The 72,089-nt window shown below is 42.7% G+C and overlaps 1 protein-coding gene across 1 annotated transcript; it reads left to right on the top strand.

Annotated features, from left to right (window-relative positions):
• The first annotated feature begins 22,046 nt into the window (after nt 1–22,046).
• Nucleotides 22,047–36,955, top strand: LOC137383660 (mesothelin-like protein). The gene is made up of 11 exons (XM_068056816.1): nt 22,047–22,082; nt 23,094–23,208; nt 23,799–23,830; nt 24,227–24,296; nt 26,101–26,282; nt 26,874–27,020; nt 31,857–31,990; nt 32,271–32,404; nt 32,618–32,712; nt 34,699–34,885; nt 35,676–36,955. Exons 2-11 carry the CDS (start codon nt 23,142–23,144, stop codon nt 35,762–35,764), a joined length of 1,137 nt encoding a protein of 378 aa, XP_067912917.1. The 5' UTR covers nt 22,047–22,082; nt 23,094–23,141; the 3' UTR covers nt 35,765–36,955.
• Nucleotides 36,956–72,089: the final 35,134 nt, after the last annotated feature.

Here is a 72,089-nt window from a genome sequence, read left to right as displayed (position 1 = left end):
GATGTAGCATTAGAAAGGAGAAGCAAGGTGCCCAAAGGATTAGTAGGGACAGCTAGCACTAGAATATGAAACAGTAAGGGGACCCCCCGGCCTGCCACCAGGAGGCCGCCTCCAGTTACCTGCCAGGTTCTAGGCTCAGCGGCGGACCTGGCTGCTGACGGGAATATCCTGGCGCCATCATTTCTCCCCCAGTTGGTGTAATAATGGGCGTAACTGGCTACATATATCTGCCAGGTGGGTAGCCTCTGCTGTGCGCACCTCATTTCCAGCCAAGATCGCTCGGAGGCGGGAACACGTCACGTAACCGACCTGACGTGCTTTTTTCCAATTTTGCTCCTGATCCTGCCGCACAGGACAGGGAAAATTCAGCCCAGAGTTACTGTAGGATGATGATTGAACAATTGGGAGGATAATTCCATGTTCTGCAGAACGTCATAGTGATAAAATAAATTTCAAATACACTTTTGGAATGGGTATATAATTGGCGAATAATTTTCATCCCAGGTAATTACATTTTAGTAAGAAAAATAAGGAGGTCACATATTACTTGGTAAATGGTGGTATTGGAGAAAAGGGTTCTGGAAGTACAAATACACAAAGTGATGAAGCAGGTTAATAAGGTCAAAGAAGCGCAAACCAAGCACTAAGGTTTATTTCTAGAAGGATAGGCTTGAAAAGTAGGGAAGTTGTACTAAAATTGTATTGAAGCTTGGTTAGACCAGACTTGGAGTACTGTGTACAGTTCTGGTTGCCTTATTATAATAAGGCAATAGAGGTATGGTAGAGGGTACAAAAAAGATTTACAAGGATGATACCAGAACTGTGAGGTTATACCTATCAGGAAAGGATTGACAGGCTGGGTTTCTTTTCTCTTGAAAACAGAAAGCTGAAGGGTGACCTAATGGAGGTCTTTAAAATTTTGTAAGGGTTTTGATAGAGTAGGCATAAAGAGAGTATTTCCATTTGTGGGGAAGAGCAAAACTAGAGGTCATCAAAATAAAATAGTCATCAAGAATCCAATTGGAGAATTTTGAAGAAGCATCTTTATACATAGAGTGGTGAGAATGTAGAACTCACTATCACACCGAGTAATAAGGTGAATAGCTTAGATGTATTTATTGAGAAGCTGTATAAGCATAGTGGGGAGAAAGGAATAGGAGGTTATTCTGAAAGAGTTAGATGAGGATGGCTGAGCGGAGGTTTGAGTGGAGCATAAGTGCCAGCATGGACCAGTTGGGCCAAATGGCCTGTTTCTGTGCTGTATATTCTACATACTTCTATGTAAAAGTATTATACTTTAAGCTCTTGCAGTCACTCAGTAGCTGCAGAGATTCGCTGACCTTATGATCAAGGACTGGTTCTAGGCCAGCTCACTTTTCTGTTTCTCTCATTGCATGAAATCCCTCCAAATTCCCCACCATAAATGATCTCTCCATTTTCAGGTACAGTGTTTATATGATAAAAGCAAAATACTGCAGATGCTGGAAATCTGAAATAAAACCAAAAAGTGCTGGAAATACTCAGCAGGTCTGGCAGCAACTGTGGAGAGAGAAGCAAAGTTAACGTTTCAGGTCAGTGACCTTCCATCAGAACTGGCAAAGGTTAGAAATGTAATAGGTTTTAAGCAAATAAAGTGGGGGTGGGGCAAAAGAGAACAAATGGGAAGGTGTTGCTAGGACAGAGGGTCACAGAGAATAACTGACAAGGGCGTCGTGAGACAAAGACAAAGACAAAGAGTAGGTTAATGGTGTGGTGAAATACAAAGCGTTAGTGCGGAGAGGGTGTTAAATGACAGAATAATAAAAGCCCTAGCCAAAACGATCACTCAACCTGTGTTTGGTCTCCCCAGTGTAGAGGAAACCACATTGTGAGCAGCTAATACTGTATACTAAATTGAAAGAAGTGCAAGTAAATCGCTGCTTCAGCTGAAAGGAGTATTTGGGGCCTTGGATAATGAGGAGAGAGGAGGCAAAAGGGCAGGTATTACACCTCCTGTGATTGCATGGGAAGGTGCCCTGGGAAGGGGACGAGGTGTCAGGGGTAATGGAGGAGTGGACCAGGGTATCGCGGAGGGAACGATCCCTTCGGAATGCTAACAGGGGAGGGGAGGTGAAGATGTGTTTGGTAGTGTCACCACGCTGGATGTGGCGGAAATGCGGAGGATGATCCTTTGGATGTGGAGGCTGGTGGGGTGGAAAGTGAGGACAAGGGGAACCCTGTCACAGTTCTGGGAGGGAAGGGAAGGGGTGAGAGCAGCGATGTGGGAAATGGGCCAGACACGGTTGAGGGCCCTGTCAACCACAGTGGGAGGAAATCCTCCGTTGAGGAAAAATGAAGACATATCAGAAGTGCTGTCGTGGAAGGTTGCATCATCATAGCAGATGCGTCGGAGACGGAGAAACTGGGAGAATGGAATGGAATCCTTACAGGAGGCAGGGTGTGAAGAAGTGTAGTCGAGGTAGCTGTGGGAGTTGGTGGGCTTATAATGAATAATATTATAGTAGACAGCCTATCCCCAGAGATGGAGATAGAGAAGTCGAGGAAGGGAAGGGAAGTATCGGAGATGGACCATGTAAAGGTAAGAGAAGGGTAGAAATTGGAAGCAAAGTTGACAGTGTTTATATGCATACATTGAATATAAATATCCATGAGAATATGCAGAAATGGGATTGAGTGGCAGAGTGAATTAGATACTGGCTCTTCATGTCTGAGGCCTAAAATGAAACTTTGAGCAATTACAGCCCAAGTTCCTATGTTCATCAGCACACAGCATGAAGCTAAATTACCATAAACAAGATTAACTCTTTTTTTAAAGAGTGTTTTCTCATTTATTTTGAAACTACAATACATTGAGACAGAATACTAAAATAGTCCAATGTCCAAGATTCATGTGCGAGAGCAAAAGGGCCAAATGACCATGTTATAATGGATCTTACCCTTATCATTCACAATGACTGTGAGGGGTGTGTGGTGGTGGTGTGGGGAGGATGTTTTGGGTTTAATGGCCCAATGGTCAGTTTGCCAGAATGAGCATTATTGCATTAATTCTGACTCTCAGTGTGGAGTTTCAACATTAATATCACAACACAATAATCCCCAAGTGTGGGATTTTGAGCATTAATGTCCCAACACATTTCAGGAGAAGGTTCTTTCCCAAAGCATAGTATGAATGTAGAATAGGCTACCACAAGGAGTATTTGAGGCAAATATCATAGATACATTTAAAGGGAAGCTGGATAATCACATGGGAGAGAATGTAGTAGTAGCATGCTGATAGGATGAGATGAAGAAGGGTGGGAGGAGGCTTTTGTAGATAAATGCTGGCATAGACCAGTTGGTCTGAATGGATTGTTTCTGTGTTGTAGTCTCGATGTAATGGAAGCAAGATCATTCACTTGAGTAACTGCAGTGACTGTTTTCAGAAGTGTAGAAAGATACCGATTCAACATAGAACATAGAACTGGTGCATGTTAGTTACCCTCGAGACTAATGAAAACAGTAATTATCAAAGGGAGTGACGACAGAGAATAGAATGTGTAAAATGTTTGCATCTCTCAAATTGAAGTTATTAGACCTGTTATGTTCTGGATGCTAAATATACCAAATAGCCTTAGAGCATGAATCATCCCTCTAGATGTCAATTTGGGCATCACTGGTATGTCTGAGTTCTCTAGAGTGTAGATTACGTTAGTAAAGACGTAGGAGCCACACCTGGATTTTAGTATAAAGAGAAGCTGAAAGAGGGTAGCTACAGTTATAAGTTTGCAGTGTCCTGTTCACTGTTTCACTACACAGTGCTCAGCTAGTTGCCACAATACAGGAGGTAAGTTTTCAACGTTTGATTTACTTTCTATCTCTTTAAGATTAATCATTTTATATTAAAATGTTAAATGCAGAATTTACTTTGGGAAAAGTGTTGAGATTAATAGGACAATTTTCATATCACGTTGATGCCAGATGCACAGTATTGTTTCACTTTCAGGCTGGTTTTGATATGACTTGTGGAGCCAAACTTTGAAACTTTTCAGGTAGTTCATCTGCACCTCAGTGTGGCACAAATCTCCACCTTGTCTGACTGTATAATGGAGCAATGGGCAGTTAATCTCCACTTGTCTGCTTGCACTTTAGTATTCATAGCAAACGGATGCTTGCGATATAACTGCACAATGACTCTTTATGGTTTTTTTATATACTGGGTAAAATATGTAAATATGTTTAGTATAACTTGTGGAAAATATAATTTTTGTTAATTTTTGCAGTGAGGCTTGAACTGTTTAGGTCAGGGCTGCAATAGTCTGTACACATATCACAGGTCTAGTGTTGATGTGCATGAAAGGGTGTAAATTTTTGATTTTACAGCCTGGACATTAAGCATCTCAGCTGCACTGGGTCGACGATGCTCACTGTGTTAAGCTAGAAAGACATAAATCTCCCCCGTAAAGGTTTAGTGAGGCTCCAGGGGTTTAATCCACCTTTTACTGTGAAGAGTTTAATTGAAAAGTTTATTTTAAGAACAACTGCTCTTAGGTATTGACTGCTCCTCTGTGCTTTTCCAGTAGTTTTGTTTTTATCTCAGATTTGCAGGGGTTTTTTTTCTCAAGTTGAACTGTCAACTGTCTTGAATCCCTCCAAATGAAAGGCCACCTGAAATAATTGGTTCAGTCCACACCAAATTAACCTGACCTAGTGAGTGTTAAAACCTCTGGGGAGGGGGAAGAAGGGGCGGGGCAATAGGTCACATTATGATTGTCAGCTTAGAAGTGAATCTTTGTGTAAGAAAGTTATTCCATAAAGGAAGCTGGAAATTCCAGCTCAGAAATGAGAGACTGGACCAACAAAGCTGGAGGTGTGTGAGAGCTCAGGATTGACAGCACTTTTTCTCAGCACAGTCACAAGAAGAGGAAACAGAAACAGAAAATGCTGCAAACACTCAGCTGGGGTTCACCAGCTTCTCAGTAATGTTTTCTTGGTCTGTGAAAGCCAGGGACATTGTATTTCACTTGTCTCCACGACAATCATGACCCTTGTGTCCTTTTTACAGGAAAGTCTAAGTTCTTTCTGGTTTGGAAAGTGTCACATTTGACCAACAATGATGAAGAACACAGTGTTGCCCAATTGCACCTTTTCAATAAAGCTCTTGACAGTCATCGTCATTGGTAGGTCAAACCTCTTAGTTGCTGTTATTCAACTCCAGAAACAATCTGTAGCCTAATGCAGGTTACAACTGTGAAAAGTCAGAGAAACTGCACTTGTAAGACAGGTTTCCCTGAGCAGAGGTCTTTCTGCAGCTGCCTACAGGCCAAATATACAACTGGCAAACAGGCCAACAGCCCTGTTAAAAACCTGGTAGAAAAGGGTCTTCTCAGCAGCTGGGCTCAATGATTCCCGGCAGTTTTTATATTTGGTTTTCAGATGGCTGAGCAAATGTTGCGCTTCAAACTCAGTACCACTAGCACAAATAAAATCATCGAAATTCAAAACTATCATCAGAGCAATTTGATTTGTGGAATTCAATACCTCCAAGATCTTGAATATATTGAACAGTCCAAGACCTTGTGTCTGTTACTAAAAATATCAGCTGAAATTTGGCAGGAAGAATGTACTATATATATAAAGTATCCCTCCCAATTTCTTGCACTTGAGATTGCTGAAGCATTTATGTGGCTTTGATTTGGCTTTGTATTGGCTTCAAGTGATTCACTGAGTATTGCAACAGCACAGCCCGGTGTAATACCAGGTATTTATGTTGCTAAATAACTCTCTTTAGTGGAGAATGGTCCAGACAGGGACCTTCTCCATCACTGGTGATGCTCAATGTTCAAGTGCCAATGTTTGGGTTAGAGGATCTGAATCAGCACCTTTTCCTCATCAGTCAATTGTTACAATCTCGTAAAGTGTCTCACCTCATGGCAAAATTCTACAATAGCCTTTATAACTGTGATTTATCAACTTATGAGCTGTTAGACACATGCTTATGTACCAAAATATGAAGCATGTATGTTTTTATCAACAAATGATTTGTCGGACTTACCTTTAACAGACCATTCTGATATTTTCTTTTAGGTTCCTTTCTGACCATTTTGAATGCTCAGTCGGTAAGAGATATTTGACATCCTCCCTTGCATGTCCATTATTGTAAATGTAATTCAGTGTTAAGTTAGAAAGTTCACAGCAATCTCCAAATTCAGTCTGACTAAACTTATAGTACAATAATTAATGGGAAATTTGATAAGTGCAGCCCAGGGAAGTGAGAGGACATGATAAATTGATCTCAGTGTTCTGGTACATGAATGGCGAAACAGTGTTTATAAAAACAGCAGAAACCATAAAATAATATCAGTGACATTTCATGTCACATGTTCACTGGCTTTGTGTAACTTGGTCGATAAGCAGTTATGATGAGCTATATCTATATTTAGTTAATTATTTGTTTAAACTGTATGACATAAATAAATATAAGAGTTAGTATGTTATCTTCCACTCTACAGGCTCTTGATGAGAAAAAGGCACAAAACCTCAGCCAGATGTTGTTTAAAAGAAGAGTAAGACGCGCCACTGGTAAGTAATGAGCGATGAAGCAAAGGATTTATTCATCTAGACCTCTATCTCTGTTACACTGTCCGACTCTGCCCCACCTCAGCTTATCTGCTGCTGAAACCCTCATCTATGCCTTTGTTACCTCTTGACTTGACTATTCCAATGCACTCCAGGCCAGACTCCCATCTTCCACCCTTCATAAACTTATGCTCATTCAAAACTCTGCTGCTTATATCTCAAATTACACCACCTCCCATTCACCCATCAGCCCTGTGCTCGCTGACCTACGTTGGCTCCAGGTTGAGCCATACCTTTATTTCAAAGTACTCATCCTTGTCTTCCAATCTCTCCATGGCATCCCCCTTCCTATCTCTGTAGTCTTCTCTATTGCTGCAACCTTCAGAGATATCTGCACTCCCCCAATTCTGGCACCTTGCACATACCAATTTTAATCCCTCTACCACTGGCGGCCATGCCTTCAGCTGCTGGGGTCTTAAACACTGGAATTCCCCCCCTAAACCTCTCTGTCTCCTTCTACCTTTCTTTCCTTCTTTAAGGCGCACTTTAGTTCCTATCTCTTTAACAAAGCTTTTGGTCATCTGCCCTAATATCAGCTTATGTTGCTCAGTATCTAATTTTGTTTGATAAAGCTCCAGTGAAGTGCCTTGGGATGTAAAACACTATACAAATGCAAGTTGCTGTTGTTGTGGAGCAGACAGGATGTCCAAGTGAAGGTCCTCTAACTAAATGAATATCATGACCATTTTGTGAGCTGTTCATGAGACATTAACTCTTAGGCTACAGTTTTTGTGTCTCTCCAAGTTGAAGCGCTGAATAAGAGCTAGGCGGCTCAACAAATCAGGCGGTGTTACACTCTGCCGAGGGACTATGGCCCATTGCCAATGTTATCAAAACAGCCTTCATCCCACCTCCCCATGTTGATTAAGATGTCTTCATGAAAAACGTGTCACTTGTTTTCCTCAGGGAGCACAGAAAAGTTAGAAGAGTTGTGTAGTCTTTGAAGGTAGAATAGTTCCAATGGAGTGAAACAATCCCATTGTGTCTATATTTTGTGGTATTCAATATCAATTAAAAAAAACAGAATTATATGATGCAGATAAATTTGGTTCTTTTTTGAGGTTTGTTGAATACCATTCGTACCCATTCTTCCTGTATTCAATCTTGCATTGGATTATCCAATGTATTCCCTGTAAATCATTTAAATCAATAAAATCTTCCTGATTATCATTTCCATTGATTTCTACTGAATTTATAGCAAGAGAACCAGAGAACCCCATGGAAATTCCAGGTGAATGTCCCTATATCATGATTTAGTTTGTGAGATATTTCTATAGCACTGAACATTTAGATTTCTTTCCTCTAGGTGCCTTAAGAAAGGTTCATTTTCCCTTTTCTTCAGTCACTGCTAGTAAGTGAATGCTGATGTAATGAGTTAGAAATAACTAAGGTCTATATTTAAAGATGCATTCTCATTAATATGCCAATTACAGAATAATGATGTCTGTTTGAATGGCGGAGCAGGCTTGACTGGCTGAATGGCCTACTCCTGCTCTATTATTCTATGATTCAATGGACTCTGGATGGGGTGAGCATGATGAAAGGAATGGCCTTTTCTCACACTGGATTCTCCTCTGTCCTTGTGTTCTGGAAGCACAGACCAACAGGTTCCATATATTCCATATAAAAATAACCCAGGATCAGAGTGTCTTCAAAGTTCAGATGTGCTTTGTATGTTACATTGATTTCCTTCTACCTTCTTTGGAAAATTAGCATCTGCACGATTTTCACACAACTAACATGTTTTGTGTTCACAGATTGTACTTTGGGCTTCATAACAGGAGAAATTATCAGCAATTTATTGCTGCTTGCAAATTATCCTGCTGCACAGTTAGATGCTTGTTTGAACAATAGTGTGCTGGTGGCGAACCTCACTGAACTGGGACAAATAGCCTTTAGCAGAGATCAGCTTCTTATTCTAAAAAGGAAACTGGGAGAGGTAAGGCTGCATGATTTGAAAATAAGCTTTTCTTCTGAATACTTCCAGTACCTGAAGCAATCCACCACCAGCAGCCATCCATGTATTACTGGCAGCTCATTTCATAAAGCCTAATGATCAGTGGATTCCAAATAAAAACTGTCTTTAAAAGTCTGGTGCATCATAAATAATGTTAGATTGCAGCTGCACTAATTGTTCCATTCAGTTACACAACAAAGATGCTTCTTTTCCCTCTTGGTGGTGAAGGGAATGGTTGGGTTTTGAGTGATTTTAACTTGTCAGGTTCCTTACTTTAGGTACTGCAGAAAGAATAAATAAGAAGCAATGAAGGGTTTGGATTCAATGAATGGCGAAGACAAGGGCTTGCCAATATAAAATTGTCACTAAGAGAACGACCCACCATCTGGAAGACCCCACTTGCTGGTGTGCAGACCTGGAAAATTGCTCCATTAGGTTCTCTTGTAGATGTGACAAAAGAAAGAGAAATCTCATTACACAGCCATATAAAAGAACCAAAAATGTGCTGGGAAATGTTGAAAATGTATTTATCAGAATTTGTGAACTTTACTCTGATTGAATATACATTTTTGATATTTTGGACAGATTTACACAAATGGACTTCCAGAAGAACGGATTAAACAGTTGGGATTCATTATTACTGTGTACGGCCCAGAGGAGCTCAGCACATGGAACATAACAAATGCGGATACCCTTGCACTTGTTCTACAGAATAGTCCAAATATTGAAACGGTATGGATTGGCAGCAAGCATGTGTTTATACCCAGTCATTAAATGTTATTTGTACTGTGATGGGTGATGGTAAGAGATAGGAACAGATGGAACTCCTTTGCTTCCAAAGTTTGTTCCCCAAAATATCATCCTCAGGGCTATAACTGAATGCAAGTTGCGATGAGGGGAAATTTTTACTTGAGTCAAATTAATCAAAAACTTGATTCTAACAAAATTTGTTTTCAAGGTGGTAACAACAGAGAGGTCAATTAATATCTGAAGAAACTTGCATTCATTTATGGCCCTTTATTACTTTCTGTTTCGATTCCAGATTTCCAGGAAGCCCACCTTATCATGTTGTAATTTCGCCTATTTCAATAATTAGATCTTCATATATTTTATAAAGCAGTTAAAAACTGTGAATAGAGTGAATAACTAATTAGAAAACATTCTGAGTTTATTCTGTGTATGGGGCAAAAGTTAATAAACTGACCTTTCGCTGTTATTTTATTTCAGACCAATGCAATTGTGGTGAATTATGTGAACAGATCTGAGCCACTAAATGCCGTTGCATTGGATGCGATTGGTGGTCCAATATTGTGTAGTCTGAGTGAAGAGAACCTTAGAACCATACTTCCCAGTGAACTAAAGTGAGTGTCAAATTCTCTGAAGCTACTCTGCCAATCTATTCTTTCAATTGAATGTATTACGTTCCAGCTGCCTCAGCAATGACCCAACAAATGTCTAAGTGTCCAAGGACCAGTTTGTGAACAGGGATTTTCTGTCTAAATGAGGCAAAGTAAAATGATGACCGTGAAATAAACACAGACCTCCAAAATCCTAAAATGGTTGATGTTAACTAAATGTAACGTCACAATCATTCTGTTGCAGGAAAGCCAAGCCACTTGATATTTCCACATGTTCTCAGGCAAAGAAAGACATCATTTTTGGGATCGCTAAAGTTGCATTCCAGGATCAAGCTGGTGATCTCAAAAACTATTTTAATCTCCTCAAACCGTATATTAGTAAGTAATATTGTGATCTGGTTTGATGATTATTCGAAAAATTATTCAAAGAAACACTTAATTTTCAGACCGTAGCAATCTCCACCTTTGGAAGCTTACCATGAAAATTAAATCTTCATTTTAACTCTATATTTATATGGGGTTTTATATATATATATATATATATATATCAATAATAAGTTGACAGTTCTTTCTATTCTCCTAAAGGTGGTGCACAAGCACCTGATCTACAGAGTTTAGCTGCTGGCAACATCAACATGGACTTCCAGACATTCAGTGGACTCAATCCAGTGGAAGTAGAGGTAGGTATCAATGGAAGATTGCAGCACCATTCAGTGTTTCATCATATTATGCATGAACCAATCTTTAGATACAGCGCCTGACAACAGCAATAAATTCAGTCCATGCCACAGATTAATTACCACAGACCACATCATTGCTGCATAACTGCAATATTTCTGGCATCTTCCCGACACTAGAAACTGCAAGGGGGACATGATTTTCTCAGCGTGGAGAGAAGAGAATAACAAGGAGTTTATCGTACTTACAGCAGGTTTAAAGTCGGCCTATATGAACTTAGACTGCTTGCTTGTTATTAAGCGAAGGATGACATCATAGATATTAATTTCCAAGTCCATCTTGGAAGTGAAATGGTGCAGGGTTGTCAACAGACAGCCGATTCGCTATTGCCTAATTGTGTTACCGCTCAGGACCAATTTCACCCCCCGATATCTCTATTTAAACAGACAATTTATAGAACCACTCAGTTAATGCTTCACAGTTCTGGTAGATTGGAGGGAGTCACACCAGGAATGGAGTTAAATCAATCTGAGTAACTTTATTAGGAGACATAAGAAACTGAAAATGGGGAGGCAGAGACTATGTTAACGCTCAAGATCAGATAGGAATGGTAGATGAAGGAGATGGGTTTGAAGGGATCTGGGAACAGGGTGGGTAACTGTGATTTCGACTATTTACTTGCTTGGATTGTAAATGCCAACAGGTTGGGTTGAAAGGCCTGTTTCCATGTTGTATAGGTACATATTTCTAAGTATATTACTGGTTCACTTGTGCCTTTCTCTTCCTGACATATGATTAAGAAGAACAACATGGAACCAAGAATGAGCATAATGTTGTTGTTACATTATGACTATTTTCTTTTAGAAACTCACTGCTCAGAACATACGTGATCTACTTGGAATAAACCTTAATTCCCTTAAAGAAAATGAAAATCATGAATTAGTGCAGCATTGGATTAACTCACACACAGAATCTGAGGTTAGGAGTCTGGGAATTGGACTTCAAGGAGGAATATCACCAGCTGGACTCGGGAACGTTTTCTTTAAGGAATGTAAGTGGCATTTTGCATCAGTTGTTCTGCACACTTACAGGGCATTGGGTAGTATCTGGATTGGTTGATACCACCACGGGAGCATTTCAAAACAGAGGCATGCTTGAACTTTATAATGTCTGTGAACATACAGACTCAAAACTAACAAAGAGGTTAATCTACACAGATTCACAATCACTTCTATTCATACATAATCACATATAATGGTGTACAGAACCAGCTTAAACATATGTTGTTGTGCACAACTGAAAGGATTTAACAAAATAAACTGTAAAAGAAAGTTACAATTTGAAAAGTGAATATTCTGCTCTTCTGCGTGGTGATTTTGTGAAAGAAACTATTTTACACTAAGATGAATCTGGCTTGACAAAGTTTAAAGGATGCTGTAGCGGACAATTATTTACAATGTGTTTATTTCATTTTATTTTCCAGTGCCTGGGTCTGCTTCAGTCAACAGCTACAGTTTCCTGCTTTCTATCTGCATCACTGTGATGGGCGTCACATTGCAAAACCTCTTATAAACTGGGATTCAGCCAGTTTGTGCTTTCAACTGCGTTAAATGGAAAAGATCAGAGATTCCGGTATCAAGAATTAAGTAATGGCTATTAAAGAAGGTTTAACAAGCTCAGCACATGCAGAGTGAAATCTGCCTATAACAATCCACTTTGAACTGACTTGTAGCTGGATTTCTAGCCATGGCGCGGATCAAGTGTAAAACATAACATTTTAGAGATAACTTTGGATTGTCACCAGAATGACGACAACCCAATAGCAGTCAGTAAAGGATTCTGTTTTTGCTGTTTACCTAGTCTTACACAGCAATCTTTCTTAATTTTCATTTCACCAACTCTTTGTAGAATGAAGATGTGAATAAAATTCCAACTCCCTTTTAAAGGCACAGCTCCTAACTTGAGCTGTTTTTATAACAGGGGCCTGGTATTGGGTGGTTTAATTTTGATGCAATCACTGGCTAAGCAAAACCCACATTATTGGAGCTAAAAGCCAAAGAGGGCTCGGGTGTCTTGTTTTGAGGTGCCAATGAATGGAACATGCACAGCCTGTGCAATAACTAGTCAAATGAAAATTGGCTATTTTGTGCGTACTATTTTAGTTTAGAGATACAGCACTGAAACAGGCCCTTCGGCCCACCGAGTCTGAGCCAACCATCAACCACCCACTTATACTAATCCTACACTAATTCCATATTCCTACCACATCCCCACCTGTCCCTGTATTTCCCTACCACCTACCTATACTAGGGGCAATTTATAATGGCCAATTTACCTATCAACCTGCAAGTCTTTGGCATGTGGGAGGAAACCCACACAGACACAGGGAGAACTTGCAAACTCCACACAGGCAGTACCCAGAATTGAACCCGGGTCACTGGAGCTGTGAGGCTGCAGTGCTAACCACTGCACCACTGTGCCGCCCTGTGGAATTTTGTGGAATTATCAAGGAAACTTGGATCATTTAGCATCATGTCAAGGGAAGATTTAATTATTTGTATAAAGTTTCAGCCTAGTCAGTGATCTGTATAGTTATCTTCTGAGGATTGGTTTTTGAAACATTCAGGGTAAAGGCCTGCTCGGGTACGCAATTGAAACCCAACCCGGGCCCAACAGAACCGCATCCAACCTGAACTCGAACCCGACCCGGCCCAAATCCTTTGATTTTGCCCTGCGCCCGACCTGACCCGACCCAACCTGACTACCAGAATGAAGTTGTTTATATTAAAGAGGTTGTGCTCTACCTTGGATGGAATCGCTCACTGCAGACTAGTGCAGAGTCCGGATGCACGTTTCCCTCCTTGACGTCTGGCTATTCCAATTTTGAAGCTTTTCCCTCCCTGAGCAAAAGGCAGCACTCTGTCCAACCTGGCCCGACCTGACCTGAGCCCGAATGCCAGACCTGGAAGAGAGACCTGACGTGACCCAAACCCAACGCATGTCGTTCAGGGTTTTTATATGTATATATAAATCCTACAAAATTGCTGAATATTGTTAAATGTTGTGCTTTCCCAATGGCCTAATATGTAAAGACTCTAGATCTTGAAACAGTCAACAGTAGAAACCTGAATGTGAACTAACTTCGCTCATCTCAGTGAAACAGCAGTTACGGTGCGATGGTTTACATGAGATTTAAGCAGTCACAGTACTTTTATATTCTCTATCTTAAACAGTACTCGTGCCATTAATATTGAATGTTTACATAAATTGCTTTCCCATCTTTTAGCTTCTCAATGTATTTATTGTATGACGCATGTATTGATTTATTTTGTTCTGTTTGCCTTATTATGTTGTAAATATATTGTATTTATATTTTCAATAAAAAAGAAAATGTGCATGTGCTTAGTTAATCCCGTCACTCACAAATACATGATCTGGAAATAGTCAGCATTAAGGTGAAGATCCTAAATTCTGTTTTCAACACGTGATTATGAAGAACACGAATAATTCATATTTTGCAAATTTCTCTCAGGATGTAGCTAGTGCTGGCAAGACCATATTTATTATTTAGTAGGTAGTGGGCTTTCAAGTAGGAATTGTTTGTCCAACTGACCACTTCAGAGGGCATTAAGGGTCAACCACATTGGGATAGACTCCAAGTCACTGTGTAACGGCAATAGTTTCCCTTCGCTAAAGGATGTTGGCAAACCAGAGGGTTTTTTATGACCATGGTTATTTTTTCTGGTGCTATCTCACACATGCACAGATTTATTAAACTCAATTCTGCATTTTCCTTTCTACTGCTGAACCCTGGGTAACTAGTTCAGTAGCATAAACTCTACACTACTGTATGCTGTTACATGTGATCTTAGGACAAACATTGAACAATGGAAAGGGTAATTCCACATCCACTGCAGGTCATCCTAATGATAAAACTAATTTTGAATAAACTTGCAGAACAGGCATATAATTGGTAAATGAATTTGGACATAGGTAGGTGTTGAGGTATTACATTTTTGGCAAGAAAAATAAGGATTTCATATATCACCTGGTAAATAAAACATAGAAGATTCTGAAGGGGCTGGATCAGGTAGATGCTGAGAGATTGTTTCCACTGGTCGAGGAATCTAAAACTCGGGGGCACACTCTCAGGATAAGGGGCTGATCATTTAGGACTGAGATGAGGAGAAATTACTTCACTCAAAGGGTTATGAATCTTTGGAATTCCGTACCCCAGAGGGTTGTGGATGCTCCATCGTTGAATACATTTAAGCCGGGGGTACACAGAGTTTTGTTCTCTCAGAGAATCAAGGGGTAGGGCAAGTGGGCGGGAAAGTGGAGTTGAAGCCTAAGATCAGCCATGATCAAATTGAATAGCGGAGCAGACTCAATGGGCCATATGGTCTACTCCTGCTCCTATTTATTGTGTTCTTGTGTTCTTGATTCTAGATTAGGTAGTGGAACAATGGATTCTGAGAATACAAATACACAAATCACTAAAAGTATCTACACAGGTGAATAGGGCCATTAAAAAAAGCAAACCGAGAACTAGGGTTTATTTCTAGAGGGATAGAATTGAAAAGTAGAGAAGTATTGGACCTTGATTAGACCACGCTTGGAGTACCATGTACAATTCTGGTCACTATATTGCGAAGAGGAAATAGAGGCACTGGAGAAGATGGAAAAAGGTTTACAAAGATTATACAAGAACTGTGAGGTTATGACTATCAAGAAAGGATGAACTGGCTGGGTTTCTTTTGAAAAGAGAAGGCTGTGGGGTGACCTAATAGAGATCTTTAAATCATGAAAGCTTTTGATAGAGTAGACACAAATGGCGAGATTTTAATGCGCTCAAATCCCATTCACATGCATGGTTAAAAACGGCCCAAAGAAAGAGTTTCCATTTATGAGGAAGAGCAAAATTAGGGGCCATCAATATAAGACAGACACCAAAAAAACAAATAGCAACATCTTTACTCAGAGAGTGGTGAGAATGTGGAACTCACAGGGAGTAGGTGAGGCAAATAGTGTAGATGCATTTAAGGGAAAGCTGGATGAGCAAAAGAGGAAGAAGGAAATAGGGTGTTATCCTGATCGAGTTGCATGAGGAAGGCTGAGAAGAGGCTTCACTGGAGCATATATGGTGGCATGGACTGGGTGGGCCGAATGGGTTGTTTCTGTGCTGTATATTCTATGTAATTCTACGTAAAAAGAATTTTGCTTTCAGCTCTTGCAGTCATTCAGTGGGGTGCTGGGATTCACAGGCATTATTATCAAGGACTGGCTCTGGGCCAGCTCACCTTTCTGGTTCTCCCAGTGCATGAAATTCCACCAAATTCTCCACCACAAAAGAACTTTCCATGCTCATGTGTACTGTTTATATGCATGCATTGAACATAAAAGTCTGAGAAAATATGCAGAAAGGGAATTGAGTGGCAGAGTGAATTAGAAAGTGACGTTTCATGTGGAAGATCTAAAGTGAAAACTTCCTCCAGGCTAAGTGATAGGAGCTTGAGCAATTTCAACATAGGTCCCCATTTTCAGCCCAAAGCATGAAACAAAATTGTGAACTTGAATTAGCTTTTTTCTTAAAGGGTTTTCTCATGTATCTTGTAACTACAATACATCTTTACTCAGGGCGGCACAGTGGCGCAGTGGTTAGCACCGCAGCCTCACAGCTCCAGGGACCCGGGTTCGATTCTGGGTACCGCCTGTGTGGAGTTTGCACGTTCTCCCTGTGTCTGCGTGGGTTTTCTCCGGGTGCTCCGGTTTCCTCCCACAAGCCAAAAGACTTGCAGGTTGATAGGTAAATTGGCCATTATAAATTGTCACTAGTATAGGTAGGTGGTAGGGAAATATAGGGACAGGTGGGGATGTTTGGTAGGAATATGGGATTAGTGTAGGATTAGTATAAATGGGTGGTTGATGTTCGGCACAGACTCGGTGGGCTGAAGGGCCTGTTTCAGTGCTGTATCTCTAATCTAATCTAATACATTGAGACAGAGTACTAGAGCAATCCAATGTCCAAATTCATCTGCAGGATCTGAAAAGCCAAATGACCATGTGAAAATAGATCTCATCCTTATCATTCACGACTGTTGTGAGGGGTGGGTGGTGAGGGGGGACGATTAATGGGTTAATGATCCAATGCACTGTTCCTTGGAATGAGTATTATTGCATTAATTCTGACTCCCATTAGGAAGATTGTATGAGTATCACAACACAATAATCCCTGTATCGGAGTGAGAGTGCATAAATGTTGCAACATCCAAACATTCCAAATCTCCAGTGTTGAAGTTACTGAATTAAAATTCCCTCAAGAATCCCAGTTTTTGACAAAATGAATTAAAGTTCCAATACAATCAAGGTGGGAGTTTTAGCATTAATATCCCACACAATGATCCCAAGTCTTGAAGTTGCTCAGTTAATGCCCTAACACAATTATCATCAGTATTGCAGTTAATTAATTTCCCATCACAATGATTCACAGTGCTGGGGTTAATCCCAGAATTACAGAATTGTTACAGCGCAGAAGGAGGCCATTTGGTCCATCGTGTCTGCACTGGCTCTCCTAACGAACATGTCACTTAGTGCCACTCCCACGGCTTCTACCCATAACCCTGCACCTTCGTCCTTTTCATCTAACTGTCTAATTCCCTTTTGAATGCCTCAGCTGAACCTGCCTCCACCAAACTCTCAGGCAGTGCATTCCAGACCTTAACCATATGCTGCGTGACAAAGCTTTACCGCATGTCGCTTTTGCTTCTTTTTCCAAATACTTAAATCTGTGCCCTCTTGTTCTTGATCCTTTCACGAGTGGGAACAATTTCTCTTTATCTGTTCTTTCCAGACCCCTCATGATTTTAAATACCTCTATCAAATCACCTCTCAGCCTTCTCTTCTCCAACGAAAACAGTCCTAACTTCTCCAATCTATCTTCATAACTGAAATTCCTCATTCCTGGAACCATTCTCATGAATCTTTTTTGCACTCTCTCCAGTGCTCTCACATCTTCCCTAAAGTGCGGTGCCCAGAACTGGACGCAATACTTTAGCTGAGGGCAAAATTGTGTCTTATACAAGTTTAACATAACTTCCTTGCTCTTGTACTCTACGCCCCTATTAATAAGGTCCAGGATACTGTATATAACAAATGCTTTATTAACCGCACTCTCAACCTGTCCTGCCACCTTCAATGACCTATGCATATATACACCCAGGACCTTCTGCTCCTGCACCCCCTTTAGAATTGTACCCTTTATTTTATATTCTCTCTCCGTGTTTTTCCTACCAAAATGTATCACTTCTCATTTCTTCGCATTGAATTTCATCTGCCACCTGTCCGCCCATTCCACTAACTGGTCTATGTCCTTTTGAAGTTCTACACTATCCACCTCACAGTTCACAATGCTTCCAATTTTAGTATCATTTGCAAACTTTGAAATTGTGCCCTGTACACCAAGGTCCAGGTCATTAATACATATCAGGAAAAGCAAGGGTACCTAAACTGACCCCTGGGGAACTCCACTACAAACCCTCCCCCAGCCTGAAAAACATCCATTAACCACTACTCTTTGTTTCCTGTCACTCAGCTAATTTTGTATCCAAGTTGCTACCGTCCTGTTTATTCCATGAGCTATAACTTTGCTCACAAGTCTGTTGTGTGGCATTATATCAGACACCTTTTGGAAGGCCAAGTACACCACATCAACAGGATTGCCCTTGAAGGGGTTAAGCAGAATTAAGCAATTATGGAATGTTTGGACTAATGTGAAACAAAGAACAATAGACCCAGGCTAGAGACATCTGGAGTGGGCGCTGATAAAGACTAATAACGGTGTATTCATAAGTAGAAACAAGCCGAGAATTAGAAATACATCTCAGCTGAATTTAATGATCAGGTTTAGAATAGAATAGAACAAACAAGCTGCTAGGGCAGAGGTTAGGATAAGGGAGCGAAGGATGGAGCCGGGGGCCTCGAGGCCCTGTAATCAACCATACCTGTGGAATGTTAGTATAAGGGGGAAACAGAGATAAAAGACAAACAGTTGACAACAGTTTGGAACCATCTGGTATGTGTATTGATAAATCTGAGGAAGTGTGCTCATTGGAATGCGTAATCAATCACCAGCATTTTAGTTAAAGTTTATGGTCAATCATATCAATCATTCCTGGTTTAACACACTGTATGATAAGAACAGTATGTATGTCTGTGCTCCTGAATGTAAAGTTAGAATATTACCTTGGAATACCCGAGGTAGTATCTCTCCCTGCATATGCTTGAATAAATCAATTAAACCTGTACCTGAGTCTTCTTGTGTGGTGATTATCCCACAACACCCTCATCAACCCTCTCTGTTAACTCTTCAAAAAACTCCAGCAAGTAAGTTAAACATGACTTTCCTAAAGAAATCCATGCTGGCTTTCTTTAATGAACCCGCATTTATCCATTTGACTATTAATTTTGTCCCAAATTATTCTTTCTAGAATTTTCCCCACCATTGAAGTTAAACTAACTGGCCTGTAGTTGCTGGGCTTATCTTTACATCCTTTTTTGAACAAGGGTGTACTGTTTACAATTTTCCAGTCCTCTGGCACTACCCCCAAGTCTAAGGAAGACTGAAAAATTATGGCCAGTGCCTCTGCATTTTCCATTCTCACTTCCCTCTGTATCCTTGCATGCTTCTCATTCAGTCCTAGTGCCTTATCCACTTTAAGTACAGACAGCCAATACCTCCTCCTTATCAATTTTAAACCCTTCTACTGTCTGAATCACCTCCTCTTTCACCATTGCCTAGGTTGCATCTTCTTCCTTAGGAAAGACAGATGCAAAGTATTTATTTAATACCTCAGCTATGCCTTCTGCCTCCATGCGCAAATACCCTTTTTCATCCCTAATCGGCCCCACTCATCCTTTTACCGCCCTTTTACTATTTATATGTATGCTATAGAAAACTTGGGGAGCCCCTTTTATGTTAACTGCCAATCTCTTTTCATACTCTCTCTTTGCTTCTCTTATTTGCTTTTTCACTTCAACTCTGAACTTTTTATATTCAGCCTGGTTCTCAATAATATTTTCTAACTGACATCTGTTGTATGCACACTTTTTCTTCTTTATCTTAATCCCTATCTCTTTTATCATCCAAAGAGCTCTGGATTTGTTTATTCTGCCTTTCCCCTTTGAGGGAACATACCTTGACTGTGCCTGAACTATCTCTTCTTTGAAGGTAGCGCATTGTTCAGCTACCATTTTTCCTGTTGACCTGTGACTCCAATTTATTTGTTCCAGATTCAATCTTACCCCATTGAAGTTGGCTTAACCCAATTAATTATTCTTACCCTGGATTGCTCTTTGTCCTTTTCCATGGTCAGCCGAAACCTTATGATACAATGATCGCTGTCGCCTAAAAGCTTTCCTACTGATACTTGATCCACTTGGCCCACCTCATTCCCAAGGACCGGACCAGATTTAGCAGTGCCTCCTTTCTCATTGGACTAGAAACATACTGCTGTAGAAAATTTTCCTGAACACACTCAAGGAACTCTTGGCCCTCACTGCCCTTTACACTACTATTATCCCAATCCATGTTTGGATAATTAAAGTCCCCCATACTATCTACCCTATAATCTTTTCACCTCTCTGTAATTTCCTTGCATTTTTGTTCCTCTACATCCTTCCCACTAGCTGGTGGCCTATAGACAACACTGAGCAATGTAACTGCACTTTTATCGTACTTTAGGTGTAGCAAAATTGATTCTGTCCCCGACCCCTCTGGGACATTCTTTTTCTCCAGCGCTGCAATGCTCTCCTTAATCAATACCACCACCCCTCCTTCCTTTTTCCCTTTCCTATCTTTCCTGAACACCTTGTATCCAGGAATATTTAACACCCAGTCCTGCCCTTCTTTGAGCCAGGTCTCTGTTACAGCCACAACATTATATTACCACATGGCAATCTGCGCCTGTAACTCACCAATCTTATTGGCAACAATCCATGCATTCACAAACATGCACATTAACCCTGATTTAGACTTTATTACTTTCTCCCTTACTCTAACTCCTTACATTACTATCAGGAAAGACTGAACAGTCTGGGACTTTGTAGCCTATCCCTATTACTGGTCCTGGTCCGAGATTTACTCTGGGTATCAATGACTCAAGACTACCAAATTAATGCTCACACATAGCACATTTATTCAGCGTTTCAAAATCTTATCTTCAACAGAGATTATACTCACGCGTACACGTAAGCAAGGTTACTTAGGTTCATCGAAGAGTCAGAACGGAGCAGATGATCAATCCTCCCTTTTCGGTTCTCCAAGTCGTTGATCAGACTACTCAGTCCTGAGCTAGTTTGCTAGCACTTCGGAACACACTTTCCTATATCCTGTTTCATGCTACCTGCGTGATCAGCTTGGGACGGGCCGGACCTGACTACCCAATGTATATTGATGGTCAGTCGGCTGTTGCTAATGCCACGGATGTGTTTTGTCAGCCACAATCGATCGACCTTTCGCCAGTTTTGACATCTACTTATTTTTGGTGGCCTCATCCCTCAAGTTTCAACCACATTGTATAGCTAGTTTTCTGTTCTCCAGCCTTTGTCTGATAACAAGGCATTACTTCACTCTGTCGACCCCCAGTTTCCAAGCAACCAGCCCACATGGCGCATCTGTTACAGATTTAGCAGTGAGTTTTCATCAAACCTCGCAGGTGTTAGTACATCCATTTCCCCTTTACAATTCAGTTACACCACATTGCTGTCTCAGCATACCCCTACTTCCCTGCTGTGGACTTGTTTATACTTTTAACAGCTTACATAGAGTTTATGGGTTGGATGATGGTCGCCCACAACTCTTTACCTCTAGAAAAGAAAAAGCTCAAGGGTGATCTTATAGAGGTTTTTTAAGACAATGAAATTGATTAATGAGATAGGGGTGGGAGGAGATACATGTAGAGCATAATTGCCGGCATAGACTAGCTGGTCCAAATGGACCGTTTTTGAGCTGTAGACTCGATGTAACTCAATGTAATAAAAGCAAGGTCGATCACTTGAGGCAATGAAGCGAGTGTTTTCAGAAGTGTTCTTGCTTACCTGGTAGAAGGTCAGCTGCGTGAACATGACACCTGGCATAGTACATGTTAGTTGTCATAGGAACTAAAGAGGAGAGCAGTAACAAATGAAAGAGTGACGACAGAGAATAGAATGTGCAGAATGTTTGTTTACGTTCTTTCTATAAAATTATTAGACGTGTTATACTTTGGACACTAAATACACCCACGAGCCTCAGAGCATGACCCAGCCCTTTAGATGTCAGTATGAGAATCATTGATGTACTTGAGGACTTTAAGCGTGTCGTTTACGTTAGTAAAAACGTCGGAGCCGGACCTGGACTTTTGTATAAAGAGCGACAGTTTCGAGTTCTCAGTAAACTGTTCACCCTTCCGTTACACAGCATTCACACAAGACAGGAGGTAAGCGTTCAAAATTTGATTTAGTCTTTATCTATTTAACATTAACAATTTTGAATTCGAACGATAAATACGGAATTCACTTTGGGAAATGGTTACAAATTAATTGGGTAAATTTCACCTCACATTGATTCCATCGGTGCAGTGTTATTTAAATTTCAGGCTGACTTTGAGAAGATTTGTGGTCTCTGACAGCACAGGCTGGTAGCGAATTTTCAGCACGCCAAATTAAATTTTTCCGCTGACTTGGACAATATTGCCAAGATTTTTAATTTCAAGCCAAGTAAAAGCGACAGTGAGATTGAGAAACGAGTCTCCATAAAGAGTTTGAATGATTAGTCTGTGAACTTCAGTGCAAGTTCGGCCGCAGTGCAAAATCAGCTTCGATTCACTGGGTGCCTGTTTGGTCATGACATGTAGACCAACTTCAACCCCCTGAAACTTTTCACAGAATCAAGAGTTTTCCGCCTTTTACTGCTACAAGTTCAATCGAAAATGTTATTTTAAGATGCTCCAGATGTTGACTGCCCTACCGTGCGGTTCCAGTAATTAAAAAAAAAATTGTTCTGTCATATTTGCAGTCGAACTGTCAACTGTCTTGGATCCCTCCTAATGAAAGGCCACCTGAAATAACTGGTTCAGTTCGCATCAAATGAATCTGACCTAGTGAGTGTTAAAACCTCTGGGGGTGGGGGGACGGGGAAGATAGAAGCAATAGATCACATTGATTGTCAGCTTAGAAACGGATCTTTGTGTAAGAAAATTCTTCAATAAAGGTAGCAGAACGTTAAATGAGAGACTGGACCAACAAAGCTGGAGGTGTGTGAGAGCTCAGGATTGACAGCACTTTTTCTCAGCACAGTCACAATATGAAGAAACAGAAACAGAAAATGCTGCAAACACTCAGCTGGGGTTCACCAGCTTCTCAGTAATGCTTCCTTGGTCTGTGAAAGCCAGGGACATTGTATTTCACTCGTCTTCATGACAATCATGACCCATGTGTCCTTTTTACAGGAAAGTCTAAGTTCTTTCTGGTTTGGAAAGTGTCACATTTGACCAGCAATGATGAAGAATACAGCTTTGCCCAATTGCACCTTTTCAATGAAGCTCATGACAGTCATCGTCATTGGTAGGTCAAACCTTTTAGTTGTTGTTCAACTCTGGAAACTATGGGTAGCCTAATGCAGATTGCAACTGTGTGAAGTCAGTAAAATAAAAGCCTTTGTAGACTGCACTTGTAGTACTGGCTTTGATACCTCCAATATCTTGAATATATTGAAGAGTTCACTGGTCCAAGATCCTTTAACTTGTGTCTGTTACAAAAAAATTGGCAGGAAGAATGTACTAAATGTAAAGTATGCTTCCCAATTTCTTGCACTTGAGATTGCTGAAGCATTTATGTGGCTTCGTATTGGCTTCAAGTGATTCACTGAGTATTGCAACAGCACAGCACCGTGTAATACCAAGTATTTATGTTGTTAAATAACTCTTCTTTAGTGGAGAATGGTCCAGACAGGGACCTTCCCCATAATCGGTGGTGCTCAATGTTCAAAGGCCAATGTGCTGGGTTAGAGGATCTGAATTAGTGCCTTTTCCTCCATGACGTGTCAAGTTATGAGCTATGAGACACTGTACTGAGATCTGAAGTGTGTATATTTTGATTAATAAATGATTTGTGGGACTTGCTTTTAAACAGATCATTCTGATATTTTCTTTTAGGTTTCTTTCTGACCATTTTGAATGCTCAGCTGGTAAGAGAAATTAGACATCTTCCCATGCACGTCTTGTTCAATTATTGTAAATATAATTCAGTGATAAATTAGAAAATTGATCGTATTCTCAAGTTCAGTCTGATTAAACTTATTGTACAATAATTAATGGGAAATTTGATAAGTGCAGCACAGGGCAGTGAGAGACATGAGAAATTGACCTCTGTCCTGGTATATGAATAATGATGTAGTGTTTATAAAAACAGCAGAAAACATCAAATAATATCAAAGACATTTCATGTCATGTGTTCACTGGCTGTGTGTAACTTAGTCGCTAAGTATTTATGATCAGCTATATCTCTATTTCGTTAATTATTTGTTTAAACTGTATGATGTAAATAAATGTAAGAGTTAATATGTTTATTTTCCACTCTACAGGCTCTTGGTGACAGAAAGACACAAAGACTCAACCAGATGCTGTTGAAAAGAAGAGTAAGACGCGCCACTGGTAAGTAATGAGCGATGAAGAAAAGTATTTATTGATCTAGACCTCCATCTCTGTTACATTACCCGACTCCACCCTGCCTCAGCTCATTGGCTGCTGAAACCCTCATTCATACCTTTGTTATCTCTAGACTTGACTTTTGCAATGCACTCCTGGCCAGACTCCCATCTTTCACCCTCCATGAACTTATGCTCATTCAAAACCTGCTGCCCATATCTGCATTTGCACCAAGTCCCATTCACCCATCAACCCTGTGCTACATTCAGTCTGGTTTGAGCATTGCCTCAATTTTTAAACTCTTCTTTATTTTCAAATCTCTCCATAGCCTTGCCCCTCCCTATCTCTATAGCCTTCTCCAGTCCTACAATCCTTTGAGTTATCTGTGTTTCTCCAATTCTGACCTCTTGAGCATCCCCAGTTTTAATCCCTCCACCATTGGTGGCCATGTCTTCAGCTACCAAGGCCTTAAGCTCTGGAATTCCCTCACTAAACTTCTTTGTCTCTCCAAATCTCTTTCCTCCTGATAAGACAGTATGTACCTCTCTGACCAAGCTTTTGGTCATCTGCCCTGATATCATCTTATGTGGTATGGCATCAGATTCTGTTTGCTAACTCTCCTGTGAACCCTCTTGGAACATTTCCTACGGTAAAGGCTCTATATAAATGCAAGTTATTGGTGTTGTTATAGAGCAGACTGGATGTGCAAATCAGGGTCCTCCAACTGCATGAAGGTCATGAACATCTCTGGAGCTGTTCAAGAGACTTTAACTCTGGGCTACAAGATTGCTTCTCCACATTTCTGTGTCTCCCCAAGTTGAAGCGCTGAATAAGAGCTAGGCAGCTCAACAAAACAGGCAGTGTTACATTCTGCTGAGAGACTATAGCCCTTCGCTGAGTTATAGAAAAAGCCTTCATTCCACCTCCCTGCACTGTTTAAGACATCAACAGAACCCTGTGTTCGCGAAAAATATGTTTGTCAATTTTGTTCCTCAGGGAACACAGAAAAGTTAGATGAGTTGTGTATCCTTTGAAGGTAGAATAGTTCCAATGGAGTAAAATAATCCCATTGTGTCTATTTTTTGTGATATTTAATATCAATATGAAAATACAACAGAATTATATGATGTGAGTAAATTCAGTTCCTTTTGGAGGTTTGGAAAAGTTGAGTACCATTCATACCTATTCTTCCTGTAATTGATCTTCAACTAAATTATCCATTTTATTCCTTGTATGTCATTTTAATCAATAAAAACTGCCCGACTATCATTTTCATTGATTTCTACCAAATTTACATCAAGAGAATGGGAGAAACCCAGTGGAAGTCCCAGGCAACTCTCCCTATAACACAATTAAGATAGGGAGATATTCCTACAATACTGAATATTTTTATTTCTTTCCTATAAGTACTTTAAGAGTGGATTATATCAGTTTCTTCAATTCACTCCTAGTAGGTGAAGGTTGATACAATTTATAAGATTTACTGAGGTCTACATTTAGAGAGACCTAATCACTAACATGCTGATCACAGAATAATGATACATGGACTCTGAATGGAATTGGTGTGATAGTCGAATGGCCTTTTATCACTCAGGATTCCTTGTGTTCTTATGTTCTGAACAAAGTGCTGCTTAGTAGGCGAACACTGTAGCATTTTTGTGTTCCATGTAAAAATAACTCAGTATCAGAGTGCTCCATTTCCAGCAGAGGTCAGATGTGCTTTGTATGCTACATCGATTTCTTTCTACATTCTTTGGAAAATTGACATCTGCACGATTTTTCACACAATTAACATGTTTTGTGTTCATAGATTGTACTTCGGGCTTCATAACAGGAGAAATGACCAGCAATTCATTGCTGCTTGCAAATTATCCTGCTACACAGTTAGATGCTTGTTTGAACAATAGTGTGCTGGTGGCGAACCTCACTGAACTGGGACTTATAGCCTTTAGCAGCGATCAGCTTCTTATTCTAAAAAGGAAACTGGGAGAGGTAAGGCTGATTTGAAAATAAGCTTTTCCTGCTGAATACGTCCTAAGCAACCCACCACCAGCAGCCATCCATGTATTACTGGCAGCTCATTTTGAAAAGGCTAATGATCAGTGGATTCCAAATAAAAACTGTCTTTAAAATCCTGGTGCACCTTAAATAACATTAGATTGTGTTGTGTTAATTGCTCCATTCAGTTACACAACAAAGATGCGCTTTTTCCCCCTCTCGGTAGTAAGGTGAGTGGCTCGCTTTTGGGTGACTTTAACGTGTCAGATTCCCAAGCATGAGATGCTCCAGAAATAACCAATAAGAAGCAATGAAGGGTTTGAATACAGTGAATGGAGAAGACAAGGGGTTGGCAATATAAAGTTATCACTGAGAGTGACCCCACTTCTGCAAGGTCCATTTGCTGGTGTGCAGAATTGAAAAGTTCCACTGTTAAATTCTCTTGCCGATATAACAAAAGAAAGAGAAATCTCACTACACAGTCATATAAGAGAACCAAGGTGTGCAGGAAATTGTTGAAAATGTAGTTTTTGGAATTTGTGCACTTTAATCTGACTGAATATACATTTTTGATATTTCGGGCAGTTTTACACAAATGGACTTCCAGAAGAACGGATTAAACAGTTGGGATTCATTATTACTGTGTACGACCCAGAGGAGCTCAGCACATTGAACATAACAAATGCGGATACCCTTGCACTTGTTCTACAGAATAGCCCAAATATTGAAACGGTATGGATTAGCAGCAGGCTTCTGGCCTCTTTTAAAGAGCATGTGTTTCTACCCTCTCTTTAAATGTTGTTTGTGTTGGATGATGACAAGGTTTTGGAATAAGATTGCTTCCAGTGACTAGGTAAAGTATTCTCCATCAGATAACCTAAGTATTTTCTTTGAGGAGGAAGGAACCTCCCGTCTCCGATTGATGATTCCTGTTCCCCAAGAAATCATCCTTGATGGCCATTCACAACAAGATTGCTAAATAAAGGGGCACTGGGGAAGGGAAGATTTTTAATTAGAATCAAATCCATCAAAAACCTGACTCTGACAAAACTTATTTTGATGTTAGTTACAACAGTGTGCTGGAAATACACTTGCACAACTATCAATATCTGAAGGAATTTGTGTTAGGTTATGGTTCTTCATTATTTTCTGTTTCAATTTCAGATGAAATCATAGAATGGTTACAGCACAGAATGAGGCCAGTTGGGCCATCGTGTCTGTGCTGGTTCTCTGCAAGAGCAGCTCAGCTAGTCCCACTCCCCTGCCTTTTCCCTATAGCCCTACAAATTATTTCTGTTCAGTCAGTGCATTCCAGATCCTAATTACTTGCTGTTTAAAAAGGTTTTTCCTCATGTCACCTTTGGTTCTTTTTCTCGGTGTCCTCTGGTTCTTGATCCTTCCAACAATGGGAACAGTTTCGTCCTACTTACTCTACCCAGAACCCTCATGATTTTGAACACTCCTAACAAAACACCTCTCAACCTTCTCTTCTTTAAGAACAGCCTCAGCTTCTCCATTCTATTCATGTAACTGAAGTCCCTCATCCCTAGAACCATTCTCATAAATCTTTTGTGCACCCTCTCTAATGTCTTCAAAAACATCCTTCCTAAAGTGTGGTGCCCAGAATTGAACACAATACTCCTGTTGATGCTGAACCAGTGTGTTATGCAGGTTCACCATAACTTCCTTGCTTTTGTACTGAATTTTACCAGCCCATTGGAGCCGGTCTGTGAAGCGAGAGTAGTGGTAAAATTGAGGCGCAAGGTGTCGGGTGGTGGGGGGTGAATTCTGACGTCTTCACTTTGTGATTGGATATTACAAAAGGTAGCTGGGCTGGTGGGAGGAGGTTGCGTTGGAACACGGTAGGAAGGTAATTAAGCTTCTTAAACGGGCAATTAATAGTGATTTTACCAGGTTTTTCTAATTTTTCGATGGGCGCATGGGAACAATGGGGCTTCAGAGCCTCGACAGCTATAACGAGGTCGAGCTTAGTGGGATGTTAGTGTTGGCTGCAGGTGGCAGCCATTGCTAGTGGTAGCAAGGCTTGGCAGGCAGAGTAGAACTGAGTGGGCAGTGGAAGTAGCAATCAGGAGAAGGGGCAAACTTGTCGAGCACAGCGAGGGCATTCTGCTTGTGTGCCCTTTCGGACTTGGCACCTCCATGTAAGGAGCAAGGGGGAAAGTGGTGGGAGGTCCTGAGATCTGAGTGTGGCTATTTACCATGGGCCTCATTCACTCAGGCTTTGAGGCCTCCAGTGAGGAGGAGCATCAGAGAGGGAGAGAGCTGCAGCCACAGGCAGCGGGGCAGCAGCAACCTGAGGGGCACCAGGAGCAATAGCCTGAAAGGGGGCAGGGAGGAGGAGAGTGGAGAGAGACACATAACAAGCCTCTTGCGCGCAGACAACAATATGTCCCAGAGAGAGTCTACTGCCATAGGCTCAACTTCCTACAAATGTCGGAGCAGCAGTGTCGCTGAAGACTGCACCTCTCCAGTGTGATTGTTACCAAGATATGTGCCATGATTGTGGATGAGCTGAGCCCTAAGGGGAAGGGTGACCACCAAATGCCTATCGCATTAAAGGTCACCGTGGCGCTGAATTTCGATGCCTCAGGATCATTCCAGGGATCTTCTGGGGATACCTGTGGGATCTCCAAGTCTGTGGCTCATCATTGAATCAAGATGGTCACCAATGCCATGTCCATGAGGGCCAGAGAGTACGTGCACTTTTGCACCAACCCAGACAGTCAGGCTGAGAGAGCAACAGGGTTCAGGTCGTAATAGGATTCCCCCAGCTACAGGGTGTGATTGACTGCACACATGTGGCCATCAAGGCTCCCACAGACCAGGCAGCAACCTTCATCAACAGAAGGGCATCTACTTGCTCAATGTGCAACTGGTTTGAGACCACCATGGAAGCAAATGGATCCTTCAGGTTCCTGGGAAGCTGCCACATTGCCTACATATTAAGGCAGTCCCAAGTGCCTGACCTTTTCAGGCACCCCACACGACTTCAAGGATAGATACTGGGTGACAAGGGCTCCCCACTGAAGAGATAGCTACTGATTCCTGTGAAGAACCCAAGCACAGATACAGAGGAAAGATATAATACCCACCACAGGACAACTCAAGCAACCATTGAGCAGGCCATAGGGCTTCTGAAGATGAGGTTCAGATGCCTGGACAGATCTGGTCGAGCCCTTCAACACACCCCAGCAAGAGTCTCGCATATTGTGGTGGTGGTCAGCACACCTGGCGCGACAGAGAGGAGAAGCTTTGAGCAATGAGGATTTCCTGGAGCGCAATATCTCCTCCGAGGATGAGGATATGGAGGGGATGGTGACAAGGCACAACAGGATGAAGACCCCGAAGGACAGCAGACAAGGCGCGATGACAGACATGCAAGGGAGGCGAGCAGCACTAATACAGGCATGTTTCAAATCAGCCCTTCTTACACACACAGTTAATCCAATAAAATCCACTGCACAGTGGCGCAGTGGTTAGCACCGCAGCCTCACAGCTCCAGTGACCCGGGTTCAATTCTGGGTACTACCTGTGTGGAGTTTGCAAGTTCTCCCTGTGTCTGCATGGGTTTCCTCCGGGTGCTCCGGTTTCCTCCCACATGCCAAAGACTTGCAGGTTGATAGGTAAATTGGCCATTAGCAATTGCTCCTAGTGTAGGTAAGTGGTAGGGAAATATAGGGACAGGTGGGGATGTGGTAGGAATATGGGATTAGTGTAGCATTAGTATAAATGGGTGGTTGATGGTCGGCACAGACTCGGTGGGCCGAAGGGCCTGTTTCAGTGCTGTATCTCAAAAACTAAAAAAAAAACAAAAAAACTTCCACCTTCCGCAGGCCTATTCGTGATAGCCTTGCCTGCCTCTATTCCACCCAGCTCCAGTGTCTCTTCCTCCATGGGATTGAGGATAGCCATGTAGGTCATGCCGCCTCCGGTTCTTGACTTTTCCCATGCATTGTGAGCTCTCTTCTCCTGCAGGCACATACATTCCCACTATTAGTCATCCATCAAAGAGAAGCACGACTCCTATGTTGGTGGCAGTCTGACTGTCTAACGTGATACCACATACCAGCCTCCTGCATGTGGCCTATCGGCACTGACTGTGCAGGAGTCACTTCTGCCTGACCAGTGTCCTGCATACAGAGACTGACATGCATCTGACAGCTAATGCTAATGCCTGGGCATTTCCACTGACAGGGTGGTCATCCCCTTCTCCTATCTCTTATACACCTTCAGTAACATTTAAGGTTTATGTGCTGCACTCACTTTGCCACAATGCATCAGGTCATTGACCTGTTTTCAGCACTACAGCCAGGTAAAGGGGACAACTCCACAGCTGCTGATCTCCTCTGCAACCTCCATCCAGGCCTACTTTGCCTGCCGCGCTGGTCTCCTCCTTTCGTGCTGGGGGAGCAGGACTTTCCTCTGTTCCCTTATAGCCTGGAGGAGTGCCCCAGGGAGGCATCGCTGAATTTTGGAGCGGCCCTTGATCGAGCTCTCGCCATGCCCTCCATTTGCACTGCTGCCTGGGCTCTCTCACTGCTCTCTCTGGGGCTGCTGGCTAGTTTTTAAAGATGGCACCGACATTTGACACTCCACTTTTCTTCGCCCATGCCATCTCACTGGACACCTTCCATGCCTGCTGGCCGTTAATTGGCTGGCCCTGACAATGTTACACATGAAACTCTGCTCCTGCCCACCCACATGGCCATGCAACCCGCTTTCAGCCCTGGTGTTGGGAGCTGCTTCCTTCTTCACTAAAGATTTGGCCCAATACCTCTATTTCTAAAGCTCAGGATCCCATATGCCTTAATAACCATTTTCTCAACCTGCCTTGCCACCTTCAATGATTTGTGCACATATACCCCCCAGGTCCCTCTGCTCCTGCACCCTCTTTACAATTGTATCCTTTATTTTATATTGCCTCTCCTTGTTCTTCCTACCAACGTGTATCATTTCACACTTCTCTGCATTAAATTTAATCTGCCACATGTCCGCCTATTCCACCAACCTGTCTCTTGAAGTCTATCATTATCCTCTTCACAGTTCACAATACTTCCAAGGTTTTTGTGTCAAATGCAAATTTTGAAATTGTGCCCTGCACGCTCAAGTCTAGGCCATTAATATATATATATCAAGAAAAGTAGTGGTCTTAACATGGCCCCTGGGGAACCCCACTATATACTTTCCTCCAGTTTCGGTTTCCTATCACTTAGCCAACTTTGTTTTCATGCTGCCACTATCCCTTTTATTCCATTGGCATTAACTTTGCTGCAAGCCTGTTATGTGGCACTTTATCAAATGCCTTTTGGAAGTCCATATACGCCACGTCAACTGCATCACCCTCACCAACCCCCTCTATTACCTCATCAAAAAACTCAAGCAAGTTAGTTAAACACGATTTGCCCTTAAAAAATCTGTGCTGGCTTACCTTAATTAATCCACATTTGTCCAAGTGACTGTTAATTTTGCCCTGGGTTATCGTTTCTATATGCTTTTCCATCATCAAGAATTAATTAACTGAATTTTGACTGTCTCTTTTTATTTCAGACCAAAGCAATTGTTGAGAATTACCTGCAGAGATCTGGGCAACTAAATGCTGTTGCATTGGATGCGATTGGTGGTCCAATATTGTGTAGTCTGAGTGAAGAGAACCTTAGAACCATACTTCCCAGTGAACTAAAGTGAGTGTCAAATTCTCTGAGGCTGCTCTGCCAATGTATTCTTTCACTTAAATGTCTGACATTTCGGTTACCAGAGCAGTGACCTAACAAACCATTAAATATCCCGAGGATCACTTTGTGAACAGGGATTTCCTGTATAAATGAGGCAAAGTAAAATGATGACCCTGTCAGTGAACACAGAATACCACCCCCCACCACCAACCCCTCCCCCACCACCAACCCCAAAGTCCTGAAAGTGTTGATGTTAACCAAATGTAACGTCACAATCATTCTGTTGCAGGAAAGCCAAGCCACTTGATATTTCCACATGTACTCAGGCAAAGAAAGACATCATTTTTGGGATCGCTAAAGTTGCATTCCAGGATCAAGCCGGTGATCTCAGAACCTATCTTAATCTCCTCAAACCATATGTTGGTAAGTAATATTACAATCTGGTTTGATGACTATTTGAAAAATTATTTAAAGAACTTAATTTTCAGTCAATTGCAATCTTTACCTAAGGCAGCTTGTTATTAATATCAACTAAATTAAATCTTCATTTTAACTCTATATTTATATGGGATTTTATATATATATATATATATATATATCAATAATAAGTTGACAGTTCTTTCTATTCTCCTAAAGGTGGTGCACAAGCACCTGATTTACAGAGTTTAGCTGCTGGCAACATCAACATGGACTTCCAGACATTCAGTGGACTCAATCCAGTGGAAGTAGAGGTAGGTATCAATGGAAGATTGCAGCACCATTCAGTGTTTCATCATATTATACATGAACAAATCTTTAGATACAGCGCCTGAAAACAGTAATTAATTCAGTCCATGCCACAGATTAATTACCACAGACCACATCATTGCTGCACAACTGCAATATTTCTGGCATCTTCCCGACACTAGAAACTGTATCAGGAACAGCTGTAGCGAAAAGAAAGTAATAAGAAGTTTATTTATTTATTTTATTTAGAGATACAGCACTGAAACAGGCCCTACGGCCCACCGAGTCTGTGCCGCCCATCAACCACCCATTTACACTAATCCTATATCCCTACCTTCCCCAGAGGCAATTTATAATGGCCAATTTACCTATCAATCTGCAAGTGCATCATATTTAAAGCAGCTTTAAAGTCGGCCTATATAAACTTAGATTGCTTGCTTGTTTTTAAGAAAAGGATGCCATCATAGATATTCATTTCCATGTCCATAATGGAAATGAAATGGTGCAGGGCTGACAGCAGACAGCCGAGTCACTATTGCCTGATTGTGTTACTGCAGGACCAATTTTACCCCCGATAGCTGCATTTAAAGAGACACTTTATAGAACCACTCAGTTAGTGCTTCACAATTCTGGTAGATTTGAGGGAGTCATTATTAGGAGAGATAAGAAACTGAAAATGTTGAGGCACAGAACATGTTAATACTCAATATTAGTGAAATAGTGACATGTTGTCGAAGCTATTCGTCTTGCAATCATCAGGACAATTCACAAGAATAGCAATCTAAGGGAAAGCAACAACTTTATACTGTATGAGAAGAGCGTGCTGATTGGTTGGCAAGTGGATTCTGATTGGTAGAGGCGTTGCCATGGAGAATGCACCAGCTTTTGGTGACTGACAGTTTACTGCCAAGCTTTGTTTGAAATTTAAACCAGGCAGCTTGACTCTGATTGCTCAAGACATTGTCCTGATGAATGAACCAGCAAATGGCTGTCACTTATTTTGTCTCGCTGAAACAGGTGCAATGTGTGTACATGTTCTTTCTGTCTGCAAAGAACAGGGCCCTGTGTATTAATATTTCAATGCCAGTGTAATGATAGGCCGTACATCCCAAAGACTGGTGGATCAAACAAGATGTCCCTTCCGCTGTTTGCAACGGGCAAGGTATAGACCATACCCAACCAGCCCGTGATTGCAAAACTCAAAACACAGTGTTCAACATTAGATATGATTCCATGATTGGACAACACTTGCTAAATAATCCTCAATGTGCTCAGAATTATGCTGACAACCAATTTAAGATTGTCAGTAGGGCTTGCAATGTGGCACAATTGCGCATACTGGCAGCTACATATATTAATACAGAGGGCCCTGTTCTTTTCAGACAGAAAGAACATATACACACATTGCGCCTGTTTCAGCTAAACAAGATAAGTGACAGCCATTCGCTGGTTCATTTCTCAGGGCAATCAGAGTCAAGTTGCCTAGTTAACTGTTAGTCACCATAAACTGGTGCATTCTGCATGACAACACCTCTACCAATCAGAGTCCACTTACCAACCGATCAGCACTCTCTTCCCATACAGTATAATGTTGTTGTTTTCCCTTAGATTGGTATTCTTGTGAATTGTTCTGATGAGTGCAAGACGAAAAGCTACGACAACGTGTTGCTATTTTCAGCAATACTCAGGTTCTGTACTACCAAATGACTACTCAAGATTAGGTTGGATAGATAGATAAAGGAGATGGGATTGAAGGGATCTGGGAGCACAGGATGGGTAAACATGATTAGGACTATTTACTTGCTTGGATCATAAACACCAACACAAACAGGTTGGATTGAAAGGACTATTTCTATGTTGTATAGATAAGTATTTCTATGTATATTACTGGATCAATGGTGCCTTTCTGTTTCTGACATATGATTAAAGAACAACATGGAACCAAGAATGAGAAAATGTTGTTGTTACATTATGACTATTTTATGTTTCAGAAACTCACTGCTCAGAACATACGTGATCTACTTGGAATAAACCTTAATTCTCTGAAAGAAAATGAAAGCCATGAGTTAGTGCAGCATTGGGTTAACTCACACACAGAATCTGAGGTTAGGAGTCTGGGAATTGGACTCCAAGGAGGAATATCACCAGCTGGACTTGGGAACATTTTCTTTCAGGAATGTAAGTGGCATTTTACATCAGTTGTTCTCCACACTGACGAGGCATTGGGTAGTGTCTAGGATTGTTTGATACCATCATGGGAACAAAGTGGAAAAGTATTTTATTTGAAAGCTGTGCCACTGTTGAGGTTTATATGTGTATGCAGACATACAGACTCAGTGGCGGCACAGTGGCGCAGTGGTTAGCACCACAGCCTCACAGCTCCAGCGACCCGGGTTCAGTTCTGGATACTGCCTGTGTGGAGTTTGCAAGTTCTCCCTGTGACTGTGTGGGTTTCCGCTGGCTGCCCTGGTTTCCACCCACAGCCAAAGACTTGCAGGTTGATAAGTAAATTGGCCATTATAAATTGCCCCTGGTGTAGGTCGGAGAAGGATGTGGTAGGGAATATGGGGATTAATATAGGATTAGTATAAATGGGTGGTTGTTGGTCGGCACAGACTCGGTGGGCCGAAGGGCCTGTTTCAGTGCTGTATCTCTAAATTTAAATAAATAGAACTAACAGGGGTTAATCTACACAGTTCACAATCACTTCCATTCACACATTATCACATATAATGGTGTACAGAACCAGCTAACAACATAGGTTATGATACACAAATAGAAGAATTTAACAAAGTGAAGTGTAAAAGAAAACGACAGTCTGAAATTGATTGTGCAGCTCTTCAGTGTGCAGTGATATTTGTCAAAGATGCCGTTTTATACTAAAAACAATTCCATCTGGAGAAAGGTTAAATGACATGCTACAGGATCATTATTAACAAGGTTTTTTTAATTTCATTTTATTTTCCAGTGCCTGGTTCTGCTTCAGTCAACAGCTACAGTTTCCTGCTTTCCATCTGCATCGCTGTGATGAGCATCACATTGCAATACCTTTTATAAACTGAATTCCAGCCCATCTGTGCCTTCTGCCATGTAAATGGAAAGAATCAGGGTTTCCGGTATCAAGAATTAAATGATGGATATTAAAGATTTAACAAGCTCAGCACATGCAGAGTGAAATCTGCTTACAACAATCACTTTGGACTGACTTGAAGCCAGCTTTCTAGACATTGTGCTGATCAAGTGTAAAACATAATAATTTAGGGGCAACATTTGATTCTCACCAGAAGAATGACAATCCAACACAGTCAGTAAATCTTTTTGCTGTTTACCTAGTCTTAATTTTCATTTTGACAATGACTTTTGGAATGAAGATGTGAATAAAATTCCAACTTCCTTTTATAGGCACTGTTCCCAACTTGAGCTGTTTTTATAACAAGAGCATGGTATTGGGTGGTTTGATTTTGATGCAGCCACTGGCTGAGCAAAACCCACATTATGGGAGCTAAAAGCCAAAATGGGCTCGGGAGTAGAGAAATGAAGGGCATGAATTCTGTTCCCATTTTGGGCAAGAGCAGAACAGCAGTGCTCTGAAAAATCATGGGCTGAACTTACTGTCCTGTTCCCACTCCTAATCCACTGTTTGACACTTTCTTTGGAGCCTTCACATATGCAGAACTGATGCCTACCTTTTTCAAATGATAATCTTACTTATGCATATTGAGATCCTTCTCCAGTTTAAGACCCCAATTCAATTTTAAGGTGCCAATGGGTGGAGTGCGCACTGCCCACCCAATTCCTGGTCAAGTGAAAGGAGGTCACAGCACAATTTTGCACAACTTTGCTGATCTCAGTGCAACAGCAGTTATGCTACGACAGTTTGTCTCAGTGATCTGGGATAGAAAGTAGGAAAAAAATCGCAGTTAGGGTTCCTGCCTCTGATTGTTACCTAGTTACCAGACTGGCAAGTTCCCAATTGGATTTCAGCCTCACAGTGGGCTGTGATGGTTTTCTCAATCGAATAGTGTTATTGCTTCCTGAACCACATTGCAGCCTGAGTCGGCAAGAGTGAAGGGGAGATATTTGGGGAAAAACATATATTAAATTTTAAGAAGTCACATTGCTTGTATATTCTCTATGTTAAACTGTAGTCAGTGCCATTATCATTAGTATTTTATCATTTGCTGTTCCATCTTGCAGCATTCCAATGTATTTATTGCAATGGGTACATATTGATTTATTTTGTTCTGTTTGCCTTATTGTGTTGCAAATATTAATTATATTTTCAATAAAAATGCAATTGAGTGTACATGAGCTTGGTTAATTCTGTCACACACAAATATATGATCTGGAAATAGTCAACATTGAGGTCAGGAACCTAAGTTCTGTTCTCCAGCAATTAGTATGAAAAACAGGAATAATTCGCACAGAAACCAATTTCTTTCAGGCTGGAGATAGTGCTGACATTTCTTATTTAGGGGGTGATGGGCTTTCAAGTAGCAATTCTTCATACAACTGGCCACCAGAGGTCATTAATAGTCAACCACATTGGGATAGACTCAGAGGGCAAAGTTTTGGATTCGGGCATTTTTGGGTCCCGACTGTGACACATTTTTAAATGAGCTGGCCTATTAGTGGTCAGGGGGTGCATTGGAGACCCAATTAGGGGTGGCGGAGGCAGGGAGGAGGCAAGACAGAAATGAGGCGGGTTGGAGTTAAACAGTAAACTGCAGCCATTATTGTGGTTGTTGGTTTACAGGGAAGAAGGCAGAGGGAGAGGATCAGGGTGCCCACAGAAGGACTGGTACCCAAACCTGGGCAGACCCACAATTTAGCAATGCCTTTCTTGAGGCTCTCCTGGAGGTGGTGTCAACAAGACATGATTTATTTTCCAGTAAGCGGCAAGAGACAGCCAGCTAGTCAAACCAAACAATCTTGGCTGGAGGTAGCAGAGGAAGTAAATGGGCACAACATCATGAGGAGGACATGGATTCAGTGCCACAAACGCTTTAATCACCTTCTGCTGACTGGCAAGGTGAAAGCAGTGCTGCACCCAGATGACAGGATTCCAGGTCTGCAGTCACAAGCATATACATGGGTTGAACCGCCTGAGGGTGCATAGTCCTCCAGATCAGTAAAATCATGTGTACCCCGGAGCATCACTGTGCTGTGGGTAAAGCTGACCTCTCTAAGTGCAGGAAGTAACACTGGCCAGTGTCATCACATGTGTTGGTGCAGCTAAATGTATTGAGGGAGTGCACATTGGTCTTAACTTCTATACTACTGACCTTGCAGGAAAAAAGAGAGCACAACTCTACAGAAAGAGATTGGTCAGGTGGTGGAGTGCCAAATCTGGCCATACTGATGCCAATGGAGGAGGTGGCCCTTGACTTGGCCGGGGTGGCAACACATGATGGAGCTGGTGATGGCAAGAGTGGAGTCTGTCCATGACAGGTTGAAAAGATTTGAACATCTTCAGATGACGGGGATGGATCTCCCTCCTTCTCTCAATTCTGCAGAAGCAGATAATGAAAGAGGCAATTTAGAATAACCACCTTCTTATATCTCCCACAGGGTCATGTGTGGCAGGGAAGGCAATGCAACTGGAACAGCAGAGTTGGCATTGTTTGAAGGTGAGGAAGATGCGAGTGATGTTGCAATGTCACATCACCAATGCAGACACACTCACGTTGATAGGACCTCAAGCATGTGTAGAACGGGTGGCACAGGGTGAGCGGCACATCATGGAGGAGGTGAGGGAGGCAGAGGCAAAACTGTGGGCAGTCCCACTTGGAGGACGGAAGACAAACATAGCCATGCTCAGATGGACAGAGATGCCAAGCTTTGGCTCTCACAAAAAAGACATCTCTTCCTTGAGCAACAGCAGGAGATGTGTGCTCAAATGTCGGCAGTCCCTGACGCATTGCGGAGTCATGGGCAGAGAATGGAGGAGTCGGTCTCAGGCAAATGGGCGCATGAGCTCATCCATTGAGAGATTGGCTCATCGCTTGGAGGGCCATATGTGGCATTATGCTGAGTGGATCATTAAGCAGCACACAGACCGCCAGGCAATGAATGCCACTTTAAGTAGCATTGACCGGTCAGTGGCACTGATGGCGCAATGATGTGTAAAGTGGATGCCAGGATGCTGGGGCTGGTCGTCCATTTGGACATTCAGGTGATGAAGAGTGTGTGTGGGGGGAACCCCTCAAAGGCATCCTCATCATCTGACGCCCCCTTGGTGCCATCAATGCAGGAAGGCCCTGTGGCAATAGACGCACCTACATTGTGGCAGGTGGGGCAGCTTGTTGCGGTGCCCAGGACGATTACCACTGGTATCTCAGCCTCATCCACACACAAGTAAGCAGCCTGCGTCCATCTCAGACTCTTCCACAGGGGGAGCACTCCTTAGGAGTGGCCAAGATCAAAGACCTCTGTGTCAGTAATCTCACAGTTTGGCTCACTTGGGTGACACCTGTTACACTTTTGACACGCTACACTGATTCAATATTTTGCAATGAAGATAATTATGATAACACCCAGACTTATTTATTTTTATTTTTTATTTAGAGATACAGCACTGAAACAGGCCCTTCGGCCCACCGAGTCTGTGACGACCATCAACCACCCATTTATACTAATCCTACATTAATCCCATATTCCTACCACATCCCCACCTTCCCTCAATTCCCCTACCACCTACCTATACTAGGGGCAATTTATAACGGCACGGATTAGGAAAGCACAAGCCAGTTCAACAACCTTTTGGAGGAAAGGGAGATTGGAGACGGGGTGGTAGTTTGCAAGAACAGAGAAGTTGCGGGTAGGTTTTTTATGTCACTAAGATCAAGACTTGCTGTTAAGCTGACTCTGACTACTTCGAGTAGGTTTGGCATAGTGGGCAAAGCAGCAGAGGCAGCTAAACAGTTGGTCTCAATCTTCATGACAAAGAAGTTCATGAGATCCTCACTTGTGTGAGTCTCATGATTGATGGGTTAGAGGCAAGCAAATTGTGAAGTGGTGGAGAGATGCAAATGAGTGCGCTAGTTGGACAACTATTTTCCATGATGAGGAGCCCTCAGGAGAAACGTACCTGAATCAGAGAGGCCCAAACATCCCTTTCATCCTGATCATATCCTTGAGGCCTCAACCAGAGCTCTGCAACTTCTTGCAGGCTGGGTCACCCTCCTCCTCCTTCTCTTCCTCCTCTTCCTCGTCTTCCTCCTCTTCTGAGGAAGTGTGCCACTCCTCTGCTTCACCCTTATCAAGGTCCACACCTCTCTGGACGGCCATGTTGTAAAGAGCACAGCAGACCACTACAATCCGAGACACCCTTGAGGCCGTGTACTGGAGGGTGCAGTCCTGACCAGTCAAAACACCGGCACTGCATCGTGAGCAGTCCAATGGCTGCTCAGTGGAGGCCCTTGTGCTGAGATGGCAGTGGTTGTAGTGCCTCTATGGCTCCATTGAGGAGTGGTGTACAGATGCCAGTAGCCATCTCTTCAGTGGATAGTGTTGTCCTTTAGCAGCCTTCCATGTAGTCCTTCCAGTGGCATGAACAGCTGCAGCACCTGCGATTGCCTAAGGGTGATGGAGTCATGGCAGCTTCCCGGATACCATGTACAGACCTGGAGGAAATGCTTTTGATGGTTATACACCTGTTGAACCTCAAGAGAGTGGAATCCCTTCCTGTTCACGAATGCCCCTAGCTGCTCTGCTTGTGTCATGATGGCCACATGGGTACAGTTGACAACACCCTGCACCTGAAGGAGTCCAGCGATGGAGGCAAATCTTACAGCCCTCTGTGCCTGTGTGGCCCCATCGGTGGTGATCTCAAAGTAATCTGATGCCCTCTCAAACGGGGCACCTGTCTGCTCCCTTATGCTGAAATGGGCAGCTGACTGCAAGATGCCAGTGAGGTCAGCTGCCGCCCCTTGGAGGCAAAGAAGTTCAACGCCACGGTCACTTCGATGTCTAATGGCAGAGTGTGCCAACACGACTGGCGAGAATGGAGGTGTCCCTCCACCAGGGCACACAATTCTGCTACCATCTGTCTTGATAGACGCCTCCTTCGGTGACACTGATACTCTGTTAAATTCAGGAAGCTAATTCATTGTTGCTATACCCTATGTGAAGGATATCACCTTCATTCCATCCCAGCCCCTTGTCCGCCACCTCTGTGTGCCTCAGGGCCATTGGCCTGCACTTGCTATGTGAGTGGCCGCTCCTCATCGCTGCTCATCCCCAAATACGAGTAGCTCAGCCCCATCTCCACGTTTGACCTTCTTTGCCTCCAGAAGCAAGGTCATGACTGCCTGGACCCCCTGCTATGCCCCTGTATGGGTCATTGCCCCACAAGTGCTCCAGAGTTTCCTCTATGCTACCTTTGCAGACTCACGAGCCACTGTGTGCCTCTGCCTAAGTAGCTCTCTGAGCCATTCCGCTTTAACTCATTGATGCTGAATAGATCCAGTTCCGTGACTGGCTCCCCGCTGGGCTGCTGCCTCTTACTTGGGGTTGTGGCCATGACCCTTTGTGGTCCTAGTGCCTGAGAATAAAAGTCACTTAAAGCCATTTAATTGCCTCATTTCCATGCTCACGTGCTGAGCTGCCATGTTCAGGCAGCTTGCTGGCATCCAGGTCTCCAAGGCTCTTCAAAAATAGATGGGAGGCTGGACCATGAAGGACAGCCAGCATGCCACACCTATATCCGATTTTGTGCCCCGACCTCCTCCGGTCCTGCTTCCTCTGGGGATCAAAAATTCAGGCCAGAATCGTTGCAGTTCAGACGGTGTAGGGATGTTAAGTTCCCTTTCTTGAAGGTTATTGGCAAACCAACTGAGTTTTTAAAGTAATTTTTCCTGATGTTGGCTCACACGTTTTCATGTTTATTGAACTCAATTTTACCACTTCTTTGCACTCCTGAACCCTGGGTAACCATTTCAGCGCCATACCCTCTACACTACTATATGCTTTTATATGTGATCTTAGGATGAACATTGGGGAGGGTAATTCAATGTTCACTACAGATTGTGATAGGGATAAAATGAAAATAATTCCCTTCATGCTCCAGCAGTTCTTAGTGCCTGCCGAGATTCACAGGCCTTATAATAACATAAGAACATAAGAAATAGGAGCAGCAGTAGGCTATACGGCCCACTGAACCTGGCTGAACTTCTACATCAACTCTACTTTCCTGCCATATCTCTTGATTACCCTAGTGCCAAAAAATCTAAGAATCACAGTCCTAAATATACTCATTAACTGATATCCATAGTCCTCTGAGGTACAGAAGTCCAAAGATTCACAATCATCTGAGTGAAGAGATTTCTCCTCATCTCAGTCTTAAATGACTGACCCTTTATCTTGAGATTATGACCCTGAGATCTAGACTTTCCAGCCAGAGGAAACAGCCTTTTATCTTCTACTCTGTTAACCACTCTAAGAATGTTCTACATTTCAATGAGATTACCTCGCACTCTTCTAAACTTAAAGCGAGGCCCATTCTACTCAATCTCTCTTCATATTCAGCTATCTCATCCCAGGAATCAATCTAGTGAATCATTGTTGCACTTCCTGTAAGGCAAGCATATCATTGCTTAGGTAAGAACAAAACTTTACACAGTACTCCAGGTGTGATCGTACCAAAACCCTATATAATTGCAGCAAGACTTCCTTCCTCTTATACTCCAAATCCCTTGCAAGGCTAAAGTACCATTTGCCTTCTTAAGTGCTTTCTGTATCTTCATGTTAACTTTCTGTGATTCATGTACAAGGACCCCCAAATCCCTCTGCATACCAAAATTTACTAGCGTCTCACCTTTTTAAAAAATATTCTGCTTTTCTATTCTTCCCACCGAAGTGGATAAGTTCACACTTCCTCACATTACTACTCCATTTGCCATCTTTTTGCCCCCTTACTTAACCAGTCTACATCCCTATGCAGCTTCTTAGCACCCTCCTCACAGCTTATTTTCTCACCTAACATTTTATCGTCAGCAAATTTGGATACCACGTTCAGTCCCCTCATCTAAGTCATTGATATAGATTGGAAACAGCTAGCTTTCTGTGTTCCCAAGTACACCCAAGTCCCTCTGAACATTAACATTTACAAGTTTCACGTCTTTTAAAAATATTCTGCTTTTCTATTCTTATTACAAAGTGAATAACTTCACACTTTCCTACATTATACTCCACCTGCTGCCTTATTACCCACTCACTAAGACTGCCTATTTCCAACTTCGCTCATGTCTCAGCTCATCTGCTGCAGAAACCCTCCTTTTGTTACCTCTAGACATGACTATTCGAATGCTGGTCTCCCACATTTTATTGCTAAAGGAATAGAGTATAAAATTATAAAAGTAGGGAAGTGTTGCTGCAACTGTACAAGGCATTAGTGAGGCCGCACCTGGAGTATTGCATACAGTTTTGGTCCTCTTACTTGAGGACGGATGTAGTTGCATTGGAGGCAGTTCAGAGGAGGTTCACTAGATTGATTCCAGAGATGAGGGGTTTGTCTTATGAGGAGAGATTGAGCAGTTTAGTCCTTTACTCTCTAGAGTTTGGAAAAATGAGAGGAGATTTAATTGAGGTATATAAGATGATTAAGGGGATTGACAAAGTAGACATAGAGAGGGGGGGGCAATCCAGAACAAGAGGTCATAGTTTTAGGATAAGGGGTAGCAGATTTAAAACAGAGATAAGGAGAAATTACTTCTTTCAAAGGGTCGTGAGTCTGTGGAATTCATTACCCCAGAGTGTGGTGGATGCCGGGATGTTGAGTAAATTTAAGGAGGAGATAGATAGATTTTTAATTAGAAATGAGTTGAAGGGTTATGGAGAGTGGGCAGGAATGTGGAGTTGAGGCCGAGATGAGATCAGCCATGATCGTATTGAATGGCGGAGCAGGCTCGAGGAGATGAATTGCCTACTCCTGCTCCTAGTTCTTATATTATGTTCTTATTCTACTCTCCATAAACATGAGGCCATTCAAAACTCTGCTGTCCATGTCTTAACTCACACCAAGGGCTGCTCAGCTATCACTGTGCTTGCTGACCTACATTGGGTTACCGGTCAAGCAACATCTTGATTTTAAAATTCTAATCCTTGTTTTCAAATTCCTCCATGGCCTTGCCCCTCTCTATCTCTGTAATCTCCTCCAGCCCCAAAGTCTTCTGAGATATCATGCCTTTTGTACATCTCCAATTTTAATCGCTCCACCATTGGTGACCGTGCCTTCAGTTTCCTAGGCCCTAAGCTCAGGAATACCCTCCCTACACCTCTCCCCCTCTCCATCTTACTTTCCTCCTTAAAACATACTTCTTTGACCAAGCTTTTGGTCATGTGACCTAATATCTCCTTATGTGGCTTGGTGTCATATTTTGTTTTTTAATGCCCCTGCAAAGCGCCTGGGGGTGTTCTATTACATCAAAGGCACTATATAAATCAAGGTGGTTCCAGCATTTCTTGTTTTTATTTCAGATTTCCAGCATCCGCAGTATTTTGCTTTTATTTTATGTTAAATTCACTGCCACTTCTCTTCCAGGAATGCCTACCTTGAAGAAGTTCTGCTCTTCTCTCCGACGGGATTTTCGTTTGTCTCTTTTACCTTGTTCACCTTCATTGCTTTCTATTTCCCTCCTGGTGTTTGATAAAGTTTCTACCAAAACTCGTTTTCACAGCCACATCTCCTTCCTCAGTGACTGTCTCCGGCTCCGACTTGTTCCACGTGGATTCCAACTGCAGTTTCACCCATCATGCTTTGAATCCACCCAGGACTACAGGTATCTCCGAGAAATACAACGTTCCTCGGACTGCTACTCTCGCCGTATCCTGAGATCCACACTCAGTGCTATGCGCCACCACATGCACACACTGGACCTCTCTCTCCAGCAGCACCGCCTCACCTTATCTCAAAGCTGTTCTACTCCGCAGTTTCGTTTCATCTTTCGTCTCATCCGACGCATTAACAAAAAACTTTTTTTCTTCCTTTCAGGTGTTAAGGAACGCAAGCTCCAGCAGCTGATGGGGACGAATGCCCCTCCAGATCCTCCTTCCGCTTCACTTCCCTCTGACCCCACCCCTTCTGATCTGACCCCTTGCCATGTATTCACTATACCCTCTGACCTCCCCCTCTCTGATGCTGAGCGTTCTGTACTCAGCAAAGGTCTCAGTTTTATCCCCTTACGCCCCCACCTCAATGAATTTCGCACTCGGCATGACGTTGAGCTCTTCTTCCGTCGCCTCCGTCTCCGGTCTCACTTCTTTGACCAGGAGTCCTCCCCCCGACCAGCGGACCAATTCACCCGCCTCCAGCATTCTCCCTCCACCTGGACCCCTCCCCCTGGCCTCTTACCCGCTCTTGATCTCTTCATTGAAAACTGTCAGCGAGACATTGGTCATCTCAATTTCTCTGCCCCCCTCACTCACTCTAACCTGTCCCCCTCTGAACTTGAGGCACTCCGTTCTCTCAGGTCTAACCCCGACATGGTCATCAAACCTGCAGACAAGGGTGGTGCTGTTGTCGTCTGGCGTACCGACATCTACCTTGCAGAAGCTCAATGCCAACTCACGGACACTTCTTCCTACCTCCCTCTGGACAATGACCCCACCACCGAACATCAAGCCACCGTCCAAAGGACTGTCACTGACCTCATCTCCTCTGGAGATCTTCCCTCTACAGCTTCCAACCTCACAGTAGCGCAACACCGGACAGCCCGCTTCTACCTCCTTCCCAAAATCCACAAACGGGACTGTCCCGGCAGAACCATTGTGTCAGCCTGCTCCTGCCCAACTGAACTCATTTCTTCCTATCTAGACTCTATCTTTTCTCCGCAGGTCCAGTCTCTTCCCACCTACATCCGTGACTCTTCTGACGCCCTACGTCATTTTGACAATTTCCAGTTTCCTGGTCCCAACCGCCTCCTCTTCACTATGGAGGTCCAATCGCTCTACACCTCCATCCCCCACCAGGATGGTTTGAGGGCTCTCCGCTTCTTCCTGGAACAGAGGCCCAACCAGTCCCCATCCACCACCACCCTCCTCCACCTGGCTGAACTTGTTCTCACATTGAACAACTTCTCCTTCAACTGTACTCACTTCCTTCAAGTAAAAGGTGTCGCTCTGGGTACCCGCATGGGTCCTAGTTATGCCTGTCTTTTTGTGGGATATGTCGAGCATTCTTTGTTCCAGTCCTACTCAGGCCCCCTTCCCCAACTCTTTTTCCTGTACATTGATGACTGTATCGGTGCCGTTTCCTGTTCCCGCCCCGAACTGGAAAACTTTATCAACTTTGCTTCCAATTTCCACCCTTCTCTCACCTTTACATGGTCCATCTCTGACACTTCCCTTCCCTTCCTCGACTTCTCTGTCTCCATCTCTGGGGATAGGTTGTCTACTAATATCCATTATAAGCCCACCGACTCCCACAGCTACCTCGACTACACTTCTTCACACCCTACCCCCGTAAGGACTCCATTCCATTCTCCCAGTTTCTCCGTCTCCGATGCATCTGCTCTGATGATGCTACCTTCCATGACGGTGCTTCTGATATGACCTCCTTTTTCCTCAACTGAGGATTTTCCCCCACTGTGGTTGACAGGGCCCTCAACCGTGTCCGGCCCATTCCCCGCACCTCTGCCCTCACCCCTTCCCCTCCCTCCCAGAACCGTGACAGGGTTACCCTTGTCCTCACTTTCCACCCCATCAGCCTCCATATCCAAAGGATCATCCTCCGCCATTTCCGCCACCTCCAGCGTGATGCCACTACCAGTCGCATCTTCCCCTCCCTTCCCCTGTCAGCATTCCGAAGGGATCGTTCCCTCCGCGACACCCTGGTCCACTCCTCCATTCCCCCCACCACCTTGTCCCCGTCCCATGGCACCTTCCCCTGCAATCGCAGGAGGTGTAATACCTGCCCATTTACCTCCTCTCTCCTCACTATCCCAGGCCCCAAACACTCCTTTTAGGTGAAGCAGCGATTTACTTGTACTTCTTTCAATGTAGTATACTGTATTCGCTGCTCACAGTGTGGTCTCCTCTGCATTGGGGAGACCAAGCACAGGCTGGGTGACCGCTTTGCGGAACATCTCCGCTCAGTCCGCAAGCAGGACCCTGAGCTTCCGGTTGCTTGCCATTTCAACACTCCCCCCTGCTCTCATGCTCACATCTCTGTCCTGGGATTGCTGCAGTGTTCCGGTGAACATCAATGCAAGCTCGAGGAACAGCATCTCATCTACCGATTAGGCACACTACAGCCTGCAGGACTGAACATTGCGTTCAATAATTTCAGAGCATGACAGCCCCCCATTTTACTTTCAGTTTTAGTTATTTTTTCTTTTTTTTTACATTCTTTTTTACATTTTTTACAATTGTTTTTTGCATTTATTTCATTTCATCTTAGTTTGTTCAGTTTGCTTACCCACTGTTTTTTTTCAGGTTTGCACTTGCTACTGTTCAATATTCAGTGCATTAACACCTAATCTGTACTAATGCTTTGTCTTTCAACACACCATGAACATATTGTTTGCCTTTGCTCTGTGACCTTTTGGTCAGCTATGTGGCCTGGTCCAATCTACACCTTCTCCTTTGTTATCTCTTGCCCCACCCCCACCTCACTTGTTTATAACCTGTGACTTTTCTAATATTTGTCAGTTCCGAAGAAGGGTCACTGACCCGAAACGTTAACTCTGCTTCTCTTTTCACAGATGCTGCCAGACCTGCTGTGTGGTTCCAGCATTTCTTGTTTTTGTTTCAGATTTCCAGCATCCGCAGTATTTTGCTTTTATTATATAAATCAAGGTTGTTGTTGTTGATCATACATGGACAGTGCGCCTACAGTGAGAGCCATACTGCCATTAAGAACATCATGGAACAAGTCATCGGCATCCTGAAACAATAGTTCCACTGCCTGGACCGCTTGGTGGGAGCCCTCCAGCATCCAGTAGAGCATCTGTCCAAATTTGTAGTGATCTGCTGTGTCCTCCACAACCTTGCTTTCACGAGGGTGTAGCCCTTGCCACCAGGCCTTTGGAGGAGACCTTGCGACAAAGAATGATATGAGGATTAGGAAGAGGAGGTGGAGAAGGAGGAGGAAGAGGAAGAGTAAATGGAGGAAGGGAGGAGGAATCTGGGACCCCTTCATTCTGGGCAAGCTGTTCATGAGACGCTACTCAAGATTTTGTTTCTCTTAAAATGCCATCACCACATCACCGTTGCTTAACAATTTCCCACCTTTCAATCCCTCTGTTTCATCTCATTGCAGTGTCCTCTTGGCCAAAATCCTGAAATAAAAGTCATCATCTGAAAACCATTCCATAAGAATTTTCTCCAACAACACACAAAACTGAACAATTCACCCTTGTGCTTTGCTTAGTGCCTGTCTTGTGGGCGCCTTTGCCTTGCATAATGCTCCTATGCAGTGCTGCCCCAGTGGCTGCAGCATGACTGGTGCATGACTGCTGACTTTCACTGGGGGAGACTGCAGATGGCCTTACAGGAGGCCCCCAAACAGCTCTGGGCCTTGAGGGTCCAGTGTCGGACTGCATCAGCTCAGCATGGGTAGAAGCAGTTAGGCCTGGCTGGCTGAAAGGCAGCAGCAAGGGCACCGGTGGAGTGGCAGAGATGGGAGAATGAATGCTGTTATCCTGACAGAGGACAGCAGGTTCCTGCTCCTTGAAGCCACTTTTACTGCCCTGAAGTAGCACCTCAGCAATCCGAGTAATCTGCTGGATTGGACTTCTCCTTGCACCTTGACAACGACAACAGACTATCTGGCAGGCCTGTCAATGCACCAAGCATCGATGTGTGCATGCCTATCAGCTGTTTTCTACATGCTGCTCCATCAAAATCCTCATCTGAGTCCTCTGCAGCAGACACCGTCAGCGACCTCACCCTCTGGGGAGCTAGCACACAGGCTATCCTTACCTGCTTACCTGGCTGCACTCACCAAGTACTGATTCTGCCTCTAAATTACCCTCTAATGTATGCACGGTGCCAGTATCTGAGCTGGTGGCTGCGAATGTCAGATCAAGTGATGGTGCTTCTTCATCAAAGATATAAAGTCATGGATTTATGGCACCTTTCATGGCCATAGGATGTCTCAAAGCTCCACACAGCCACTGTACTTTTGAAGTGCAGTCACTGTTGTAGTGTAGGAAATGCAGCACACAATTTGCACACAACAAGGTCCCACAAAAGTGTCACAAAAATGTGCTATGTCGAATGAGAATTTTTAATCCACTGGCTGGAAATCTGAATTAAATTAAAAAGAAACAGATAAAAGGTGACTCTATGCCAGCAGTTAAAGATGGTCACCCCAATCTGCATCACTGTACTCCGCATTCCAATGCATTGAGGTGGAGACGGATTGTCAGCACAGACCCATCAAGAACATTGAACTGGGGAATCTGAGTGAACTACCTATCCTGTTCCCATTAGCAAGGCATCAAGACCATCACCTGAATATTAAACTGGTGGAGATGAATCACTCAACCTAATCATTTGAACAATGGGTCCCTGGTTGTGAGAAGGGAATTCCTAGACATAGACTGATTCAGTTGCAAGAGGGAATGCACACTGGTAACCACCATGCTTGAATCACTGGGTGATGGTCATGTGACAGGCCCACCATTTGTGTGCTTAAACTCATGATTTCTCTGCAGCAACCAGACAAACAGCTAGACACTGTCAAGAGAAGACCCAAGTGGGGTCCCTCCTTCCTCTCTCCAATCCACCTTGCAAACTTTGAACGCTGCCTGCTGACCATGACCACCGAGACATATCCTTGCTGCAGACAGAGACTCCGTGAAGGAAATCAACCGCATTGCTGTCTCCAGGACAGCCACCAAATCAGACGTCCACGTCTTCAAATTGAAAACCTCAGGACCACCAAAAAAAAGTCGTATGACCACCAAATTCAGTCTAATGCCAGCTGATTTACCAACCTCCACAGACTGTATACCCCTTTTATTTCTGTGGACTCTTACTCAACCAATCTATCCTTCCCCAGTCTGTAATCTATTTTTGTGTGTGCGTGAACTTCGAGTGTGTGCGTGTGTGTCTGTGTGAAAGTTGGAGCATATTTTATTATTTTATTTAGATCGGTTTAAGCTAACCTCTTTCTTTATTAAACTCAAGAAAACCTGTCTGATTGTTTTTTTTTATGATCCCGGTGTGTAAACAGTTAAACACTAACTGAATTGGCGAGTATATCCACTTCAAAAAGAAATAAACTTGTTGTGGTCAAACAAGGATAGAGAAGAGACGGGAGCCATTTGACCCCCTCCTCAGCTGATGGTTACAACAGCAATGTGATATTGACCAGATAATCTGTTTTTGTAATATTGATTGAGGGATAAATATTGGCCAAGATACCAGGGATAGTTCCCCTGCTGTCTTTGAAATAGTGCCACGGGATCTTTTACATCCAGGGCCTCGGTTTAATGTCTCATCTGAAAGACAGCACCATCAACAGTGCAGCACTCCCTCAGTACTGCACTGGAATGTCAGCTTTGATTTTTGTGCTCAAACCCCAGAGTGGGACTTAAAGCAACAACATTCTGACTCCAGGTGAGAGTGCTACCAACTGAGCCACACCAAGTAGATGTGAGCTTTTGCTTGTGCCCTTCATGGGGAGGCTGCTCTGGCTGGCCTGACACCAGTTCTTGGGTATCTTTATTTTAGTTTAGTTTAGTTTAGAGATACAGCACTGAAACAGGCCCTTCGGCCTACCGAGTCTGTGCCGACCATCAACCACCCAATTCTCCTAATCCTACACTAATTCCATATTCCTACCACATCCCCACCTGTTCCTATATTTCCCTACCACCTACCTATACTAGGGGCAATTGCTAATGGCCAATTTACCTATCAACCTGCAAGTCTTTGGCATGTGGGAGGAAACCAGAGCACCCGGAGGAAACTCACGCAGACACAGGGAGAACTTGCAAACTCCACACAGGCAGTACCCAGAATTGAACCCGGGTCGCTGGAGCTGTGAGGCTGCAGTGCTAACCACTGCGCCACTGTGCTGTCTGAAAACATAAATGCAGAAGGGATTGATTGGGGTGAGGGTGGATGTGAAAAGCAGGAGGACCATGATCACACTATCTAGAGCTTGTAATTCATGCCAGATTGTGGGATGAGAATGAAGAGGGATTTGAGAAGGTGCATAAGGCAGGAACATACTTATCCTGGATGTTCTTAATGCTGTCAGTTGCAACCGCCTCAGCCCAATAATTTGCAGCATCGTCTCCTCCAAGGGGTTCAGGAGATGCAGGCGCACCTGTCCCCCACTGGTTCTCTGATAGTGCCTCCTGTTATGTGTGACCTTGTCCTGCAAGAGAGAGGGAGAAGTGTATCAGTGATGTGTTGCAATGTGTTTGGGTGATGTGCCTGTCATAGTTGAATAGCTGGCAGTATGTGGAAGCTGTGAGAAATGCATGTGAGTCTTGGAGCAGTGGCAAGTGTATATGAATGAGGTGGATGCATGTTAGGCATGAGTCCTGATTGCTAGAGATTGTTAATGGGTGAGTAATGGGTGTGTGGTGCATTGAGCAGCATGTGAGGTTAATGGCGCATTGGATAGGAGATCGTATTTGAAGATGCATTCATTACCTTGACCACTCATGTAACATCATTGAACGTTTTGCGGCACTACAACCAGGTCCTTGCGGGCCACACTGCCTGAATTGACCTCCATGCTATCTGCTTCCATTCTTCTCTCAGCGTGCACCTTGAGGGCCTCCTGTGGAATCATGACGTTTCTCCTCCTTTCCATCTTCTGGACTAAAACTTCCAGCACCATATCGGAGAACCTGGGAGCCCTCTCTCTGGCCTGCCGCTCCATTGGTCCTCTTCATTCCTTCTCAGAAACACTTTTGGAGATTGTTCCACCACCAGCTGCAGCCAGAATGGAACTCCCCTTTAAGAGGTGCAGGTTGCTTTAAGAAATGCTGTAACTCGTGCTAACCATGCACACACCTGGGTCCCCTGCTGAATATGCAGCCAGTCAGCAGTGCGTTTAGCACTGGACTGCATGCCGCAATCGTGGTGATGAACAGACAGCACAAAGTTTGTGTGATCCCTGCATCACCTCGACTGGACATGGGGTAATCATACAACATCATCCCCGTACCCGAAAACTGGCAATTTTTAAACCAATAATTCCGAGTGTGGGAGTTAGAGCATTAATGTTGCAACAAAATGATTCCCAGTGTTGGAGTTAATGAATTAATGATCCAACACAACGATCCCCAATGTATCATAAATATACGATAATCACTAATAAACCCAATATTGAATTCAAGAGAAATGTCTTTACCCACAGTGATCTAAGAATGTAGAACTTGCTGTCACAATGAGTCACTGAGGTAAATGGCATAGACATGCTTAAGGGGAAGCTAGATAAACACATGAGGGAGAAAGCACTAGAAGGATCTGTTGATGGGGTGAGATGAAGGGTGGGAGGAGGCTCATGTAGAGCGTAAGTGCTGACATAGGCCAGTTAGACCGAATGGCCTGTTTCTGTGCTGTAGACTCAATGTAACTCAGCATAATGGACGTAATGGAAACGTGACGAACTGCAGGGAGTGTTCTCATCTGGTAGAAGGTCAGCTGGCTGAACATGACGCCTTTGTACGGTGCATGTTAGTTGTCATGGGAAATAAAGGTGAGAAAAGTAACAAAAAAAGAGTGACTACAGAGAATAGAATGTGGTATTTACTTTCCTTAAACTGAAATTATTTGACGTGTTATATTCTGGATGATGAAAGTAGCAAATAGCCTCAGAGCATGAACCATCCCTCTTGATGTCAATTTGGGCATCACTGGTATGTCTGAGTTCACGAGAGTGTAGATTACGTTAGTAAAGATGTAGGAGCCACACCTGGATTTTAGTATAAAGGGAAGCTGTAAGAGGGTAGCTATAGTTACACATTCTCAGTGTCCTGTTCACTCTTTCAGTACACAGTGCTCAGCTAGTTGCCTACAAAATAGGAGGTAAGTTTTCAAGATTTGATTTAGTCTCTATCTATTTGAGATTAACAATTTTATACTAAAATGGTGCATCGGGCCTAAAATGTCAGTTTGGCCATTCTCCTCACTGATGTTATAGAGTCATAGAGTTATACAGCACAGAAACAGGACCTTCAGCCCATTATGTCTGTGCCGGCCATCAAGCACCTATCTATTCTAAACCCATTTTCCAGCACTTGGCCTGTAGCTTTGTATGCTATGGCATTTCAAGTGCTCTTCTAAATATTTCTTAAATGTTGTGAGGGTTCCTGCCTCTACCAACCCTTCAGGCAGTGTGACCCAGATTCCAGCCACCCTCTGGGTGAAATTTTTTTCTTCATATCCCCTCTAACCTCCTGCACCCTTACCTTTAATCTATGCCCCCTGGTTATTGACCCCTCTGCTAAGGGAAAAAGTTTCTTCCTATCTATGCTATCAATGCCCCTCAATTTTATATACCTCAAACAGGTCCCTCTCAGCCTTCTTTGCTCTAAGGAAAACTACCCTGGCCTATCCAGACTCTCTTCATAGCTGAAATGCTCCAGCCCAGGCAATATCCTGGTGAATCTCCTCTGCACCCTCTCCAGTGCAATCACATCCTTCCTATAGCGTGGTGACTAGAACTGTACACAGTACTCCAGCTGTGGCATTTTATACAGCTCCATCATAACCTCCCTGCTCTTATATTCTTTGCCTCGGTTTTGAATTTACCTCAGATTTACATTATTTTCTTTTTGTATAGACAATAAGCTGACTGACAGCAAACTGTCATGTTGCTCTTTCTCTTCAGTTCTAGTCATTGCTTTGAGTCGAATTGTAAGTCGTCATGAACCCCTCCTAATGAAAGGGCATCTGGTATACAATGAAAGAAGTGGTTCAGTCATATCAAATTAGTCTGACCTAGTGAGTACTAAAACCTCAGGGGAGTGGGAGGAAGTTAGAAGCAATTGATCGCATTATGATTGTCAGCTTTGAAATGGATCTTCGTCTAAGATTATTCAGTAAACAAAGCCAGAAATTTGTGCTTATTTTAGAAAGTTAACTGGGCCAACAAAGCTGGAGTTGGTGTGAGAGGTCAGAATTCACAGCACCTTTTCTCTGCAGTGCAGCTTTTCAGTCGTCACAAGAAGAGGAAACAGAAACAGAAAATGCTGCAAACACTCAGCTGGGGTCCATCAGCTTTTCAGTAATGTTTCCTTGGTCTCTGAAAGCCAGGGACATTGTATTTCATTCGTCTCCGTGACAATCATGACCTGTGTGTCCTTTTTACAGGAAAGTCTAAGTTCTTTCTGGTTTGGAAAGTGTCACATTTGACCAGCAATGATGAAGAATACAGCTTTGCCCAATTGCACCTTTTCAAAGAAGCTCATGACAGTCATCGTCATTGGTAGGTCAAACCTCTTAGTTGTTGTTCAACTCTGGAAACTATGTGTAGCCTAATGCAGATTGCAACTGTGTGAAGTCAGTAAAATAAAAGCATGCCTTTTTAGACTGCACTTGTACCAGCTTCCCTGAGCAGAGGTCTTTGTGCAGCCGCCTACAAGGCCAAGTATACAATTGGCAGACAGGCCAACAGCCCTGTTAAAAACCTGGTCGAAAAGGGTCTTCTCAGCAGCTGGACTCAATGACTGCTGACAGTTTTTATATTTGCTTTTCAGATGGCTGAGCAAATCCTGCACCTAAGGCTCGGTACCACTAGCACAAATAAAAGCATCAAAATTCAAAACTATCATCAGAGCAATTTAATTTGTGAAATTGGATTCCTCCAAGATCTTGAATATATTGAAGAGTTTGCTGATTCCAAGACCCTTCCACTTACAAAAAATATCAGCTGAGATTTGGCTGGAAGAATGTACTAAATATAAAGTGGTGTTACGTTTCCTATTTCTGGCACTTGAGGTTGTGAAGCATTTACATGGCTTTGTATTGGCTTCAAATGATTCACTGGGCATTACAACAGCACAGCACCATGTAATACCAGGTATTCATGTTGCTGGGTTAGAGGATCTAAATCAGTGCCTTTTCCTCTCTCCACCTGGGTGGGACTGCTCTCACTTGGTTCCATTCTTATCTATCTAATCATAGCCAGAGAATCACTTGCAACGGCTTCTCTTCCTGTTCCCTCACCGTTACCTCTGGTGTCCTCCAAGGATCTATCCTTGGTCCCTTTTACTTCTCATCTACATGCTGCCCCTCACGACACTATCTGAAAGCACGGTGTTAGTTTTTACATATATGCTGACGACACTCAGCTCTAGCTCACCACCACTTCTCTCGACTCCTCCTGTTATGATCAGGTGAGGAGGGGTTGAAAGGCTCCCCTCTTGTCCCTCTGTTTGTTTGACCGCAACTGAGTTTATTTCTTTTAAACAGTGGATGTGCTTACCAATTCAGTGAGTGTTTAACCCTTTATGTGCTAGGATCATAAAAGAACCAATCGGACAGGTTTCTTGAGTTTAAACAAGAAAGAAGCTAGCTTATTTTACTTAAAATCAAAACCCGATCTAAGTAAAAGTAATAAACTACAGTCCAACTTTCACACGCACACACATACACACACACACGCACAAGAATCACGCACACACAAATAGATTACAGAGTTATGAAGAATAGATTGGTTGCATTAGAGACCAGAACAAATAAAATAATATACAGTCTATGGAGTCTGGTAATTCAGATGTCTGCCAGCTGAATTCATCCTGAAGTTTCTGGTTGGTAGAGATGGCCTCCTGGTTCAGGGTTTTCTTGGAGACAGTGATGCAGATGGCTTTCTCCCCAGAGTCTCTGTAGCAATGATAGACTTGGATGTTTTGCAGTCCATAGACATGTTTCAAAACTTACAGTATTACCTAGAGAGAGACAGGCCCCACTGGGGTCTTGCACAGACTAGCTCTCAAAGCTTGACTGCTGTGTTCAAAAGAAACTCCAAATTTTCACACAGACTGGGAGGCAATCACATGATTCTCTCAGATTATTCTCTTTTTCACTTTAATGAGATCCCAGTCTAAGAATCCCAATCTCTCTCAGGTCTTATTGTGTTTCAGTGTTTAACCCCTGGAGGTTTGTCTTCACTAATGTGAATGTTCCAAGATGGCTTTCAATGTCTTGTTAACAAAGACGATATCAGATAATGCACTCAACTGCTCAAGCCATTGTTCTGGATAAGGGCTATTTAGACACGCGTCTCCACCTTGATACCTTGGAATATGAGATATTTCAATGCAAACTGTGATGGCCATCTTAGCTGCTATCATTTTAAAAGATGAATTTCGGATTCCAGCTTTCCTTTTAAAAATTTAATGTAGGTTTCCATCCAATAAATTAATATCATCAATCAGCATAGCATGTTTTCATGACACCTCCACTGCTGCTAAATTATCAGACTGCTTATCCAACATCTAGTGCTGGATGATCAGAAATTTCCTCCAATTAAATATTGGGAAGACTTCGCCCCTGTCTCAGCTCATCTGTTGCTGAAACCCTCATTCGTGCCTTCATTACCTCAAGACCTGACTATTCCAACGCAGTCATGGCTGGTCTCCCACATTCTACTCTCCATAAATTTGAGGTCATCCAAAATTCTGCTGCATGTGTCTTAACTTGCACAAGTTCAGTTCACCTATCACCATGTGCTCACTGACCGACATTGGCTCCCGGTCAAGCAACCTCTTGATTTTAAAATTCTCATTCTTGATTTCAAATCTAAGATCTTATCCCTCCCTATCTCTGTAATCTCCTCCAGCCCCACAACCCTCTGCGCTCCTCTAATTCTGGTTTCTTATCAAGAGGCAAAAGGGAGGCAGGAACTTAAAACGATGACTATTAATAGAGAAAAAATGCTCTAAAAACCAATGGGACTAAAGGCTGACGAGTCTCCTGGACCTGATGGCCTGCATTGTAGGGTCTTAAAAGAAGTGGCTGCAGAGATAGTAGATGCACTGACAGAAATTTTCCAAAATTCTGGAAAGGTTCCAGTGCATTGGAAAACCACAAATGTAACACCTCTATTCAAGAAAGGAGGGAGACAGAATGCAGGAAACTATAGGCCAGTTAGCCTAACACCTGTCATTGGGAAAATGCTAGAATCCATTATTAAGGAAGTAGTAGCAGGAAATTTAGAAAACCATAATACAATCAAGCAGAGTCAACATGGCTTTATGAAAGAGAAATCATGTTTGACAAATTTATTAGTGTCCTTTGAGGATGTAACAAGTAGGGTGGATAAAGGGGAACCAGTAGATGTAGTGTATTTGAATTTCCAAAAAGTATTTGTTAAGGTGCCACATAAAAGGTTACTACACAAGATAAGACCTTATGATATTCTGGATAATGTATTAGCATGGATAGAGGACTGGCTAACCAGCAGGGAACAGAGAGTTGGGATGACTGAGGCATTTTTCGGTTGGCAAACTGTAACTAGTGGAGTGCCACGCAGCTCAGTGCTGGGGCCTCAGCACTATTTACAACCTATATTAATGACTTGGATGAAGGGACCAAGAATATTGCAGCCAAATTTGTTAATGTTACAAAGATAGGTAGGAAAACAAGCCATGAGGAGGACACAAAGTGCCTACAAAGAGATATAGATAGGGTCAAGTGAGCGGCAAAAATTTGGCAGATGGAGTCTATTGTGTGTTTGGCCACTTTGGTGGGAAGAATAGAAAAGTTGAATGTAATTTAAAAGGAGAAAGACTGCAGAATGCTGTGTTACGGGAAGGCAAATGGAATGTTAGCCTTTATTGCAAAGGGATTGGAGTATAAAAGTTGGGAAGTCTTGCTACAACTGTACAGGGTTTTGGTGAGATCACACCTAGAGTACTAGGTACAGTTTTGGTCACCTTATTTAAGGAGGGATAAACTTGCACTGGAAGCAGTTCAGAGAAGGTTCAGTAGGTTGATTCCTGGGATGAAGGGGTTGCCTTATGAGGAAAGGTTGAACAGGTTGGGCCTATAATCATTGAAGTTTAGAAGAATAGTGATCTTATTGAAACATATAAGATTCTGAGGGGGGCTTGACAGGGTAGATGCTGAGAGGATGTTTCCCTTTGTGGGGGAATCTAGAACTAGGGGCACAGTTTCAAAATCAGGGGTCTCCCATTTAAGATGGAGATGAGGAGGAATTTCTTCTCTCAGAGGGCCCTTAATCTTTGAAATTTTCTACCCCAGAGGGCAGTGGAGGATGGGTCAGAGAATATATTCAAGGCTGAGTTAGACAGATTTTTGATCTACAAGGGAGTCATGGGTTATGGGGGGCAGACAGGAAAGTGGAATTGACAGCACAATCAGATCAGCTATGATCTTATTGAATGGTGAAGCAGGATCTGAGGGGCCAAATGGCCTACTCCTGCTCCTATTTCATATGTTCTTATGGTGTGCATCCCTGATTTTAATTGCTCCACTAATGGTGGCCATGCCTTCAGTTACCTAGGCCCCAAGCTTTGGAATACCCTCCTTACACCTCCCTACCTCTCCAATTCACTCTCCTCCTTTAAGACCCCCTTAAAATCTCTTTGACCAAGCTTTTGGTAATCTGACCTAATATCTCCTTTTGTGGTTCGGTGTCATACTTCGTTTTCTAATGCTCCTGTAAAGCACCTTGGGAAAGTTTATTACAATAATGATGCAATATAAATATAAGCTGTTGTTATTGTTGTTGACTTGTCAAGCTATGAGCTATTAGACATTCTACTAAGATATGAGGTATGTCTGTTTTGATTAACAAAAGATTTGTGGGACTTATCTTTAACATATCATTCTGATATTTTCTTTTAGGTTTCTTTCTGAACATTTTGAATGCTCAGCTGGTAAGAGAAAAAAACAAAAAAAACCCTTCCATAACAACTTTATACAACACTTTCATAATACATACGAAACAAAACCTTCGTGCATTCCCTTGGTGCCTGTCCTGTGGGTGCGTTTGCCTGTTCTGGTGCTCCGACACAGTGCTACCCCAGTGGCTGTAGCATGGCTGGTGGAAGGCTGCTGACTTTCACTGGGGGACACTGCAGATGGCCTTGCAGGTTGACCTTGAGCAGTTCTGGGCCTTGAAGGCCCAGTTTCAGACTTCTCCATCTTGGCATGGGTGGCAGCAGTCTGGGCTGGCTGGCTGACAGGCAATAGTAAGGGCACTGGTAGAGTGGCAGTGGTGGGAGCATGAATGCTGTCATCCTGAAATAGGACAGCAGCTTTGAGCACCACCGAGCCACTGGCAGCGCATCAGCAGTACTAGTAATCTGTTGTAAGAACCTGCATGTCCCTTTGACACTGTTATCCACAGCTATGGTGGCAGCAGTCTGAGCCTGAATGGCAGCAAGCTGCACTAGCATGAAAACAAGTATGGTGCTCATGATGTCAGTCTGAGCTTCTGGTGCAGCACTGAGACATTGGGTGGCTTCTACCTGTGACTCATCACTGGTGGGTCCGGAAGTGCTGTCTTGGAGTTGCCCACCACTTCCCCACTAAAAGGATGGGCTCCGAGCTCTGTGTGAATCTCTGTGCCATGTGTTGGATCTGGACTTCTCCATGCTCCTTGACAGTGACAACAGGCTCTGTGGTGGGTCTGTCGATGCACCAAGCATCTTGGTGTGCATGTCCATCAGCACGCTTCTGTGTGCTACCCTATCGAAATCCTCATCTTGAGCTGGCACACAAACTATCCTTTCCCCCTGACCTGGCTGCAGTCCATTCTTGCCTGGTGACTGCTGAACCCAACGTGATGCTACTCTCTAAAGTATGCAAGTTGCCAGTATCTGAACTGGTGGCTGCAATTGTCAGATCAAGTGACATTGTGTCTTCATCAGAGGTCTGGGTAGTTCTTGCCCCTCATGGTGAGGCTGCAGTGGCTGGCCAGGTGGCAAGACATGGGTATCTGAAAGCAGAAAAGTAGAAGGGGAGGGTTAGGGTGAGAGAAGGGTGGAGAGTAAGAGGTCCATGTTCACAGCATCTACAACTTGCACTTCCTGCCAGATAGCAGTGTGAGAGTGAGTTGGGATTTGAGAAGGTGCGTAAGGCAGGAACATACCATCATTCTGAATGTTCTGGGTGACACTGGATTCAAAGGCCCCAGTCACGGCTGGCCTGATAATGCAGAGCAATGTCTCCTCCAGTGGGCTGAGGAGATGCACTCGTACCTGTCCTTTGCCGGTTTTATGCTGCTCCCTTGAGTTATGGGCCACCTCGTCCTGCAAGAGAGAGAAAAAAATGTCAGTGAATGTCTTGCAATGTGTTCGGGTAATGTGTAAAGAGGAAGAGGTGAGTGTGAGACTGGCAGCATTGGCAACCGTGTGGGGGTGAGGTAGAGTATCTGAATGCTAGACATGAGCCCTCATTGCTGATGAGTGAATGATGGGCGGCTGTGGTACATTGGGCAGCCTGAGGTTAGTGGTGCAGTGAGTAGGAGATGTCCTTTAAAGATGCATCACTGACCTTGACCACTTGTGTGAGGCCGTTGAACTTTTTTCGGCACTGCAGCCAGGTCCTCGGGCCTGACTCTGGGAACTCGTCTCCCTGACCACCTACTCCTATTCCCTTCTCAAGGTGGGCCTGGAGGGTCTGCTGGCCTCATGTGGAAATTTGACGTCTCTCTTTTTCACCTCCATCACTAAAGCCCCCAACAGCACATCTGAAATCCTGGGAGCCCTCTCACTGACCTGTGGCTCCATTTACTGTGCCTTACTTTCCAGCCAAGTCTTCTAGAGACAGTCGAAGCAGCTTCTGTTGAATGAGTGCAGGTCTTCTTTATGTCGGGTAGGCTGCCTTTAAGAGGTCTAGGCCAGCTGTGCATCATGCTAGCCATGCATGTACCTGGGCTCCCTGCTGAGCGTGCAGCCTGCCAGCAGTATGGTTTGCGGCGGGCTTCACGCTGTATCATTTAGATGTGCAAGCAGTGGAAAATTTGGGTGCTACCTGCTTCAGTGGGACCAGGGGCAGATTAATTGCACATTGTGATACCTGTGCCTGATATTGGACCTCATACAATTCTTCTCCCTAGTGTTTATAAAAGCAACAGAACCCATCCAATAACATCAAAGGCATTTTATGCCACATGTTCGCTGGCAGTGTATAACTTACTTGATAAACATGTATGGTTAGCTACTTCTTTATTGAGTTAATTGTTTATTTAAACTGTATCACATGAACAATTTCACAGCTAGAATATTATTTTCCACTCTATAGGCTCTTAGTGAGAAAGGATCGCAAAGACCCAGACAGATGTTATTTAAAAGAGTGAGAGGAGCCACTGGTAAGTAACCAGCAATGAAGCAAAATATTTATTAATGTAGACCTGACTGGAAGTGCAAGTGAGGCAACAGCATTTACAACCGTTGAGCTGTTCACGAGACTTTAACTCTTAGCTACAAGATCGTTGCTCCACATTTCTGTGTCGGCCCAAGTTAAAGTGCTGATTAAGAGCTAGACAGCCGTGCACATCTTGTAGTGTTACACTCTGTTGAGAGTTTATGGACCTTCACAAATGTAGAAACAGCCTTCATCCCACCTCCCTGTGTTTAAGACATCAAATAACAGAGCACTATCTTCATGAAGGCAGCGCTCGTCAATATTTTCCCTGAGGGACTACAGACAGGTTCGAAGAGGTTGTAGCCATTTAAGGTAGAATAGTTCTAATGACATAAAACAATCCCATTGTCCCTTTTTGTGATATTTTATATCAATATAAAAATACAACGGAATTATATGATATAGGTAGATTCAGTTCCTTTTTCAGGCTTGGAATAGTTGAGTACTATTCATACTCATTATTTCTGTGATTAACTACAAGCTGGATTATCCCATCTATTCCATGTGTATCATTTAAGTGCCTGATTGTCATTTCCACTGATTTCAGATGAAGTTAGAGTGAGAAAATGAGAGAACCCCAATAGGAATTGCGGTCAAATGTCCCTATAACACGATATAGACAGGGAGATATTGCTATAGAACTGAGCATTTAGATTTATTTCCTTTACGTGCCTTAAGGGAGCTTTATAACCAGTTCCCTTCACTCACTCCTAGTAAGTGAATACTGATGCACTAAGCAAAAAAATTACTGAGGTCGAGATTTAAAGACACATTCTCACTAACATGTCCAACACAGAGTAATGATACATGATGGACTCTGGATGGGGTGAGCATGATGGACTGAAAGACATTTTCGCACTCTGGATTCTCCTCTGTCCTTATGTTCTGATCTAAGTGATTATTAGCAGGTGAACAGTGCGGCATTTCGGTATTCCATGGAAAAATAACACAAGATCAGAGTGTTCCATTCCCTGCGGTATGCTCCACGTTCAGATGTACTTTGCATGTTACATCTGTTTTATTCTACATTTTCTTTAGAAAAACTAATGTCTACAATTAATGTCACTGGGTCAAAACCTTGGAACTCCCTTCCTAACAGCACTGTTGGTGTACCTACCCCACATGGACTGCAGCGGTTCAAGAAGGCAGCTCACCACCACCTTCTCAAGGGCAATTAAGGATGGGCAATAAATGCTGGCCTGGCCAGCGATGCCCACATCCCATGAATGAATTTTAAAAAACAAGCTTCTTACACAATGAATGTGCTTTGCTTTCACAGATTGTACCTCAGGCTTCATAACAGGAGAAATGACCAGCAATTCATTGCTGCTTGCAAATTATCCTGCTACACAGTTAGATGCTTGTTTGAACAATAGTGTGCTGGTGGCGAACCTCACTGAACTGGGACAAATAGCCTTTAGCAGAGATCAGCTTCTTATTCTAAAAAGGAAACTGGGAGAGGTAAGGCTGATTTGAATACTTCCAGTACCTGAAGCAACCCACCACCAGCAGCCATCCATGTATTACTGGCAGCTCATTTCGCAAAGCCTAATGATCAGTGGATTCCAAATAAAAGCTGTCTTTAAAATCCTGGTGCACCTTAAATAATGTTGGATTGCAGCTTTAGTGTGATATTTTTCTGTGATATCCTGTGATATCATTCTGTTTTTTCCCTCTTGCTGGTAAGGTGAGTGCTGGGTTTTGTGTGATTTTAACTTGTCAGGTTCCCTACCTTGAGACACTGCAGAAAGAACCAATAAAACGCAATGAAAGACTGAATGCAGCGAATGGAGAAGAGAAGGGGATACGAATAGAAAATTGTCACTAAGGGAATGACTCACTATCTGCAAGGCCCCACTCGCTGGTGTGCAGACCTGGAAAGTTGCTCCATTAGGTTCTCTTGTAGATGTGACAAAAGAAAGAGAAATCTCATTACACAGCCATATAAAAGAACCAAAAATGTGCTGGGAAATGTTGAAAATGTATTTATCAGAATTTGTGAACTTTACTCTGACTGAATATACATTTTTGATATTTTGGACAGATTTACACAAATGGACTTCCAGAAGAACGGATTAAACAGTTGGGATTCATTATTACTGTGTACGGCCCAGAGGAGCTCAGCACATGGAACATAACAAATGCGGATACCCTTGCACTTGTTCTACAGAATAGTCCAAATATTGAAACGGTATGGATTGGCAGCAAGCATGTGTTTATACCCAGTCATTAAATGTTATTTGTACTGTGATGGGTGATGGTAAGAGATAGGAACAGATGGAACTCCTTTGCTTCCAAAGTCTTGGTAAAATATTCTCCAGCAGATACTTTAAACATTTTTATTGAAGGAAAAGCAACTGTCTCCGATTGACAATTCCTGTTCCCTAAAATATCATTCTTGGGGGCCAGTTACAGCAAGATTGCTAAATAAGGGGCACTAGAGATGAGATGAGATGAGATGAGGGAAGATTTTACTTAAAATCAAATCCATCACAAACCTAGTTCAGACAAAACATATTTTGAAGGTGGTACCAATAAAGAATGCTGGAAATACACAGCAGGTCAATCAATATCTGAAGAAACTTGCATTTAGTTATGGCCCTTTATTACTTTCTGTTTCAGTAAGTCCACCTTATCATGTTGTAATTTCTCCTATTTCAATAGTTAGACTCTCACGTATTTTATAAAGCAGTTCAAAACTATGAATAGAGTGAATAAGTAATTCGAAAACATTCAGAGTTTATACTGTGTACTAAGAAAAAGTTAAAAAACTGAACTTTCACTGTTATCTTTTATTTCAGACCAACGCAATTATTGCGAATTACCTGCAGAGATCTGGGCCACTAAATGCCATTGCATTGGATGCGATTGGTGGTCCAACATTGTGTAGTCTGAGTGAAGAGAACCTTAGAACCATACTTCCCATTGAACTAAAGTGAGTGTCAAAATCTCTGAAGCTACTCTGTCAATCTATTTTTTCAATTGAATGTATTACATTCCAAGCCACTCATGTCTGTAAGAATCAAGGTGAATATAGAGACAAATATTTAGCATGAATTCCAAATGCAGACATTCGAAGAAGAAAACAATTGAACAACTTGAGCCCATCACCTGCTGGGAAAAGCAGCAAAGCTGAGCATTCCATGTAGTGTGTGCTATGTAAATTGAACAGCACATGTTCAAGCTCCTAAGTCCACAGATATTTTATTTGAAAGGCAAAACAGAAAGAAGAAAACAATTTGATGCCACCATCTTCAGTGGACCTCAGAGAGCATCCGAACTCCGAGTTAAACTGCCACATCAGTGATCCAGCAAACCACTAAAATTCCCGAGGACCCCTACTTTCTGTTGAAATCATGACCTTGTCAGTGAATACAGACCCTCCCAAATGCTAATGAAAGTATAACGTCACAACCATTCTGTTGCAGGAAAGCCAAGCCACTTGATATTTCCACATGTACTCAGGCAAAGAAAGACATCATTTTTGGGATCGCTAAAGTTGCATTCCAGGATCAAGCTGGTGATCTCAAAAACTATTTTAATCTCCTCAAATCGTATGTCGGTAAGTAATATTACAATCTGGTTTGATAATTATTTGAAGAAATGTTCAAAGAAACGCTTAATTTTCAGACCATTGCAATTTTTACCTAGGGAAGCTTGGTATTAATACCAAGTAAATTAAATCTTCATTTTAACTCTATATTTATATGGGGTTTTATATATATATATATATATATATATATATCAATAATAAGTTGACAGTTCTTTCTATTCTCCTAAAGGTGGTGCACAAGCACCTGATTTACAGAGTTTAGCTGCTGGCAACATCAACATGGACTTCCAGACATTCAGTGGACTCAATCCAGTGGAAGTAGAGGTAGGTATCGATGGAGGATTGCAGCACCATTCAGTGTTTTATCACATTACGCACAAACTAAACTTTAGATACAGCGCCTGAAAACAGTAACTATTTCAGTCCATCCCACATTAATTATCACAGACCACATCATTGCTGCACAAGTGTCATCTTATGACATCTTCCCTAGCGACTACAGCAGGAGCATTACTTTCTCGGGCAGATTTAAAGTCGGACTTATGAACCCAGACTGCTTGCCTGTTATTAAGTGAAGAATGTTGTAATGGACATTCAGCTGTCATTCATTTCATGGCATGGTGGTGGACAATTAAACAACTAACTGGAGGAGGTGGCTCCACAAATATCCCCATCCTCAATGATGGGGGAGCCCAGCACATCAGTGCGAAAGATAAGGCAGAAGCATTTGCAACAATCTTCAGCTGGAAGTGTCGAGTTGATGATCCATCTCGGCCTCCTCCTGAAGTCCCCAGCATCACAGATGCCAGACATCAGCCAATTTGATTCACTCTACGTGATAGCAAGGAACGACTGAAGGCACTGGATACTGCAAAGGCTATGGACCATGACAATATTCCTGCAATAGTACTGAAGACATGTGCTCCAGAACTTGTCGCGCCCCTAGCCAAGCTGTTCCAGTATAGCTACAACATTGGCATCTACCCAGCAAAGTGAAAAATTGCCCAGGTATGTCCTGTACACAAAAAGCAGGACACGTCCAACTCATGCCAATTACTGCCCCATCAGTCTACTCTCAATCATCAGTAAAGTGATGGAAGGTGTCATCAACAGTGCTATCAAGCGGCTCTCGCTTAGCAATAACCTGCTCAGTGATGCTCAGTTTGTGTTCCACCAGGGCCATTCAGCTCCTGACCTCATTACAGCCTTGGTCCAAACATGAACAAAAGAGCTGAACTCAAGAGGTGAGGTGAGAGTGACTGCCCTTGACATCAAGGCAGCATTTGACTGAGTATGGCATCAAGGAGCGTAGCAAAACTGAAGTCAATGGGAATCTGGGGAAAGCTCTCTGCTGGTTGGAGTCATACCAAACACAATGGAACATGTTTGGGTTGTTGGAGGTCAATCATTTCAGCTACAGGACATCACTGCAGGAATTCCTCAGGGTAGTGTCCTAGGCCCAACCATCTTCAAGTGCTTCATCAATGACCTTCCTTCAATCATAAGGTCTGAAGTGGGGATGTTCACTGATGATTGCACAATGTTCAGCACCATTCGCGACTCCTCAGACACTGAAGCAGTCTGTGTAGAAATGCAGCAAGACCTGGACAATAGCCAGGTTTGGGCTGATAAGTGACAAGTAACATTCATGCCACAGAAGTGTCAGACAATGACTATTTCCAACAAGAGAGAATCTAACCATCTCCCCTTGACATTCAATGGCATTACGATCACTGAATCCTCCACTATCAATATCCTAGGGGGTTACCATTTATCAGAAACTGAACTGGAGTAGCCATATAAATACCATAGCTACAAGAGCAGGTCAGAGGCTAGGATTCCTGAGGCAAATAACTCACCTCCTGACTCCCCAAAGCCTGTCCACCATCTACAAGGCACAAGTCAGGAGTGTGATGGAATACTCTGCACTTGCCTGGATGGATGCAGCTCCGACAACACTCAAGAAGTTCGACACCATCCAGGACAAAGCAGCCCGCTTGATTGGCACCCCATCCACGGACATTCACTCCCTCCACCACCGACGCACAGTGGCAGCAGTGTGTATTATCTCCAAGATGCACTGCAGCAATGCACCAAGGCTCCTTAGACAACACCTTCCAAACCCGCGACCTCTACCAACTAGAAGGACAAGGGCAGCAAATGTATGGGAACACCACCACCTGCAAATTCCCTTCCAAGTCACACACCATCCTGACTTGGAACTATATCGCCGTTCCTTCACTGTCGCTGGGTCAAAATCCTGGAACTCCCTTCCTAACAGCACAGTGGGTGTCCCTACCTCACATGGACTGCAGCGGTTCAAGAAGGCAGCTCACCACCACCTGCTCAAGGGAAATTAGGGATGGGCAATAAATGCTGGCCTAGCCAGCGATGCCCACATCCCATGAATGAATAAAAAACATGGTGCAGGGTCGACAATGGGCAGCCGATTCGTTATGACCAGATTGTGTTACCGCTCATGACCAATTTCACCCCAATATCTCCATTTAAAGAGACACTTTATAGAACCACTCAGATGCTTCACAATTCTGGTAGATTGGAGGGAGTCATGCCAGGAATGGAGTTAAATCCATTTGTGTAGCATTATTAGCAGATATAAGAGACTGAAAAAGTTGAAGCAAAAACTATGTTAACACTCAAGATTAGATTGGATAGGTCGATGAAGGAGATGGGGTTGAAGTGATCTGGGAACTGGTAGGGTAAATGTAATGAAGACTATTTACTTAGGTGCATGGTAACTGCCAGCACAAAATTTTTAGGCCAAAGGGCCTGTTTCCATGTTGTATATGTACATATTTCTAATTATATTACTGGTTCAATGGTGCCTTCCTCTTCCTGACATATGATTAAAGAACAACATGGAACCAAGAATGAGCATAATGTTGTTGTTACATTATGATTATTTTCTTTCAGAAACTCACTGCTCAGAACATAGGTGATCTGCTTGGAATAAACCTGAATTCCCTTAAAGAAAATGAAAGCCACGAATTAGTGCAGCATTGGATTAACACGCACACAGAATCTGAGGTTAGGAGTCTGGGAATTGGACTCCGAGGAGGAATATCACCAGCTGGACTCGGGAACGTTTTCTTTCAGGAATGTAAGTGGCATTTTACATCAGTTGTTCTCAACATTGACGAGGCATTGGGTAGTATCTAGGATTGTTGATACCATCATGGGAGCAAAGTGGAAAGTATTTTACATCAAAGCAGAGTCATGCTTGAACTTTATAGATGCGTGCGAACATGCAGATTCAAAACTAGCAGAGGTTAGTCTACACAGATTCTCAATCATTTCCATTCACACATAATCACATATAATGGTGTACAGAACCAGCTAACATGTTGTTGTGCACAACTGAACGGATTTAACAAAATAAAAGAACATGACCATTTGAAAAGTGAATATTCTGCTCTTCTGCGTGGTGACTTTGTGAAAGAAACTATTTTACACTAAGACTACTCTGGCTTGAAAAAGTTTAAAGGATGCTGAAGTGGATAATTATTGATAACCTGTTTCTTTATTTCATTTTATTTTCCAGTGCCTGGTTCTGCTTCAGTCAACAGCTACAGTTTCCTGCTTTCTATCTGCATCACTGTGATGGGCGTCACGTTGCAAAACCTCTTATAAACTGGGATTCAGCCAGTATGTGCCTTCTGCTCTGTTCAATGGAAAGAATCAGAGCTCTCTGATGGATATTAATAAAGCTTTAACAAACTCAGCACATGCAGAGTGAAATCTGCTTATAACAATCCACTTTGGGCTGACTTTAAGACAAATTTTTAGACAATGTTCTGATCAAATGTAAAACATAATATCTTACGAACTGCATTGGATTGTCACAAGAATGATGACAATCTAACAGCAGCGGGTATTAATTTTTGTTTTATCCTTGTAGAATTAATAAAATTCTAACTTGACTGTACAGACACTGTAATTTCTAGCATGGGTTGGGTTTTGGGAGAGGAAGCAATTGCCCACATTTATCTTTTATAATGTACAGTTGACCTGTAAGCTGGTTGTGTTGTGAAGCTCTATCAGTGTCGCTGGGATGTCATGGCATCGCCACCAGCACATGCAGCTATTGGTTGGCCAGATTCTTCAGGGGCACAAGGAAGCCTGTTAGTTGTAAAAAAAAAGTTTTTTTTTTAAGGCTCAAGATTTATATTTATATATATTTATATATATTTATAAAATCACAAACTTTGTTTGAATATTGTTACATTTTGTGCTCCCCCAATGGCCTCATAGGTAAAGGCTATAGCTCTTGAAGCAGTCAGTAGTACAGACCTGAATGTTCTGAACTAACTTTGCTCATCTCAGTGCAACAGCAGTCATGGTGTGACAGTTTATCTCAGTGATTTGGGATAGAAAAGGGTGAAAATCACATTTAGGGTTCCTGCCTCTGATTTTTACTTTGTTATCTGGCTGGGAAGTGCTCGTTATGGACTTCGGCCTTGTGCTGTTTTGTGATGCTCTTCAAAATTGAATATTGTCATGGTCTGCCTCTAGCAAACTTAAAACAACCTCCCGCTCAGTCATGAAACTGATAACATTCATGATCAAGAATGGCCAGTGGCCATTGCTGCCTGTACCCTATTCCAGCCACCTTCAAATGTGAAAGTGAGAAAACTTTTGGGAAAAAGGTACATTAGATTTAAGCAGTCACTTTATTTGTATATTCTCTATGGTAAGCAGTATTCAGTGCCATTATTATTGGATGTTTACGTCATTTACATCATCTCATCTTGCAACTTTGTCACAATTTATTACATTTATTGCAAGGTGCACCTATTCATTTATTTTACCTTGTGTTAAAAGATGTATTTATATTTCAAATAAAAATGTAAATGAACTACACACATCAGCTTGGATAATCCTGTCACCCACCCATATATAACCTGGAAATAGCCAATGTTGTTGCCTTGAGGAACTTTCGTTCTCCAACATGCGATTATGAAAACAGGAATAACTTGTATATTTTTCTAATTGCTCTCAGGATGTAGATCAGGGTTGTCCAACATACAGCCTGTGGGCCAGGATCCGGCCTGCCAAAGGTTCCCATCCAGCCCGCGGATGTAAACTGTACCCGGGGCCATTCCTCATCCTGGTAAGGGGTCAGTGACTGCAAATAGGAAATTTCCCTTTGTCAGACAGACTTTTAAAAAAGAGCATGTCAGTTTCACAGCTGACTGGTCCTGACATTGGGAACAACTGTTTCACAGCTTTGGACAGATTCGGGGCCTTCCAGCAGGTTTTGACTTTTTATAAACCCCCTAATTGTCTGAAGTTTGGAAATGGCTGTTCCCGATATCAGGACTTGTCAGCTGTAAAATTGACATGCAATCTCTTAAAAAAAAACTGACCAATCATCTGCTGTGCATTCCTGCTCTCTGCAACTGTCAAAGAGAGAGAGAGGGTGAGATGGGGTTGGGGGACAGGGAGAGACAGACAGGAAGAGAGAGAAGGGAGGGTGGGACAGACTAACAGAGCGGACATGACATTAGAAGAAGACATTAAAAACAATAATGACAGTTAAGATAGAAAGGGGGGAGATAATTGATAAGCGAATCAATCTTAGAGTATATTAAAAGAAGTTAGGGAAGAGATGTCAGAGCACTATTACATATAACAACTCATTAGAAAATTAAATAGTGCCAGAGGACTGACATATAATTCAGCTCATATAATTCCTATATTTATAAAAAGAGATAGAACAAGTCCAGTGAACTATAAACTAGTTAGCTGAACGTTAGTGGTAGGAAGAATAATAGAATTTTCAATCAAAGATGTAATAAAAAAATCTAGAAACCAAAAATAAAATCAGTAGTGAGCACAGATTTCAGAATGGAAGGTCATGCTTGACCAATCTTGCTGAATTCTTTGAAAAAGTAACATAGAGAGTAGACAAGAGTAATGCAGTAGATGTAATGTATCTGGATTTTCAAACAGCCCTCAGTGAAGTATTGCATAGTAGACTCATGGCTAAAGGCAAAGCATGTGGAGTCAGAAAACAAGCAGCAGAATGGATAGCAAGTGGAAGTTGTAATGACAGTATAAGCTTTCCCAAAAGCTCATGAACAAAGATTAGCATTTGTAGTGGCAGAAATCCATTTTGGGCAGTAGCACTAAACAGACATCAGCTGCTTTGTTCCATGCTTCGCTTGATGTTCAGATTTATTGCAGTCAATGGACTGAATATTGGGCAGGAAGTATAACAGGCGACTGATTCAATACCACCCATTTTACATTACTTTTCAAGACCAATTTCTAACCCACTTTTGATCCACTTTTTCATCATTCAATTGTGAAGTGTAAGAATAAGGGAAGTCTAGCAAAACATATTCAAGTTTTTAATTTTATTGCCTTCCAGCATCTACTGAAATCGAAAATTGCTGAAATAGGATGTAAATCTGGGTAACTCAAGTGCTGCTATGGTTACGTCTGATAGGATGGATTCAGTAACTTTCTCCTCCACTCACTGCTGCATGTTATAGCTGTCTTCACCAAGCAGTAGTTCTAGTTTCTGTCAATGGTTGAGAATTTAAGGATCATGTTGTTATCAAATGTCATCAGTTTTTATTATTTTCTCTGTGAAGTGCAAAGTACCTAAGAGAATAGCTGATGCTGACTTCAAAGTGCACAGCTCAGCAGGAAAGGGAGGTGGCATTTGATGGGCCACAAAATAATGTACAGTAAATGTTCTTTTCAAAGACATATATAGACAGGAAAGCAAATTAAAGATTGAGAGGATCTAAAATTCTTCTCTGTGATATTTCACAGGGAGCCTGATCTCCCTGGTATCACAGCAAGAGGGAGTGCACCATAAAGGGAGGGCAGGGATGAAAGAAAAACAAAAGAATATCTCTAAAAAATGAAAACAAAATGAAAGCAGCAGTGCATCTTTTACATTTAGAGGTAACATATAATGCAAATTTCCTCTCTTGGACCTCAGAATTTCCTACCATGCGCAATTGAAAACATGGCTTCCAAAAAGTAAAATGATTGTTCGACAGTGCGAGTACAGCCAGAAAGTACTTTAATACCCAATATATTAGACAATCTCCCATGATGTTGCACACCATGGGGGTTGGGGAGTAGATCTTGACTTTGTGTGAGAGTGTAAAACTGCTGATGGTGAGTCAGTAGCTTGTTTTACACCTCTCCCCAGTTTTATGTCCAATTGAAGGCAGATGGAAAAGGGAGAGGAAAACAGGAGAGGGAGGAGACAGGGATGAGGGTGGTGGTGGGGGGGAGGTGTGGTGGTGAGGCTGGTCATAATCTATGCTCAGAAGCTATTTAATTACACTATAAAAGCAGATGTGACAACTGTTGAATGCTTGCCAATGATTAGTGGTTTTATGTAAGTAAGGGTTACCACAGTTGGGGAGGAGATTATACGGGTTAAAGCTATTAGCACAGTGGCTATGACAATCTGTTGCTTGCTTCCTGACAGTGGTAATTGAAGTTATTAATCAGGACAGTGGTGAATGGTATCCT

This window comes from Heterodontus francisci, chromosome 24, assembly GCF_036365525.1.
Source record: "Heterodontus francisci isolate sHetFra1 chromosome 24, sHetFra1.hap1, whole genome shotgun sequence".
NCBI classification, from domain to species: Eukaryota; Metazoa; Chordata; class Chondrichthyes; order Heterodontiformes; family Heterodontidae; genus Heterodontus; species Heterodontus francisci.
Note: the sequence above shows the minus strand (reverse complement) of the source record. Positions and strands in the feature narration are given on the sequence as shown.

What these genes read in the sequence shown, in the direction of transcription:
- LOC137383660 (XM_068056816.1), top strand. Translation starts at nt 23,142, where the DNA reads ATGATGAAGAATACAGCTTTGCCCAATTGCACCTTTTCAATGAAGCTC. An exon ending in CATGACAGTCATCGTCATTG is followed by an intron (nt 23,209 to 23,798) that starts GTAGGTCAAACC and finishes ATTTTCTTTTAG; the next exon opens with GTTTCTTTCTGACCATTTTG. An exon ending in ATAGCCCAAATATTGAAACG is followed by an intron (nt 27,021 to 31,856) that starts GTATGGATTAGC and finishes TTTTTATTTCAG; the next exon opens with ACCAAAGCAATTGTTGAGAA.